Raw genomic sequence first — 71,818 nt, forward strand, 5'->3', positions numbered from 1 at the left:
GCAACCTGGGTCCGTGCCCTGACTGGGAATCGAACCATGACTTCCTGGTTCATAGGTCAAAACTCAACCATTGAGCCATGACAGGTGGGCTAGTATCTTTTTTAAAAATTGAATTTATTATGATGATATTGGTTCACAAAACCATATTCTTTAATACATAGGGTAAGTGTGTGAGCCATTTGTCATAAAAATATACCTTTAGAACCTTAAAAAAATGTGCAGGTTTACCTTTTGGGGGGTATAAGACTGATGAGAATTTCATAAAAATACCAAATTCTCTAGCCTCAAGCATTTTTTAATAACATCAAACATTCATTTACCACTCCAACCATTAGGGAAGTATGCCAAGTCATTTAGACTCAGGATTTTCAAATTTGTAGAAGTCCTTTAATCCTGTGCAGAAGTAATTGAAATCTTACACCTTAAGAGCCCTAGACCTGTAGTCTCTACTTAATTTCTTTTAAAAAAAGAGGGAGAATAAGATAAAATGTACTTGCTTTCATCAATATATCCAAGAAAAGAAAAAGTGAATACCAACCAGAAATTAAGGTGAATACATCACATTCTAAGTATTTGACAGAACAAATAGATTCCTAGACAGGATTTAATCAGGACAGCAAAGCTACTATGAAAATTGTAGAATAAAGAATTCGTTATATAAAAGAGATCTTTTGAAATTGTGGGCGGAACTGGGAAGTGATGGCAGGAAGGGAGACTTGGAGGGTCAGAGAAAAGACACCCCTCAGTTCTCCTGAAACTCTGCCATACGTGGACAAGTTGCAGCAGACGTGGACACTCAAGTGCTGACGTGAGTCTGAGAAGGAAGCTATTGAAGAAGTCTATGGAAAGCTGCTGCTTCTATAGAGCTACTCCTGTGAGTTTGCAGCCACACTTCACTTACTGGCTTGGAGCCACTGCGGGTCCAGAAGACCTGGACATGGACTGGAAAAGAGTGAGAATGAGCTAGAGTCCATTAGATGGTTCCTTTTCTGTGTGTCCTTCACCATATCTGGTCCCAAAGACCTTCAGAGAGAAATAGCTGCTGCTTCACTTCTGTCTTCCTCTTGCAAATCTAACCTGACACCATATTATCAAGACTACTGGTAAGTGCATCTCCAGTTAACCAGGTTGACACCATGCAAACTGCCATCTAGACAAGCCAACAAAGCTGTTGACTAGTGGTCATCTGAACAATGTGATTTAAAAATAGACTTAATTTGCCCGGCCAGCATGGCTCAGTGGTTGAGCATCAATCTATGAACCAGGAGGTCACAAGTTCAATTCCTAGTCAGCGGGCATGCCAGGGGCAGCCAAACAGCAATGTAAATAGAAAAAAAAAGAAAGGAAAATCAATTTTAGGAAGAGAAATTTATGGAAAGCATTAGAAAACATTATTTTTAATAGAACATGTTAGACTCATACCCTTTTTAATCAGAAACAAGAAATTAAACTTCCAGAAATAATACCTGAGCTTTATTCAGACCATTGAAACCCTGAAAACCACTAAAAGATTAGCTAAAATATTTTCTAAAAATTATTGAAAGTATCAGAAAATTATAAGGTACAAGGAGACTTGTGGCCAGATAGGGCCAATATCTAGGAAAGGAAAGAAAAACAAAGAGAGAGTATCCTGTTAAAAAAGCCAATAAACATTTGAAAATGTATTCATAATCAGAGAAATACAAATTAAAAACACAATGAGATACCTTTGCCCACTCTCTAGAAACTTGTAGAAACTGTGGTTCTCATAAAGTAGCAATATGGTGATGACAATGCCACAAAATTGATGCTTCAAACACAAAGTCTGCTTTCTCTTTCACGTGTCTTACTTTAAGACTCTTGGTTCAGGAGAAAATTACATGACTGTATCCAATACACCTTTATGCATCTACATTTGTCAAATGAATGGAACATAATTATTTCTTGTGTGCTTACCATTAAACACATCTTCCGTATATTATCCTGTATTTGATGTATTATTATCCCATTGAACTAATGAGAAAATTTAGTCACAGAAGTATACTAACCTACCTAGGTATTGCTAATAAATGCCAGAAAGAGGATTGTTGCTTTTTATTTTTATGAAAATGCATTTTTTCAACCCAAAAATCAAAATATTAACAATGATAATGACATGTCATGCCACTTATCATCATGCTATTCACTCCAATATCTGCATTATTTTAGTATCTTTACTAAACAATGGATTCACCATGTTTTCATTGTTGACTTAACATATCACACAAATACTTGGAAATAAATCTACAGTTGACTCATGAACAACACAGGTTTGAACTGTGTAGTTCTGCTTATACATAGATTTTTTTTTCAATAAATGTGCAGTTGGTACTTAGTATTCCTGGATCAGAAAGAAGATTTAGTTTCGGGGCTAAGTAGACTGGTTCTTAATTACTATGCTATATTTTCCACTATGTGCCCACCTTCATGTATTTGCACAGGAGGAATTTCTGGGGGGAAAATGTAGTAATAATGGTCCAACATTATCTTCTGGTAGAGCAGGTCATTTTTGGATGGCATCTCCTATCCCTGGAAGCTTTCTTTGTCCCCAGGCTGAGACCCTTTGAGTCTTTTATTGCTACTCTATTTGTTACAAAATTTTCTAAAAATACTTCCAACCCCACTCCTGTACTCTGGCAAAACCTAGCCTTTCTTAGAAACTTCAAAGTGCTAGGATAGTGGGGATCTGAGGGGAGAAATATACAATTGATTATGTGCTGGGCACTATGCTAAATCATGCATTTTACATATTATGTACTATTTCTTTTATTTGTCAAGACAATTTTATAAAATAGGGATTGCTATCTTTATATCATATGTAAAGAAACTGAAGCTCAGAGAGATAAAGTAATTTCTCAAGTCTGTAACAATGGGGCCAATGTTTTTTTATTTGTTCGTTTGTTTTTAAACCTACTCAAAAGTGAGATGAACTAGCTATCTGCCTTTAAAAAATAGTGTATGTAGTTGGAGATTTCATTTGCAACACAAAGGATTTGTGAAGGCTGCCCTGGAATATTTGTGATATAAGTTGACATACTGGGGCAGAAATAATTAATTGTTTATTCTCATAAACAAGAGGCAGGATGCCAGTAAAAGCCAGTAAATGAGAAGCAAGGATACTAACAGGGGCTGTGGTAAGGATGTCGTCAGTTTCCAGATACTAAGAGAGACAACTCCCGTGTGTCAGCAGCAAGTGGCTTTGGTGCATCTCTGATGGATCATGGATCCTGAGAGAGCAGGGCTGGAGGTGTGGGAATGAGATGCCTGCATCATCTATGTCCTTGCAGCAGGAAGATTCCAGGGAGAAGGGAAAAGTGGGCTGGAAGCACCATGCTTGCTCACAGTTTTTTATCTTGGCAAAGTGTTCTTCCTGGGATTATAGAGGTCACCTTGCTTCTTATGAAATCACCAACCTATTGAAGGGGGAAAATTACAAGCGTTAGCTGAAAGAGTGTTTAGCCCTAACCGGTTTGGCTCAGTGGATAAAGCGTCGGCCTGTGGACTGAAAGGTCCCAGGTTCAATTCTGATTAAGGGCATGTACCTTGGTTGTGGGCACATCCCCAGTAGGAGGTGTGCGGGAGGCAGCTGATCGATGTTTCTCTCTCATCGATGTTTCTAACTCTCTATCCCTCTCCCTTCCTCTCTGTAAAAAAATCAATAAAATATTTTTTTTAAAAAAAGAAAGAGTGTTTAAATAAGATGACAAATGGGGTTTCACATAAAAACAAGTCAGGCAATGTGTGTTCTTAATCACTTGGTTTTCATATTGGACCTTCAATTTCCATTAATCTTTTCTTTCTTATATCCTTCATTATTATTTTTTCCTCTTCTAATCATCTGATCAGAGCAACCCAATGAAATTTCTCACCATTGATAACTGTCTCATTCCTTGTTTGCAAGAGACATAAAATGTTCTAACATATCTCTTCTAGGACAAATCTGCAGAGTCAGGACATAAAGTTTTGAAGGAATAAAAAAGATGTGACATAATTCCTTAGTTGTACAGAAATCTGTGCTGCAGCAGAAATTATCCACCAGCTTTTACATAGTAATTATTAACCATTTAAAACTATTTTATATCTATAGTTTATCAATACTATATTCAGATATGACAATGTCCTTACTCATATTTTATTAAAATTTTAAATAGTATGACATAGAAGAACAAAAATCATATTAGAAAACAGTTCAAAACACAGATGAATAAGGCTAAATGGGATAAAAAGGACAGGACATCCAAGTCAAGTTAGGGTTTACCATCCTTAGACACTGTTAGTCTACATTATTGGCAGAGAAATATGAAGTTGCATACAATTTAGTGAGAAAAAAGCAGGTTACATAAATAGCATGATTAACTTAAACCCATATCAGTTAAGATGGCTACTTAACCAAGGTATAATGGCCTAAAACTAGACACAAGATGTCTTAGAGATAGGCAGTTCCAGGAATTTCTCGTTGTTTTAATTATACCAGCAATAACACCAGCTCATTCTTTCCTTCCACTCTGCCATGCTTCACTGTTGGCTTTTACCCTCATGTTCATCATGTCATGTATGAAATGGCTTCTATATCTCTAATTGTCATGGTGGTATTTGAAGCAGGAAGAGGGTGTATCAGTCAGGAACCTTAGCTGAAGATAATAAATTCACTCACGCTAGTTTAAGCTTAAAAGTAACTTACGGTGGACTCAACAGCTTGTGAAGCTATTGGAAGGATGGGTGGAAAGACCCCCACCCAGTTTAGCCTCTAGGAGAAAATTTCAAAATCTGACTGCAAAACACACCAAAAACTTCTGCCAGTGCCACTGCTTAGCACGAAATTCCAGAAACTTGGTTTATTGAAACTTGAATTTCCTACAAAACCTGCATTGACAATGTGTCCCTAGCCCATTTGATGGCCCATAGTCCAGGTCTGCCTGGTTCTGAGCAGGTTCCTGAGGACATGAGACCTTTAGTGGCAAACTGTGAAAGCCCTGGGCAAGCCACCACTAGGAAACAGCCACCATTGCCACCATGATACCAAAAACCAGGTACCTCAACCATCAACCATCTATCTACACTAATAAAAGAGAAAGATGCAAATTGACCATACCTTCGTGACACCCACCAGCCAATCAGGAGTGAGCATGCAAATTAACCCAACAAAGATGGTGGGTTAATTTGCATACACAGGCGTCGAGTGTCCGGGGGCAGGGCAGGATGCAGGTGTTCCGCACCGCCCCAGCCGCTCCAGGCCTCTGGGCAGCGTGGGAAGGTAGAAAGGCGGCTCCAGCCAGAGTGAAGGCGGTCCGGCAGTCAGGGGAAGGAAGGCCCATTCTTGCACAAATCTTCGTGTATTGGGCCTCTAGTATATATATAAAAAGCCAGCAACTAGAACACTGCAATGACTGGAACAACTGGAATGACCAGTTGCTATGACAACACCCACTGTGGCACCGGGCCTCTAGTCTACAATAACAAATGGAAACTACACGGACCCTGTTTTCCATCAGTGCTCCCTCTCAGGTGGTCTCTATGAGGGTGGCAGGGAGTTGGGGCTCGAATTGCATGCCCAGTTACAAGATCCTTGCTCCTGCATTAGGCAATTCAAAAGATAATGAGCAGTCATGAACACAGTACTCAAATGTCTACTTCAAAAGGTGAGGGGCAGTGACAGTTTGCCACCAATGTCAGTGGAGGAGTCCACTGACCATATCTGCCACAAGGACTCACATATATCTATACCGTTTTCTATGTTGACACCAAGTTGTGTCTGCAGCAGTCATTTTCTTGCTGTTGTCTGGTGGTTTTTATTCGTTTTTATGTGGATTTTTTTTCTGTTCAAGATAAGGTCTGCAGATCATCAGCACAGAACTGACTGAGATTTACACACACACACACACACACACACACACACACACACACACACACCACTGATATTCACACCACTGATATTTTACATTTAGAATCCCTGACTCACTCTGGAAATATAAGTCACAGTCCCTGGGAGTTGAGGCCTGAGGGGAATCTATCAGCACCTCCCTCCCCCAAAACCTGTGTGATTCATGACTCACTTTAAAAAGGAAGTGACATTTCCACCAGAGTTTTAGACTGGGTCAGTCTGATGGCAAATCTGTGCCACTGAATTGTCACTATGCTGTAAAGACCATGCAGAAATAAAGATCGCATGCTCTTCAATGGACCTAGTTGGTCCAGAACACCCTTTATTCTTAGGATGGTGAATAATTTTCAATTTTAAAGCTGCCTTTTTATGTTCATGCAACATAATTTTTTCCCTAGACTGTAGAGAAGCACTTAAGAAGCTGCAAGGTCCTGAGGAGTCTCCAGCCCTCCTCACACTGAGGTGCTGTTGCCCAAAGCCACGCTTCACCAATAGGAACCAGACTTGTATAACCTGCTCTCTTCACTGCCCTCCCAGAAGCCTTTCTCCATCTCCAAGAGGCCCCCTAAGGCTAGAAACAAATTGAATTCTCTGAACCTTCTATTTACAAAATTCTGGTCCTAAATGGGATTGTAAAGGTTGATTTTTTATCATAGAAATGTACACTTGAAACCTATATGATCCCATTAAACAGTGGTTCTCAATTTTCTGGCCCTTTAAATACAGTTCCTCATGTTGTGACCCAACCATAAAATTATTTTCATTGCTACTTTATAACTATAATGTTGCTACTGCTATGAATCGTAATGTAAATATCTGATATGCAGGATGGTCTTAGGTGACCCCTATGAAAGGGTCGTTCGACCGCCAAAGGGGTCATGACTCACAGGTTGAGAACTGCTGCTATTAACCAATGGCACCTCAATAATTGTAATTAAAATGGTCATGGGGATGTAAAATATAGCATAGGGAATACAGTCAATAATATTGTAACTATTGGGAATGGTGGCAGGTGGGTACTAGAATTATTGGGGTGAACACTTCGTTAGGTATATAAATATCTAATCACTATGTTGTACACCTGAAACTAATATAATAACATATGCTAACCCTAACTGAAAAGGAAAGAAAAATATTTTATAAAAAGGTTGTAATAGAGGAAATTATTTGGGGGGCAGTGGTGTGAGGCAGTGCTTTGGTTGGGCTGTCTAGCTCCTTTGGTTAGAGAAAATCTCTGATGAGCACAAGGCCACTGGTACCTACTGAACTGCAACACTATTCTGGGGCCCAGATTGCATTCCTAGATTTGGCGGATAACCTGGTTCATTCATTCACTTACCAACTAGAAGCCAGAGACTGAAAAAAATATATTATTACTAATTAACAATTGTTAAACACTTGAATATGCTGGGCAATGTGCGCTATGTGTTTTACATAAAGGATCTCATTTAATCCTCACAACATTTGCTTGAGATAATTAATGTTATTTTAGCCACCTCATATGAGAAAACTGAGACTTGAGCAGATTAAGACATTTACCCAAGAAGGACTCAATCCCAGGCAACCTGAATCCTTATCATACTAATGAGAATTCCTGTCCCTATGGAGTGTGTAGCTCCACGGGGAGCCAGATACTAAATGACAATTACCTAAAATGCATTCACTTATTATTTGATGGCAATAATTTATCAGTATACGATTGTGACAAGGGCTGAAACGAAGGATTGAGGACTTTTAGATTTTCCTGAGGATGTCAGAGAATGCCTCCCTGAGGAAGTGATACCTAAACTGAGATGCAAATGTTGAGGACCTAGGTAAAAAGTGGGAGGATCCTGAGCTTTCCAGGCAGAGAGACCTGCCTATAAAAAGAAAAGAAGAAGCCAACATTGATTGATTGATTGATTGATTGATTGATTGATTAGAAGGAATTGGCTATACTAAGACCTTTATAAAGATTGTCTCTTTTAACCCACACAGAAGCCCTTTAAGGTAAATGTTATTATAATCCCCATTTCACTTATGCAGAAACTGAAATTGTGTATAATTAATAATGTAACAAAAGCCAGACATTCAATAAGAGTGGGGCAGGGCCTGGACCTATGCAGTCTAGCTGTAAAATTTATATTCTTCATTAAAATTTTTTATAAGCAAGAAGGAGCCTTATACATACTTGTAGTGGGTTGAGTAGTGTCTCCCCCAAATTCCTGTGAACCTAGAATTTCAGAATGTGACCTTATATGGGTCATGAGGTGAAATTTGGGCCTTGAGATAAAATCATTTCAGATTTAGAGTAGACTCCAAATCCTGGAACTGCTGGTCTTACAAGAAGAGAGGACAGAGAGACACAGAGAAGAAAGCAATGTGAAGACAAAGGCAGAGATCTGAGTGACACATCTGTAAACTAAGGAGCTACAGGGATTGCCCCCAACCACTAGAACCTAGGAGAAAAGTATGGGGTGATGTCTCCCTCCCAGATGACAGCAATCCTGCTGACTTCTTGAGCTTGGACACCTAGCTTCCTAAACTGTAAAAGAATAAATTTCCATTATTTTAATGTGGTAATTTGTTATGGTAGCCATAGGAAATTAATACAATTCCCTTTGCCACAATGGGGGGGGGGCTGGAAATAAAGATTAGAGGATTGATTTATTCATCCCTGTTCACGGTTTATAATGTTGTCAGATATTATGGCAAGAATTATGGAATATGCATGTAATGCACAAATGGACTCCATTTGCAAAGACCAAACAGTAGGAAGTGACAAATGTTATATAAGAGGTTTAGATAAATAATAATAACCCCCACTATAATGGTTTCTCTCATCTATTATGTAATTATGTGCCAGATACTGTGAAAGGTGGATTGCATGCATTATTTAATTGATTCTGTTAAAGGTAGCTATACCTTATTCCAACTAACAGGTGAGAAACTAAGGCAGCCCTGCTGTATGGCTCAGTGGTTGAGTGTTGACCTATGAACCAGAAGGTCATGGTTCCATTCCCAGTCAGGGCACACACCTGGGTTGCGGGCTCGGTCCCCAGTGTGGAGCGTACAAGAGGCAGCCAATCCATCCATGATTCTCTCTCATCACTGATGTTTCTATCTCTCTCTCTCCCTCTCCCTTCCTCTCTGAAATCAATAAAAATATTTTTTTTAAAAAATAAACTAAGGTGCCATTAATTGCAATTACATTATCTGAGGTACATTTCTTCCAATAACAGGGCTGGATCTCAATTTCTAGTGAGTGAATAAAAGAAAGAACTTCCTTAAAGAGAATGCATGTGACCTGGGTCTTGATTGATGAGTAATGTGGACACTGATGAGTGGAGGGAAAGGGAAGTGGTATTATCAGAAGATTGAAGGTGAGCATAGGGCAGAAGAGCAGGGGATGGAGCTTTGGTGAGTAACACCATGCTCTGATTCATCAGAGTGTATAGAACACTAAACAGAAAAAGTAGGCAATTGACTTGGAATGGTAGTTTCAGAACAGTTGTTGACCAATGAGGGTGTCAGGAAAATCTGGGAAAATTCTTTATAATATTAAGTATTATAAGAAAATATCTTGGAGGCTTGAGGCTCATGATTTCAATCTTTCAAATATAATGTTCTATGGTTACTCTTATATGACCCTACCTTCTTTCAAGTGTTTCTAAATTTGTAGTCTAAAACTTGACTCTCTTTATCCATTTTCATTTCATTCATTCATTTATCTATCCAAGTATATTTAAGGTGACATATCAACATTTCTTCAGTTGCAAGTAATTGAAAATTCCAGGTCAAATTGGCTTAAATCTTAATTAAAAGGGGTTCATTGACTCAAAAGTTTGGATAGTCCAGTTACTGAGCAGGTTTCAGGTGTGATTTGATAAATCTCTGACTTTGTTTCTTCACAATAAATCACTGAAGGGATTGGCACTGAATACCCAGTCTCAGTGAAGGACCACAGCCTCTCCATTTTACACATTAAGAACTACCCACTATGATTCTTACCACAGTGTAATAGTCCCACAGGCAAGCACAAAAAATTATGCAAGTTGTGGCACAAGTTTTAAACACAAATTTATCTGCCATTTTATTTTTTATGTTAGTAAAGAAGCTACACAGTTAATATGAAACATGCTTACCTGTTTAATTTTCAACAATTTAAATCAACCTACATGTTTACCTGTTTAATTTTCAACAATTTAAATCAACCTACTTTAGGTCAGCCTTTTCAAGCCAAAGAAAACTTTTCTTTTTATGACCACTAGAGAGCAGCAGTGAGTAAATATTTATAATCACTATTTCATTATATTTTTGTTGTTATTGTTTTTAATTCTTCAAAATTATGATTAAAGTATGTGTATAGCAGAAAAATTTGGGGTACTTTAATTATCCTGTCCTATTACCCAACTATGTATTCAGATCTTTACTTTGGAAAATGTCACTCTAAATATTCTAGAAGTGAAATCCCCCCACCTTCTGTCTCTGACAGTTTAAGTAACTTGGAAAATAGTGTGAAGAAGTTAAACAGAAAATCCCTAGGTGCTTGCAGCCAAGTGGGAGATTTCAATAATATTAGTTGCTTTTCTTCAAGGAAGACAGTATTCCACAACCTGGCATGACAAGCATATGGTACCCAAGGAAGGGAATCAGTGACCCAAGATGATGAAAGTAAACTAGGATTTTATAAAACCTAGGAAGAGAGACATTTTAGTCAGACATGAGTTCATCAGATCTCCCCCCCGCCCAAAAAAAAATATTATATCTTATTTGTCATTTAATCTATTTCTTTATCTGTAAAATACCTTTAGCCATGGTGATCTCTGCCTTTGGTCTTCTTCATATTGAAGTATATACTATTTCTTTTATTCTCTTCACAAGTTGCACCTCTTTTCTATTTGTAATTTCCCCAACATTCTCTTATACAATCAAACCTTTTATTTTAGGAAGATATTTTTGAGACCTTAAAGACACTAATGCTTTCAAAGTCCTTCTCTGATTTTATTATATTACTATGTATATAGTGTGAGATGCAAAAATAAAAACAAAAGACTTTTCTAACAATAAAAAAACAGTATTTGGTCTCCATTCATTTAAAAGGTGGATTTTCCCAAGGCTCAATGGCGTGCTGTGAATAGGGTTTTTATTTCCTTAAATACAGAAATAAAGAACTGGAATTAAATATATAAATCTTTCTAACAATAAATTATACAGCATAAGATACACACAGATAATTAAAACATACATTTATAAACATACATTTTTGGTAGTTAAATATATTTTTAAGATTACAATATACATTTATTTAAAACTTTCTGCTTCCAGATTTTTAACCAGACAGATCACAGAGAAATCAGAAGTTATTTTATACTAGGTCACTAAATATAGCAGCGCAGAGTACTAGGCATTATGTGCACAGATGTGTGTAAGACAAACAATTATTGTTCTATCTCTGGCCCCGAAGGAATTTTATAATGATAATTTCTTGGAAATATCTCTGAGACTAACACTGAAAAGTAAAGTCAAATAAAGCTGATCTAAAAACTGTCTCCTTAAAAAATCCCTGATAAGAAAAAAAATTAACAGATGAATCCTAGAGCTTATTTGTATAGCCTCAACATGAAAGACGTGTAGGATTGGCAGCATGCATATCTATTTAGAAATTCAAAGTTAAATAAAACCATATTGTAAAACTTTCAAAGCAGTTTTCTCTTTAGGAGTGTGCACTTTCTACATTTATTATAAAAAGCTATAAAACTCTGCTGAATTAATTGGTTTACTATAAAATACCACAAAGCACCAAACCTATAATAGGTGCAAATATCTCTTGAGTGAATATTTGTTGAAATAATAAATGGAAAATGTAACCTCAGAATTAGACACCTTAAAATATTTTTGAAATAAATTTTCCTTAAAAATACCTCAGCAATATTTATAAATAGCATTAAATATGATGCCTTATACTAGTATATGTATATGTGTATATACATACACATTCAGTGAAAACTTATCAAACATATTACAATTTTGAAATAATCATATAATTATCACAATTTATTCTACTGTGATTAGAAACCTTAACCCATTTTCCACATTATTACTATGCTATTTGCAAATCTTCTTAATGGAGTGAAGTTTCATATAATAACTCTTTGGTTAACTGAGGGATTTTCATAAAAAAAAGAAGTTATTTCTAAAAGACATTTAGTACTTGGTCAGGCAATAGCAAATATATTGCTCACAGAGATATTTTATATTTTAGATATATTGCATATTTTAATTATTCAAGTCTCATAAAGAAGGAGGAGGGGATTATAAAAAAAATAAAAAAGGGGATGAGGGGGAGAAGGATGAGGAGAAGAAAGAAAATAGTAGTTTTAATTACATAATTAAGTACTACAATTGCTCCTATAATAATAATGTAGCCTTCCACCAGAGGGCAACATTTACAAGATATTTAAATCATCTCTCCAAAGTATTTCTTCACACAAGGACATAAATGAAAGTCCATTACAGTTCTATTAGGTAATATCTTATGTGAATTTTAAAGAATACTAGGAAGCAATTATTTAAACAATTGCATATAAAACTTTACATCTACTCATAGTACAACAAACAATAAATTTACTCTTCTTTAAATATATAAGAAGATTGAACTTTGAGAAAGGAGCACATTTCTCTATATTATTGGCAATTTTCTCTGTTCATTATTAACCATTTAGAAAATGGTTATAACCATATACAATAATAAAATCTTGGGGTAAAAGGAACAAAGAAAACATGGTATTACATCAATGAAGAATTTAATGAAAAAGTCATAGAATTTTACAAGTGGAAGCGATGCTAGAGATCACTTACTACCAGCATGAATTTGTACGAATTATGAAACTGAAGTTTATTAAAGTTCAGTGATTGATTCAAAGTCACTGGGATGATAATCAGCAAAGTCAGGACCCAAATCCAGGTCAGCTGGTTTCACATTTCATACTTTACACTGCTGATATTCAAAGTGAGATCCATGGGCAAGCGGCCCTGGAAACTTATTAGAATAGCTGAATCTTGGGCTCCACTGTGGATCTGATGAATCAGAATCTGTATTTTAACAAGATCTTAAATGGTGAGAAACTACTCTTAACACATGCTGCTTCTTCATCACTGGTTTCATGACTTCAGGCAATTCATTAAAATTCATTTTCTTCCTCAATAAAATTAGAATAAAACTAGTTTATTTTGAAGAATAATTACAAGGAATAAATGAAATCACATAAGTGAAAGTCACTTGTAAATATTAATATGCTACACTTATTAGTTGTAGTCAGTGAAACTTCTCCTTTTATTTTTAAGAGTGCTTAGAAAAAGCCTTAGCTGGTTTGGCTCAGTGGATAGAGCGTCAGCCTGCAGACTGAAGGGTCATGGGTTTGATTCCGGTCAAGGGCACATATTTTGGTTTCAGGCTTGATCACCGGCCCTGGCCCAGGCACCTGCAGGAAGCAATCAATCAATGTGTCACTCTCATATTTCTGTTCCTCTCTGTCTCTCCCTCTCCCTTCCACTCTTCCTAAAATCAATGGAAAAATATCCTCGAGTGAGGATTAACAAAAACAAAAAAAAAGAGCGCTTGGGAAGAGGGGATAATTCTCATAGAGGAAGAGGTGTCTACTAATTCAAATGAAAGCACTGTTAACATTGAATGGAAGATATTAGGGATAAGGGAGAGTTTCCAGAGAAGGTAAGGCTTTTTCAATATCACTATATCAATACCATATGTATAACCACTAATATTTCCTTTCATAAAGATACATCTGATGAACTTAAAATCACAAAAGTACATGTTCAGTGTTTGGATTTTGGAACCACAGTTGAAGAAAATTTGTTGAGTTGGTAAGCAATGTCTGAATATATGTCTCTTATATCGGGAGTAGCTATTAATTTCAGAATAGCCTAAATGGCATTCTTTGGTCTTAGGTGGCCTAGTAACAATTCTTGTAATTTTCCGCATACAGCACTTTCCATTTGTTTGTGACTTTGCTCAAAATGTCCCCTCTGGTGGGGATGCTTTCCAAATACCACCTCCTATCCCCCACTCAGTTCCACAAGGCTGCCATCACCTTCCTAGGGCTAAGTTTCTCTTAAAACAGACAAGGAAACATCACCCCCTAAAATCTTTTCTGTGTGCTTTCACTCCAAGGCTGGGTTTCTTGTCCAATATTATCCATAACTATTTGTAATTTGTCTGTTTCCCATCTAGCTTGTGAAATCTTTCAGGGGACATTCTCAGACTCTAGTGCAATGCTAGGCACTAAATGAATAGTTTCAGAATGAATACATCAATATCAGCAGTAATTCTTATTCAAGCACCCACCCAGTTATTGAGAGAATGGAGGAAAGATCCAGATGACATTTATTTCAATAAAGGTGAATGTAATTATTTTACTCTAGAAACAATGCTTTCATGCTGGATTTGTATTGTTTGGTGTCCTGTGAGCTATATATAGTGCAGACTTAGCAGTTGGGTGGTTTAGATCTCTAGACATTTTCAGTGCACTTAGGAGAATCATTTTTTATCACCATCTAAACTCCACATATATTTAACCTCTATTTTTTGCATAACTTTCCAGAATTTCAAAATCATGGGTGTCCCTAAATGATTTTAGGGATACAAGTAATGAATTTGATCACTAATGATTTGGAAAACAGGCAATTTGAAAAGCACCTAAATGAGTCATGTCCTGACTAGCTTGAATCTTTTGTTTGGAAGGAAGTAGTTTAATGTTGGGTTAGGTTTTTTTCCCCTCCTCATTCTTAATCACCTTTGGGGATAGATACTATTTTCAGGCATTCCATAGCTTTAGAAATATGATTTCTTATTTTATAGAAGATATATATTTAATACATATTTATGTGATAACTATCAGATTTAATAATGGTAGATAGTTTTAGCTATTTTTTACATTGTTTTTCAGCTATCCATTCTGTGTATTAATATCCGTTGTATTATTTGGGCTGTTCAGGGAACATTCTTTCATGGTTCTGTATTTAGATTCATACTTCTGAGATTTGGTCCCAGGATCCCTAAGAAAAACCTACTCCCCCTGTTGGTTTAAATAAAATCCAAATATTTCAACCTTGAGAATGTGGTTTAAGGACAAACTGTTTTGTAATCGTTTGCCTGAATTGCATCTAAGAGGATTGTGATTCATGTCAAATGCATTAATAATTAACATCAAGTTAGCATAGTTTTCTTGCTTTACTTAATGAAATAGATTCATTGATGTTCTACCTATATATGTGAAAACAAGTCTTACATGAATTTCTATAATTCTGCTTTAGGAGAAAATGAGACAAAAATCATATTTTAAAGGAATATATGTAATTTAAAATAAATCTTGAAAATATCATTAGTAATTATTTATTGACAAGCACAATGTATGGCCACAAATTTCATCAATATATTGATATCTCAGTAGTGTGCTGTGAATTAAGTGAAGAATCATAAAATTCCAAGGAATATATATTAAACTACCTGTCTTTTATTTAACCAAGGTCATTGAGGTTGCAGGTATTCTTTTCTTTCTCTTTCTTTCTCTCCTTTACCTTTCTCTCTCCCTCCCACTTCTCCCTCTTCCTTCCTTCCTTCCTTCCTTCCTTCCTTCCTTCCTTCCTTCCTATCAGGGGTTAAAACAAAAAGCAGGAGCATTATAATTATGCATTTTCTGTACATATATTTTAAACCAAGGGATCCCAGGTGCCCCCAGAATACCACAAACTTAAGTAAAATATATTGTTGTCTTCCTTCCTTACAACAAACAGATTTGGTGTCAGCGTGCTGAGCAAAATGTAGGAGATTAGAAAAGTCACTTGTCAATTTTTTATAAAGTCTTCCTCCCTTGCAGCGCCAAATGCACCATTCTTCCTGCAAACTAGGGCGATGATGACATCTTCCCACTTGGTCTCCATAGCATCCGTGTCTGAAGATCCCCAGAAGGCTTCTTGTTCAGGGCGACCCGCCCAGCTCCCCTAGAAAGTTGGCAATCTGGTCAGCCAAAAGAAGCGTCCCCATTTCCTGGAACTCTGTCCGTGGTGCTGAAACATTCTGCCCAGCCGCGCCCCCGAAGGCGCTGCGACGGCGGCGCTGTCAGCTGGGCTGAAAAAAAAATCTTCCCTGAAGCTGCCCAAATCAGAAGAACTGTGTGTCTCTTATTGACTCACGTCCTCAAAGAGCAGCGAGCTTTCTCCATCTTAATTCGACTCTACCGCAGAGCAGAGTTGCGCCGGTGTGGTGGGAGGAGATCATAGGCAAGGAGACAAAACGAATAGCAGCATTGCTCACCTGAGACCTAAGATGCTCCCATGAGTTTTGCAAGTGCTCTGCTCCTCATAGCAAATACACATATTTTTACAAAGTGCTTTTATTTTGCCTTTGTCCTTACACAAGGGTTCTGGGGTAGTTCCACCCTTCCGTTTAAAAAGCCAGAAGATTGGACAGCAATAAGGCTTCAGCACCAGGAATTTAAATTGTTTTTCAGTGGACTGACTTCCAGGACAAGAACTCATCAGCGCCCGCCCAAATACCATGCGCCCTTTGCCACCGGAACCTCCCCTTCCAATGAGACTTTCTGATTGTGTCTACCAACTCTCCTATTAGGAAACCCGTGGGTTGCATGCAGCTATTCTGTTGTATTCTGTTCTCACTCTCCCTCTCCTTGCTCACTCGCACTCTTGCTGGAGGCACATCAATACCATTCCGCTGAGAAGAAAAAAACCCACAATTACCTTAAGGGGTTAAGACAATATGCGCAATTCTCGCCTTCTATAGCGATCACTATTTAAACCTGGCAAGAGCCCTGCACCAGTCTTTGCAAGAATGGAATCCGTAAAACAAAGGGTTTTGACCCCAGGAAAAGAGGGACTAAAGAATCTTGCTGGAAAATCCCTCGGCCAGATCTACAGGTAAGAGAAAGCAAACCCATATTTGCCTGGGGCTCGGCATGCAAAAAATCTGCAGGGCTATTTCCGCAAACCCGTTGCTTAGGTTGCTTAGAGAGATTGTAATATGATCGGAAAGTCTTTTTTTCTTGCTCATTGCTGGAGTGGGGCTGCTCTGGAAACCTGCTTGTTTATTCAGGAATGTTGCACTAAATGAACCTGTCTGCTTTGTGTATGTGTGTGTGTGTGTGATTTTTGTTTCCGTACTTGCAGATCCTCATCCTTTCCTGCCCAGGATTTATCCTCTTTACAATTGAAAAATGACCAGTACCTGTTCAAACAAACAAACAAAAAACAACCCTTTCTTTTGGTGCTTATAGTGATACCAAGTTAAAAAAAATTTTATGCAGACAAATGAATAAAAAATACAACCCTTTAAAAATGAATCAAGAAATTCCAAAGAGTAATGACAAAAAAGAAATTTAGATCGTAGCTTTAAAACCACTTGAGTAGCGAATTCCCCAGTGGAATCATCCTTTCTTAAAGAAGGAAGAAGAATCAAAACATATCAATAATTGATAGCGAAAGCAGTTCTTCTCTCTGAACCCAGAACAATGTATGTGTTTATTATTTGACCTCTCATAGAAGTCTACTTCTTGTATGGGAAAGGTCACATTACTTATAAGAAAAACCATAACAATAACCAGTTAAATGACTTTGAAAGTACTGGAAATTTTTTAAAAATAATTTCATCCTCCCTATAGTCATTGCACCAATTATGCTGTCAATTCCACCACTTTATACCCTTTCAAGCTGTTGAATGACTACACCCTTTCTTAATATGAGCCAAATCAAGAAGAGAGGGCAGGAATGAAAGGATAAACGAGTTTAAGAGAGCGCTAATGTTCACATTTGGGAAACGGAAGCCTTTGGAAATGTATAGGAAATGTAAAGAAATTGACCAATGTGCCTCCCCACTTTCCAAATCTGTTTGGTTCTGGTGGGCTTCATGCAGGCTCGGTCATGCACCTATGCGGCAGTGCATACCGCAAGGGCCCTGCAGTCCCGCAGCGGCCTGGGAAGGAGCTGTTCTTCTCCAGCCCAACTGCCATCAGGTGGGGAGTTCAGGTGCAGAGCTGGACTTTGCATTATGAGTATAGAAAGCCAATGTGAAATAAATAAATAAAATCTCATTAGTTCCCCTTTTCTCTCCCAGTATATGTTGCCCTATGTTCTACAATTGGGATTGGACTTTAGGAATAAACAAACAGAGCCAACAATATGTTTGTGATCTATTCCCAGGTGTTACTTACAGAATTTGGAAATATGACTTTTTTTCCCTACTAGCCTCAAATTGCTTGACAGCCATCTCCCAAGCCATGCATTCTTGAAATTGATATTAAAATTTCATTTGCTTTACCCGTGTGTATAACAAAAATTGTGTCTGGATATATCATTTAAAGGGCACGCATAAAAGGCAATTATATGGTAGATTGGAAATACCTGCCCATTTCAAACGGGGAGGTTCTTTGTTTAAATATTGAGAGTATTCACCTCAAGGGTCCATGGCGATATTACCGTTCACATGCTTTTTTTTAAAACAGACATTTCACAGTTAAATGGTGGACTAGAACAACACTATCGGCTTTTAGTAAAAGCTTTCTGTCGCTCAGCTTTTCCCTCCCCCCTCCCCCAAGGACAAAACCCTAAAAGGAATCAGACGGGTGGAATCTGGTGAGATGCTACGCTAATTTAAAAAAGAAACACAAAACAAAAACTAAATGTGAGACCTTCTACCTGGGAATGGAACATCCTCCCAGAGCTGATTTGGGGGCGCGTTTGTATACCTGGGAGTCGCATTTCAAACCTTTGGAAATGGGACGGTGACATTTTTTTCGGTGTTTGTAACCGAGATAGTAATGACGCAAGATTGTGAAGAATTAATTATTCATGTTCTGGCAGTAGGAGGCTTAGGTGTCGGCCATATGTTGCGGAGGCCTTTGTTTCCAACTCCAGTAACAAGGAAAAAATGTGTAACCGGAGAGAAAACATTGGATTGGCACCTGGGGCTGGGGGACGGGGCCCGAGAGTGCACGGCTCATTCACAGACCACCGCCGCGTGGGCCCCGCACGGGAGAGGCCTTAGTCCCCGGAGGCCCCGGGCTCCTTTGTGGGCGGGATCGCGGGGTCCCCATCCGGGAAAGCTTTAACTTGTCTGGGAAGGAAGGGGTAGGACGGGTGCGGAGCCTCGGCTGGGCAGTTGGATAAAAAAAATCCCGGGGAAAGCACTGACCGCGGCTGGGAGGCGCCCACACAGTTGCTCAGAAGGCGCTCAGAAGCCGCCTTTTGGGTAATCCTCGTAAACTGCAGACCCTGCAAAAAAAGTTAGGCCCAAGCGGCCTGTGCCTGTGAATCCAGGTGCTGCGGGGGTGGCTCCGGGGGGAGGGGACCGGCAGAAGCTGGAGAGGCCGGAGCACGCACGCTCATCCCGGAGGGATGGGGAGTGGGTCAGTGCCGCTTCCCTCAGCCCTGCCGGGCCCTGGGAATTGGGGACAGGAGGGCGCCTGGGGTGCCTAACCGGAGGCGTCCTTGCCTCCCCGCCCCCCTGCTCTGCCGCACAGGGTGCTGGAGAAGAAGCAGGAGACCGGGGAGACCATTGAGCTGACGGAGGATGGGAAGCCCCTGGAGGTGCCTGAGAAGAAGGCGCCGCTGTGCGACTGCACGTGCTTCGGCCTGCCGCGCCGCTACATCATCGCCATCATGAGTGGCCTGGGCTTCTGCATCTCCTTCGGCATCCGCTGCAACCTGGGCGTGGCCATCGTGGACATGGTCAACAACAGCACCATCCACCGAGGGGGCAAGGTCATCAAGGAGGTGGGCGACAGCGGGCCGCGCGGCTGCGCTAAGCCACAGCCCCTGTTAGAGCCCGGTTACCCCCCTCCCCTGCCCCAACACACACACACACACACACACACACACACACACACACACACACACACACTAATGGGGAAGGCCTGGGTGCCCCCTTGGCCCTTCTAAGACTGCCCTTCCAGGATGGACCCTCTGGGATCATCATCACCTGCCATTTTTGCTCCCGAAGCAAGTGGTGTCTGCCCTCTGGGCCTTCCTTTTCTCACCCGCAAAATGGAAACCCGCGTGTAGCTCACTAGGCTTTTTTAAAAATTATATTTGTTTATTTATTTATGTTAGCTCACTAGCTTTTTGAGAAGCTTAACGTCATGCAAGAAGTTGAGGCTTAGTCATGTCGGCAGACTGTGAATCGAAGTATTTTTTTTTTACTCGAAGGAACGGAGCAGCATATTAGTTATGATTTCCCGCCGAATTCCTCCAAACATTTTTAATAATGAAAATGAAACAAAACCGAAAAGCAAAGCAAATCCGCGTGGCTGGCGGGGAGAGGAGAGGGGATGCCACCCAGGGCACCTTGGGGTCTCTGGAATCCAATCCTCTGCTCGTACAGTGTGTGTGAGTGACCCCTAGGGAGAGAAGGGTCAATGTCAAGGTCGCAGGAACCAGTGGGTCTGTATTTCCAGTTTAGGGATTTGAGCGGCGACCATAAACCAGGCGAGGGTTGGGAGGATTCATTTGGCACTCGCTTTGGAGAGGAAGCGGTGAGCGCTGGCCGGCCCTGGGGATTCCGGGAGACCCTGCAAAGTGCGCTTGGTTTCAGAATGTTATTCCAAGGGAGAAAGGGGTCCCCAGTTGCTCAGGCGATGGCAGAGCTAGGCCCTTCCTGCCCGGGCCTATCCCCCTTTTGCTGGGACAATCCTCCTTCCTAACTCCTCCAACCGGTCTCCGCACCTTCCACCCCACTTTCCTTCCCCAGAATTTCCTGGATTGGATTCCGTTCTCCAAGCCATTCCACTACGGTCCTCACTGGCTGGCGTCTAGTCAATGCGCCCAGGCAGGGTCTCTATCCCCAGCGGGCTAACGGAATCTCTTCCTGGGAAGTCCCATTTCCCAAACAGGAGCCCTAAGCATTCCCCACCCGTCCAGGAGTTTCCACCCACCTGACATGGTTCCCAGAGCAAAGCTAGGGGGTCTAGCTTTTCTATTAATCACAATACGTTTCAAATGAGCACGGGTTTTCCGTTAAAAAGAGACATTTCCTCTCTATAAGAAGGTATTGGCTCTGTTTTGTTAAGAAACGAAATCAAGTCACCCACAAGCCCCGAATGCAGAGCGTGCCCGGGAAAGGGGCGCTCTTCGGCTGACGAACCACGGAAAGTGACCCTCAGCCCAGGCGCTGACTCTACCCTTTCCCTCCACCCCAGTTTTGTAAATTAAATTTTATTTAATTTTTTTCCTACTCTCATAGAAAGCCAAATTCAACTGGGACCCGGAAACCGTGGGGATGATCCACGGTTCCTTCTTTTGGGGCTACATCATCACCCAGATTCCTGGCGGCTACATCGCGTCTCGGCTGGCGGCCAACAGGTAACGAGCCTAGCGGGCCCCGGCTGGGGTCGTGGTGGTGGTACCCAGAGAAGGGCAGCCGAGACTCGGGGCAGGGACCACCACCCCGCGGGGGTTGGGAACTCCTAGGCCAGGTCTCCTAATTCCCTGGCACCCTCCTCTCGGAGCAGGAATTGCTGGGGCCTCCTTCCAGAAGAAGGCGCCCTAAAGGATCTGGGGTCTCCGGGGAGGGCGCACGTTGTCGCTTCCTCTGCGCCCTGTCTGAATACGCCCTTCGCAAAATAGTCGACGGCAGTGCCTTAAGGCCTGGAGGTAGCTGAGACCTGGCGGCGAGCAGACGGAGCTGGGACAGTGAGGCCAGATGCACACAGGGGTGGGGGCGTCACGCGCCATGCTCTCCCCCGCTCGTCCCCCGCTGCCCCGGCTCCTTTCGGCGCTGACCTCCCGGCAGGGCGGTGGAAAGCCGGGTCGGGGCGCCCGCCCAGATGGGGCTCTAGGTCTGAAGGATTTGTTTCTATGGAGGCAGGCGGGATTTCAGGCTCCGGGGAGGAGGGGAGGGGGGAAGATTCCACCTGTTAATGAGCTCCGCCGAGCAGGGGCGGGGTGGAGGCGGCGCCACCTTCGGCCTGCGGCCTCCAGCGGTGCTGCTGCTGCGGGGTGGCTGCGAGCCCAGGCCTTAGTGTCAGCCCCCGGGACTGCCCCAAGCGCCACCTGGAGAGGCACCCCAAATCCGGGGCATAGGAACGGGTGGGGTGGGGGTATCAAAGAACACAGCCACCCGAGGGTGAGAGACGGCTTCACTTCCTTCACTGTGTGAATGATGACAAATAAAACGAAGGGCTCTTTAAATCTGAATTGTTGAACTGATAAAGAATACTCGCCCTTCCAGGTAATGCTGCACAGAAACTTTGGGTCTTCCATCAGACCCTGTACCTATGACTTCTCCCCTTCTTCCCCCCTAAAAGGTGGCAAGTAATCTAGAATGGGGCACCTCTCTAGTCTGATCTCTGCTTTTGTAAACTGGCCCGTCTTCATCTCTCAGTGAAATATCCCTCTTCATCTCTCAGTGAAATAGTCCAGTACCTTTTTTTACCTACAGTCCCATTCCCAGCCTTGTCTTCCTTCCCAAGATTTCCCAGTCCTTTCCAAGGCCTAGGAAGGAATTCTTGGAAATTTATTTTAGGCTTAATGATTCTATGGTGAATATTTTGGGACAATCCTTCAAAATGTTAAGAGGACAATGCAATCAATTAAGAATAGTGCCCTTTGAATATTGTTTTTACTCTAAGATTATGGATGGCTAGCACTTAGACCCAACAAGAGACAAATATTCTTTTTTTTTTAAGGAATCATTTTAAAATGAAAAGCATGAACTGTGTAGAGGACTCAATTTTTAAATGGGATAAATCAAAGAAAAATTATATTAGAAAAAGCTAAGGAAATATTCCCTTAAATATTACTGGTAATGAACTTGTTACATTTTTGGCTTTCATGTCCCTCATATGTTGTGTTTTGAATCTTTCTTTTTGTCCTATAAAATATTTTCTAAAACAAACTAAACTTCCCCAGAAAGATACTCCAAATACATACATGAAATATTTTCACTTCAGGGGATAAATATACAAAAAATTCACCAAAACCCAAAAATGATACAGGGAACTCAATGTAATGTGCAATGAAAATATAATGGCTGTGCCTGTAAGTGTTTTCAGAGTCAAAGCCTCCAGCTTGCCAAATGTTACAATGTTAACATTTTCCTGCCAAGAAAACAGCACCAGGGATGTCCCAGCTTTCCTGGTTGTAAGACTGGGAGGTCAATAAACAGGTTTTTCTGTTAGTTTTTGTCATTGTTGTTGCTTTTTTTTTTTTCAAGCTATTTGCTATCATTTGTGTCATGTTTAGCAAAGAATTGACTAATGCTGACTCAGGTTCTCATTTATTTGGTACATTTTCCACAAAGGAAAATTTTTCTGAATTTTAAAATTTTTATATGGATCTGTATACACCTTACCTTTAAATGGGTATTCAAGGGAGAGGAACTTAATATTTTCACATGCAATGTTTTGTGTTCTACCAGACTGAAAAAACTAAATTAAAGTTCATTGTAAAATATTATGAACCGATGGAAAATCATTGACTAACTCTTTGTTATATCTTAGGATTTTGAGATCTTTGCTACATTTTTAAAAAATATATAACAAAACATTACAAATATAGTTGAAACCTCCTGTGAAAACAGGTTTTAAAAATATGTAACATTCCATTTTCTAATTATAAAAGCATGACATACTAAATAAAAATATATAAAAAAGAAATGATAATACAATTGTAAATAATTTAATCACCCAGAGTCACCTATTAACATTTTGGTGACTGCCTAATTAGTCTTATACCTGCTACATGGAATTTAATCTTAGGAGGGTTTGATTTTGTTTTAACACAAAATCTGAGAGATTTTTAGAATTGGGTTGAAAAGTGTATGTTTTCTATTATAATCACTTTCAAACACAGTAAAAACAACACAGCAAGACCAGTTTTCCACCTACAAGTATTGAGGCCCATTCAAATAAGATTCTCCCTAGAGATCATTTAATAATAGAATAAAATTTCCTTTGGGTGGGATACTGGGCACAGACTCCTTTCCCTCCAGGTATGAAAGAAGCTTGCTTTGGAAAATGTTTGCCATCACTGTGACGGGTGGAAATAGAATAGAGGAACTGAGGTGTGTGGAGACAGCACCTCAAGAGAGAAGGGCTCCTGGTTACACTTCCAGGCAGTTCTCAATGAAAAACAAACAGCAATGGTTTGGTGCCTCTATTTTAAGGATGAAACAAAAGGACAGAATACAGGTTATTGGTTCTTTTTTTCTGGTCAAATTCTAAGCATTCTTGCTTTCCAGCTCATGGAGAGGAGGAAATGAGGGAGTTCCCTGAAGAGAAAATTCAATTCCCAAGAGAAAACTCAAAAATGCATCATTTTTTTCCTTTGTCTTTCCTTAAAGGGCTACTGCACATCTTGGTCAGGAGAATTTAGTCACCTCCATGGAGGGCCTTAGGGTGGGGCATCAAAGAAAGACTTCTCACAAGATCTGTATTGTTTTCAGATGAGAACATATTTAACATAGTGATTGAAAGGTGTTGGGGACCATTAACTTCGCCTTTAAACAATGCAGCCTGGAGCTTCCAGTGATCTAGATATTTACAAAGGGAAATGGCTAAGGACTGCTTGTACCTTGCAGTGAGAGAATGAGGAGGAACCTTGCTGGGCAAATACTTAATGTGAGAAACAACAGGATTTTGCAGTGGGCATAACCAAAGAAGGTCAGAATTACCAAAGGAAGTTTGGCCAACATGACATTTCTAATGGATGATATTATATACACACAGACTATTCTTGCCTCTTTATTCAAGGTGGCAATATTACTTAAACCCTATTTAAAAATTGCCCCTAATATGCTCCTGTCCTCCTGATTTCCCAACCCTGCTTTAAGTTTTAGATAGCACTCATTGCCACCTGCCATTCCAATATTTTACTTATTTTTCTCTTTAATATCTGCCTTTCTCCAATAAAATGTAAGTAAGCTCCATGACAAAGCAAGTGTTTTTGTTCATGTTCTTTTTACTGTTCTATACCTAACATCTCAGAGAGTGCCTGGCCCATGATAGATCCTTGTTAATAAATAAAATGAACATCACAACAAAATGTTTGTGGCTTAAAAAAAAGGATCATGTTGTAGTGGTTAGGATATAGGTTCTAAAGCAAACTGTGTAAGTTCAGATTCCTAAATATGCTATTTAATAACTGAGTGGCATTACACATTATGTAACCTCTTTGAGCCTCAGTTCCTATTTCTGTAAAAGGGGACTAACCAAAATACCTACCTGATATGGTTATCATGACAGCTAAATAAGAGAACATGTGTGAGATTCTTAGAAGGGTCTGGCACTCAATAATTGTTTGCTCTTGTCATTCATTATTAATAAAATCTTAAATCCAGATAAGACATTAAAAGAAAAAAGCTCTTATGAACATTTAGCATTGCTTGTGTTTAAATTTGCCTTAAGTATTAGTAATGCAAAGGATTATTTTTATTGTGATAAAATGCCTCTTTTCAGATCAGATTTCTGCCTTTAAAGTTGTTTTATTTTACACACTATTCATATTACTGTTCACCGGAAATATCATGTCTCATAAAGAGCTGTCCTAAAAAATATCTTCAGCCCAGAGTATTGAGAGTGTTAGTTCTCCAGTGCATGCGATGTCTGAATTCTAGCCGGGCATTGTAAATGCACTAAGAAATCCACAAGCTGGAGGTTAAACTCTGTTGAAAGCTACTATTTCTTTTCCCCTTGCCCCATTCTTTATTTAAAGAAGATTCAGTTCCTAGTACAACATTTTGTCTTTCAGGGTATCTCTTGGGTTTCTAACTTGACTTTTGCTAAAGAAAAATAATTCTGTATTTGAAGAGACTGGGGGTTGCATATGTCTGTCCCATAGAGTTCACTCCCTGAACCAGAAAGAGCCCATATGAGAGCTGGACAGGACTCATCACATCCAATCCTCTCATTTTACAGACCAGGAAAGGAAATAGAGAATCAGGGAGGAGGTGACTGGCCCAAGGTCACAGAGAGATTGAGACTAAAACTCAGATGTCCCATAGTACATGACCACAGCCACAGCTACTTTGAAATTGAACATCTTTGCCTGATGGTATGGGCTTCATCTCCAAGTTCACTTTCAGCAGCAGGCTGAGCCATCTGTTCTCTGAATCAGTGCCTACAATATATCATGCCCCAAATCCTGGACAGAAATCCGTGAATTAGAGAGAGAAGCTTTTAGTAGGCCCATGGGATCCTTAGATTTTTTGTGGCAGGAGAAACATACTGTATTTGTGTGTGTGTGTGTGTGTGTGTGTGTGTGTGTGTGTGTATACTGGCTCCCAAACTATTTGGCCACAACATGAGTGATTCTGTTCTTCGCTCTACAAAAGGCAATATCCAACAATATCCAAACTTGATAATGAATTAAACAAAGAGTATAATTATCTGGAGAGGAAAACATGATATTTAGAACTTTTCCTCCCTACTCAGCCCCTGTGGCAATTTGGGCTCCTGGAAGATTGTAGGGGTTCCAGTATGACTGGGGGAGTGGGGGAGTTTAGACCTTTTGTCAAAGAAGAAGGGTTCTTCCTTGGGATTTCAAATGGCCCAATTTAATTCATACTACTAATATAAACGAGGGAAGAACTTAGGCTTACACATGCACAGATTCAAATGGATGGATTTTAAAACTGTTTATTAATGTATTTGCATCTATAAAAAGAAAATTTGATATGTTTTAAGTAAATATTCTCACTAACCTAATTATGAAAAATCCTCCCCGGTGAGAGTGATTTTCAGAAAGAGAGAAACAAAGATATTTTAAACACACCACCTTCATATTTTAAGCCCAGAAAGAAACCATTTTGCTGGAGCTATTCTTTTTCCTTCAGAGAAATAAAACAATAAAAGTGTGTTTTATTTATTGGAAATCTTAAGTCTTATCGCCAAACACACATGCACATATAAATACACCCTATCTTCTTATCTATCTATCTATCTATCTATCTATCTATCTATCTATCTATCATCTATCTATCTATCTCTATCATCTATATATATCTATTATGTTTCATCTTTTTCCTCTGTACTTTTACTTATTTTCTACAACATTGAAGTAAATTGCAAGCTAGGGTTCCTTAACCTTTCCAGTGAGAAACATTTGCAAATTCCTTTTGTGTGAGACAATAATTCAGACCATAAACATAAAGCCTGCTGCAAGGGACCACTATCCTGCTATAATGGAAAAACAGTTTGTAGTCATTCAGTCTCTTAGGGCCAGAGGTGACTATTTCTATCTCACTCATCTAGCTGCCTATCAAACATCTAGCTGCCTTCCCATTGTGGGCCCTATAGGTTAGGTGTCTAGGGCAATGCAGAAGAGGCCTTCCTTTTTCCGACAAAAGAAATACCCTTTCCACAAGATGAATAGATGCATGGAGGGGGAGAGGGGTCCCTAAGGGCTTGCAGGTGGTTTGCTGACATGAGCTTCTCTCAGCTTCTCTGGCCTTTCATTTTTCCCTCCTCTCACCCCTTACCAGCTCTACCATCCCCTGTGGCCACATCCTACAATGGCAGCCCCTGGAGGGGAGGGAGGAGAGAGGTGGGCAGCTGGTAGAATGATTTCCCCTCTGCCATATGCCACTGTTGGGGCTGTCCAATTTCTCTGTCATGAGTGATGAAGTCATTTTTACAACTTAATGATGTACCAAGGGAGCCCGAGGGCTGGTGTGCTCCTGTAGTCCTTATTTAATATGGGAGTGGGGGCATCGGATGTGACAAAGGGAGGTGGCTGAGCACGGATTTGATTAGACTAAATAGATTAAACAGCCTGAATCACTCTATTCCTGCAGACGCTCTAGGAAAGGATTAGTGCCACACCTGGGGTGCGGAACACTAGTTCCCTGTTAGTGACAAGCCACTGCCCAAATGGAGATTGATTGATTGATTCCGGGAAAATGGATATAATCCATAGAAGTGACAAGTCACCAGTGTTTCTGTCACCTCTTCCGGGAAAATCCTTGTGGGGTGGGCTTGATATGTGAGGGGTTTGTGGCTATGGCTCATCAAAAAAGGGTATGACTGCGAATCCCGCAGCTAATTCACTTTGGAACACACTGAAGGTTTATCATCAGGCAGGATGTGGCACAGGTTTTCAACAACAGCTTTTCCCTTTCCCAAGATTTCTGTATCAGCCATACTATGTGGGTCTCAATTTTGGTAATCTCTTTATTAATAAAGAGCCTACACACACACACACATTGCTTTCTTCTCCTTTGTCTTTCGATGTGAAATGATATTTTCTTTTGTTGGGGGGGGAGGGGCGGGTGGAGGGAGACATCTACATTTTTAATGAGCACTCAGCGAATTCTAATGCATCTGGCTTATAGATGACAGTTTGAAAGAATTCTTTGAAAGGGCTGAATCTAGTGGATGCATAACTCATACAAACACTTTCAAGAATCCTGTAGCATTATGTAGCTTTGGTTCTCTTTATCCTTAAAGCCCTACGCAGTCAGTTTCACTGTTATCAATGATAATGAACACAGTGGGATGGATGTTCAGAAAGGCAGCACAGGTTTGCCAGCACCCAGACAGCTTACTCACGTGGCCAGAACTCCTGTGCCATTTGTCCTTTCCACCTTCATTTTTTCTGCTGCACAGGTACCACATTCAAACTCCTAGAAAAGTGGGAAGATATGTTTGCCTCACTGGCCTTTGGGAACACGCACCGTTTAACACCAGGTCCAGCAAACAGGCCCCAAAGACTCCCTCCTACTTCCTCTCAGCCCTAAAGGACCCAAGGTGTTCTGGGGATGGCACACAAGAACATTTAGATTGTGGACTTAAGAGAGGTGAAAATTCTTTTATTTCAAAAAGGATAATTAAGGATTAAAATACTTTAAAAGCAATTCTTATAATAATTTTAGATTCTTATTTTACAAGACAGGTTCTAGGATTTTTGCATTTGTTTTCTGAAAAAAAAAATCCATATTTAGCAGAAGTTTAACATTACTGGGTGTGTGGCATTTTCATGGGAAGAGTTATTTCTAGGAATAGAAAGTTTCTATTTGGTGTCAAACAGGAAATGAATTACGTTTCGGCACAAACACAAAGATATCTACTCAGCGGACAGAACGGAGGGAAAATGGAACAGGACATTCACCTCCTGAGTCACCTTTTACCTCGCTGGAGAGAAACCTCTGAGGACAGGGGCTATTTGGCTGCATCAAGTAAACAAAAGTATTTGGCTCGGTCTAGGTCTTTGATTCATGGAAAAGGAGCTTACCTTCTTCAACCCTTCCTAAAGTCATTCACATTTCAGTAGCAGGTGAATCACGATCAAGGCTCCTTACAGAAGCTCAAGCCTTTCACAGTTACATTTCAACGTGCCCCTGGAAGAATCTGAGGTTCTCTGAGGCAACCAAATTTTGACTGAGTAAAAGGCTCAATGTGCGCCTTAAGAAAACTTGCATAGAACACACAGCTAAGCTCATTAGAGATGATATGTCACAAACCTTCCAGGCAAGAGGATATTTCTAAAATCACTCAGTTGGGGGATGTTTTCCTTGCTTTAGTATGAACATTAAAAAATGTTTTAAGTGATGAAATGGACTTTTTATTTGTAGATGGATAAAAGGCCGAGCATCATATTTTCAGCAATTTTTTCTTGAATTGTAATGTATATGTATGCATCTAGAGATGCTACTCAAACATCATCTCCCCACCTACCCACATGCAAAAACAAAACAAAACAACAAAAAACACAAAAAAACAAACAAAACTGAGACATATATATTAATAGTTATTTCGATTATAAAAACATGTGCTGCCCTAGCCGGTTTGGCTCAGTGGATAGAGCATCGGTCTGAGGACTGAAGGGTCCTGGGTTCAATTCTGGTCAAGGGCACATGCCCAGGTTGCAGGCTCAATCCCCAGTAGGGGGCGTGCAGGATGGAGCCGATCAATGATTCTCTCTCATCATTGATGTTTCTATCTCTCTCTCCCTCTCCCGCTCTGAAATCAATAAAAATATTTTAAAAAGCAAAAAACAAAAACGTGCTGTGGGATATGATCATGTGATTTCTTGGGGCATTTACAATATGATATCATTCATAAAATTTTATGAATATACTGATTTAAGGATGTTAACAATAGTTGTATAATGTAAGGCACAGCTCCCTTTAGGCATTTATTATTTTTTCAATAGCTCTTCAGTGAGTATCTGCTATATGCCTGGCACATAGCATTGGGGATATAACAGTGTATCTGAAAACACACTCTACCCCTTAAGCAGCTTCCATTGTAGATGGAGATACAGACCAAAAACATATTCACTGATTCATTAAATATTTGCAGTTTGTAAGTACATCTACAGAGACAATAAATACAAGTAAGTATAACCAGTTTTATTAGATTCTTCTTTTATTTCTTGTATTTCTAGCATTTCGAGTTAGTCCACAAATCTGTTTGCAATGGCTCGAGCCAATCAAGTCCAGAACGTATTTTATTCTTTGAGAGAGAAAAAACATTCTACTTTAAAAGTGCTTATGATTAACATAACCAGAGAAATTTAGATCTATTAACTTCTTTTGTTTTTCAGGGTTTTTGGAGCTGCCATACTTCTCACCTCTACTCTGAATATGCTAATCCCATCAGCAGCCAGAGTGCATTATGGATGTGTCATCTTTGTTAGGATATTGCAGGGACTTGTTGAGGTATGGAACTGCAGGATGACAGCATGCTAAGGTTGCCATGTTATTAAGAACCAGCAATCTTTGTCTTGATCTACAAATAAATATGTCTTATTTGGTTGTGTCTACATCATGTAAGATATTGGAAAAGTTAGGCAATCAGATATTTTGTCTTTAAATGATGATAAATTACAACTGTGACTGCTTACCTCCCCTTCTCTAGAATTGAGTGGTATTAAAGAAATGTTTAGTGACTATCTCACTTTTAAAAAAACAGGCATTTTTTAAATGTGCTGTAATAAAAATTTTTGAGTGTGTTTTTTGCTGGCCACAACACTGAATTTTGGGAGTTTTATACTAACTCTCTCTATTGGTTTTGAAACATTATTTGAGTTTTCACTGATGCATTTTATTGAAATGGGCATGTAACTCTAGTGACTGACTTTTGCTCCATCAGCTTACTGCCTTTGAAAGAATTGCATTTAAAAACTTGAGGTTGGCCTTCCTGTTGCCCCTTCTCTTTCTATGGAGTATGGTGGGAATAGATAAGTCAGATAAGTATAAAGGCACTGAAAACAATCTCCTCTCTCCAAAAACAAGGAAAGATTAATAGGATTGAAATAACAGAAAAAGGAGAATTATAGTCATTCCACGACCCTCGTTGGATACCAAATTTCATGGATGACAAGTCCTTTAAATTGGTGTAGTCTTTGGGTATAACATGTGCACAGCCTCCTTTGTACTTTATACCATCTCTAAATTAATTATAGTATCTAATACAATGTTAATACTATATAAATAGTTGTTATACTCTATTGTTTAGGGAATAATAACAAGAAAAACAAGTGTATACATTTTTGGTACAGACACAACCATGGTAGGCCCAACTATACAGTACATGTCAGCAACACATGCAGCATTTTTTCCCCTAAAAATTTCAAGCTGAGATTGGTTGCATCTGCAGATGTAGAATTTGTGGCTGCAGAGGGCTGACTATGCTTTAAGAGTCTTAAGTTCTAGATACTACTTTCAGGAAGTGTGAACTTCAAGGATCTAAGCTTTAACTTCCTTTGTATGGATTCCTTATATTAAGAATCACTGAGTTTAATGCCTCACAGAAAGGTCTTCCAAATTTCCCAAACTGTTCAGAATTACATATGAACTGAATAGTGTAAGATCTCTCATTTTGCCTTGATCAGAAGAAAATTAAGGTAGAAATCAGACTTGAAGGGTGGGAAATTTGAACAGGTTGCTAAAAAGAGGCCAGGCCTTACCTGGTCTGGGCTGAAAGTTCTAAGATGGAATTTCAGGGAATCAGCAAAGTCTCATGAATAGCAACTTTCCCTTGTGCCCATTCTAAGGAAACTGCATCAGAAAAGGGAATGTGCCTATTTTCCAATGACCCTGGATCCTAAATGGTGATATATATCTTCCTCCATCACAGGGTGTCACCTACCCAGCATGTCATGGAATATGGAGCAAATGGGCCCCTCCTCTAGAGAGAAGTAGATTGGCAACCACCTCCTTTTGTGGTAAATACTATGCGCCAATGTAGTTATGGTGGGTGAAAGTTTAGGAACGACTTGAATAAGATTTTTAAATTAGTAAAGGTCACCTGAAAAACCAATTGGGGAGTGCCTGTGTGTGTACATGAGGAAAGGTTTGGGGCCACCATTTCAATTTCTTTAATTCTTATTGGTCTCCTTACATCCTGTATTTCTTCTTGTGCTTTGTTGTTGTTGTTTTTTTAGTTCATCCACATCATCTAGGTTTTCAAATTTGTTTATGAATTATTTTTATTATAGTCTTTTAAATTTAATTTTTATTGCAGTCTTATTATTTTTAAATATTTGCTGTGTCTTGGGCAAGTTATATCTACTTGTGTAGTCTTGTATTCATGGCTAAATATGAAGGCATATATGAGTGTGAGTGTGCACGTACTGAAGTGTATAAATGGGAATTTGTGTGAGTGAATCAAGGAACATGAAATAAAGTCAAGAACTTTTATTGATTTCATTTAATTTTTTTTTTCCATTCTCCCTCCTACTTTAGGTTCCTATGCTGGAGCTGTGATTGCAATGCCTTTAGCTGGCATTCTTGTACAGTATACCGGCTGGTCTTCAGTATTCTATGTCTATGGTATGTTACATTTCTATACACTAGAGTTCAAAGAACTCTGCATAAGCTAGAACAATGAGGTCACTAAATGTAACTTCTGTGTTTACTTACTTATTTTTTTCCCCATTAAGAGTTTTTTCCTTATATTCTGGGAAGATCAAGGAAAATGTTCTACCTCTATGATTTTTCCTACATTGTTATTTATTGTTTTAAAAAAAGCAACCCCATTGCTGATGGAAACTTTGTGATGTATGATGTATATTGCCCTTGATTATGAATAATAAAATTAAGTTAGCTCTCGAGTCAAAGCTGAGTAAGAGGAAAGAGCTAGGAAGCCCCCACTTCTCTCTCTTACTACTGTTTCCTTGGTCATTTCCCTGATCTTGCCTCCTCAAGACTGAATAGGGTTAGGGAGCTGGATGGCTATAGTAACGCTAATGTAACAATTCAATTTTGTGAAGAAATATTAGCAGTCCCTTGCAGCAGTAGCACATTTGAGTCCTCATTTCTTTTGCATTAAAGGAGATTAAGCCCCCACATGGAAATAAAAAATACAAGAAACCCTAAATTCAAACTCCCTTTCTGTTTACTTTCTAACTAGAAGCTGAAAACTTACCAATGAAAGTCCCCCTAAGGCAGTGATTCTCAACCTTCCTAGTGCCGAGACCCTTTAATACAGTTCCTCATGTTGTGGTGACCCCCAATTTCATTGTTACAAATTGAACATAATTAAAGCATAGTGATTAATCACAAAAACAATATGTAATTATATATGTGTTTTCCGATGGTCTTAGGCGACCCCTGTGAAAGGGTCGTTCGACCCCCAAAGGGGTCGCGACCCACAGGTTGAGAACCGCTGCCCCAAGGTCTCTGAGAGACACTTTTATAATAATGAGGACAGGAAAAACGTAAGAGAGCTGGATTCCAACTGATATTGTCACTGATTAATACCATCTCTGAGCATGAGCATGAGAACCTGAAAGATTAATGAAGCCATGTGGTTGAGCAGAATAGTTATCTGGCTGTTTCCAAATTTGTTGAGATCCATTTCCATTTTGAAATGTTCTCATCAGAGCAAACACTTATGTTTGTAGAGTGTTATTAAATATACTTTATAGGAGGGGCTCTTCGTCTGGCTCAAAAGCCCTGGATGGCTTTTGCATTTATGAATGCTCTAAATTATAAGCCATGCATGCATTTGTACATTGTTTTTCCTGGAGAGGTCACTTTATCAGATTTTAATCTATATCTTTCATTAGATTTTTAAGAGTTCATAATTCAAAGAAGTTTCAAGCATTTATTTCTAGGGTATAGAGTACAAGTTGGGAAGGCCATCCATTAAATCCTCTGATGTGTTTGATTGAAAACATGGTGTGGCTTTAAAGTAAGGAGACTAATTTCCACAAAGCATGTATGAAAATCAGCCACATTATTTCAAGTTATAACTTATTTTATGTTTATTCTTGAATGGTTCAAAGTTTAAATATTAGGTAATCTGAAAATATCCTACCATGGTACCTGCTCAGTTGCTGTGTGTAACAAAATTTGGGTCTTTGAGTCATACATTTAATATTGATATTTTAAAACTCAGTAAGATAAGACTTGTGTAGTGACTAAGGTTTAAAAAGATAATGCATACAGGGTGGGGGCAAAAGTAGATTTACAGTTGTTCTTATGGAAAATAATACACTCATTAATAAATAATAATACCAGGATAAACTATGTTTCAGGTACTTACAACTGTAAACCTTCTTTTGCTCCATCCTGTAAAAAGCAATTAGCTGCATATCAGGCACTTCAGATGCATTCAGAGATGAGTAATGATAATTATTTCTAAATCACAAGAGCTCCCATTTATTGAATTCTTATTTTCAGCCCTCCACTGTGCTAGTTGCTTTATGCATTATCTGCCTTAACTTTACTTTGCCACAATCTCATAAAAAATGAATTATTATCTCATTTTACAGTGGTGGTTTAGAGAGATTCAGTTCCTGATCAGATTATGTAGCTAATGAATGACACAGCCAGGATTTGAATCTGGGAGAGCCATATTCCATAACCAGTACACTATATCGGATTTTCACTGTCATGTTTAGTAATTGAAAGAAGCTTGCCACATCAGAAACTATGGTATTATTAAGGGACACTGAGAGACTGAGCAAGCAAAAAAAAAAAGGTATATGGGGATCAGGGATTGTTGCCCAAGGGAGAAAGAACAGTCTGAGGCAAGAATGAAATGGCCAGCTGCTGGGAAGCAAGAATAAATCACTTGAAATTCTTTGTATTATTAATGTGTCCAGATTTATATCACAAAATAAAGGCACGTTTAATGGTGAGAGAGGTAAATAAAGAAGGGGATGAAGAGAACTTGCAAACAGTTTATTGTACTGAAATTTATAACTTTCATCTGCCCCCAAAAAATGATCAATAGGCAATAGCATGTTCCGAAAATAATATGGTATGAATACACATTTCCCACATAAAGTGGGAAATGTTCCTATATTAATTACAGAAGCCCATTTTTAAATGTACAATAGCCACTCAAGACTGAAATAATTTTCTATATTTTACTTAATAGTCTGTTTACTAAATCTGGAAATGCTATCAGAAGAGGTAAAGGAGCATTTCTTTTCTCTGCAAATGCAGACCACTCTTCTATATTCAAGACAGGCCAATAACAAAAGGATTAACCTCATAGAATTCTTTGAGGACAGGGATTTTGTCTTGTTCCTCATATTTCTCTCCCTTAAAAGAGTGCCTGGAAAAGTAACTTCTCAATAAATATTTGTTGGATGGGTGAATGTGTTCCAGACCACACCATTCTATAATTATTTGTTGTGAGTTTCTTGCATATCAGCATTATTTAAAGAGACAGAGGTAAATCCAGGACCACCCTTCAGGAAGATTGAAATCTGGTGGCAAACGACAAGAAGAGATGACTAAAGTCAGTTGTAGAAACAGAAACTTGAATTCACGTTCTATAGAATATGATTGTCATGAGATTTTTTGGTAGTGTTATTTCAGCAAATGACTTTTATATGGAAGTATTTATAATGGTTTTCTTTGACTTGCTCCTTTTGAACTCTTGCTTGCAGGAAGTTTTGGGATGGTCTGGTACATGTTTTGGCTTTTGGTGTCTTATGAGAGTCCTGCAAAGCATCCTACTATTACAGATGAAGAACGTAGGTACATAGAAGAAAGCATTGGAGAGAGTGCAAATCTTTTAGGTGCAATGGAAGTAAGAATTTTATTATGGTGTATATTTCTATTCCTATTCTCCATCTCATCTCCCTTCAACCAACCAATTCAACAAAACTAATATGATATCAATCATGAGTGTTTTCTTTACTTCATTCATATTCCCTGATATACTTGGGAATTATTGCTATATTTTTTTCTTTATCTTTGTTAAGTATTTTCAAATTTTCCCTGTGTTATAGCTATGATTATAAACCTAAGTGAGTTTTTAAAAACAGTTCAATATGGTCCATAATTTAAACAAATTCAACCAATAGTTAATTTTAGATTGTAGGAAATGCCAAATCACCTAATACAGTCATGGAAAAGGCCATTTTTTTGTTCGTCAAATAGTCTAAATGTTGGTTTCATACATATGTATTTATATTACATGTGGTTTAGTAAATCCTAAAGCATTAGAATGCTGATAACAGAGAGCTGATGTGAAAATATTATTAACATAATCCTTTTATTGATATAATCCATTTTCAGAATCATTATTATGGAGATCATTATATAGATAATGTTGTAAAGCCCTTTTCCTGATTATGATTGGCTTCTTGGACAGGTTCTGCCTATAGAGAGTGAAATGAAGTTATATGTCAATAATGCAACTATTTTAGTACATGTCACATTAACAAATCATAAATAGTAAGTAGCAGATAGCCATATGATGCTACGATAAATCTAGTAAACGAAAAGTCATGTATTTAGACAGGTTTAGTAATTCAGCATTTAATCAGTAACCTAACTTCCTTATGCTGAGTGGGAAGGTAACATTCACTGGCTGAGGAACCAATGCCCTTTATACATTATGTTTCTCCTCCCTACATTTGAATTGTATATTATTCAAGCTCTGCTTCGCTACTTCATTTGTTAGAGAAGGCCTGTCTTTGACATATCATTCTAGTAAAAGGTCAGTTGCCCATTGTTACTGAGGACATGTATCTTGACTTTTAATGAATAAGAAAAATTCCACGTTGGATATTATTCAGAAGTTAAACTTCAGTACTTAAAAATAATCCTTACATTATAGGAGTTGTTCCATGAGCTTAGACTGATATTTAAAACTTTCCCCTTCCTGTTTCCTTCTGTAAATTGATTGATAATTTCTTTCTAGTGGTGGCTACTCAAAAGATAGGAGGAAATGTGGGGGTGGGGTGGGTGTTGGCAGTGTGCTCTGGTGCCCACCAGCCACAGTTGCTGTGAGCAGAAGCTAAAAGTAGGTTGGTCCAAGGTGAGTTCAGAATTTAGCTTCAATTTCTGCTCAAAACAACCTGATCAGCCTGTATCTTCATTAGTTAAATGTGCTTCTTTTATTTACCAGTTCTTGAAATACTGTGTGTCTAGATCAGGCATAAATTTTCTGAAATAACCCCCCAAAGAACAGCCAGATGGATAAAAGAACATAATCTCAAAATTCCCATTTTCTATATCTTACTGCTTTTCTAAACATAATATTTTATGACTTATTGATATTTTATACTTTAGCTTCAAGGTAAATTATTCAAAATATATCAGTGGTGATAGAACTTACATTTTATTTTGAACTTTTTTATTGTGAACAAATTTAATATGCAAGAACAGCCGTATACCCACTGCATAGATGCAAGTTGTTAACATCTTGTTTTACTTATTTCACTTTTTTTGCTGAATAATTTCAAAGTAAATGAGATATCATAAACCTTTATTCATGAATATCTCACATGTATCTCTAGAAAATAAGAATATTCTCCTTCAGAATCTAAGTACTAGTATCATACCTAACACAATTAGAAATAATTTCCTAACATTATTTAATACCTAGATATTTAAATTTCTAATATCTGGTGCAAATTCGAATACATAGTCTATATTCATATGTCTTTTATAGCTATTTGTTTTGAGTATGGCTCCAATTAAAGATCACACACATTGCAGCTGACTATAATGTTTCTTAAATCTCTCTTAAAAATAATTAAATACAGCATATATACAGAAAAAAATGCACAAAATCATAAGCAAAGAGCTTGCTAAATTTTAATAAACTAAATACACCTGTGTTGCAGTAGAATGTTATCAGAATACCATAAACCCTCCAACAGCTCCCAACCACTTTTTAAGGTATGAAATTAGATACTTTTCTCTTATGTTTGATGAAGTGTTTTGCAACCTGAAAAATAAAGTCCTTCAGGGTCCTGATGTAAATAAAAGAAATACCAGTCGAGCAAGAAAAAGTTATTTACTTCTAATAATATTCTAAACTTATTTCTTATACAAATATCTATAATGCTAACATTCATTATCAGTGAATAAGTATATTCATCTGGCACCATTTTTCCAGAACATATTGAAGGAGAAAAAATGACAACAACCCTGCACTTTTTGAACCCATTTATAATGCTGACACTTAACATTTTTATCCAAAGCCATAGAACTCATTATATATTATTAGGATGGGCTTTTGTGTTGTTTTGATTCTTTTTTATATTATATATTATATTTGTAATCACCACAGTATAGCATTCTACTATATTACTTTTAAAGTGACCTTTAAAAGGATTCATTAGAATCACAATCAATAATAGCAATGATTGGATTCTACATCCAGAAATAATTACTAAATCTGTGTAAAAAGCATGTTTGCCTCCTCTTTTTTAATTTTAAATGTTTATTAAATGTATTGGGGTGATGTAAAATTATAGAGGTTTCAAGTGTACAATTCTATATTGCATTGCTTACCACCCAAAGTCAAATCTCCTTTCATCACCATACACTCCACTCCCTCTCCCCCTCCTCACCCTCCTTTCCTCATAGACCCAGACAATAGTAACCACCATCCTATTGTCTGTGTCCAAGAGTTTTTGTTTGTCTTGTTTGGTGCTTTCAGTTTTATATTCCACTGATGAGTGCCTCCTCTTTTCCTCTTTTGGTCAGGTCAAGGATCCCAAGCTAGAAATAAACAAAATTATTTTAGTCTATTGATTCTTCACCAAACAGTATTTTGGTGTTCAAAGTAAAGTAATTGAAAAGTGTTTAGAAATATGAGAGACATTTAAAGGTGTAAAAATTAGTCTTGGGAAGAATACTTGTACATTTGGGCAAACACAGAATCTTTAAGTATATTGGATGCAATTTTTAATGGGTATTATAAGCAAAGCCAATCATATTTAGGTTGCTAATTTTGAATGTCTTGTATGTCATAAATAACTACAGTCATGTGCAGTTAATGACTGAATACATTTTGAGAAAAGTGGTATTAGGTGATTTAGTTGTTGTGCGAACATCATAGAGTGCACTTACACAAACCTAGATGGCATAGCCTACTACTGTAATTGTATGTGCTGTATTTTTCTTTTTAATCCTTACCCAAAGAGATTTTTATTGACTTTTGAGAGAGAGAGAGAGAGAGAGAATGTGAAAGAGAAAAATCACATGTGCCCTGACAGATCAAACATGCAATCTGCGTATGTGTGCTGACTGGGAATTGAACCTGTAACCTTTTGGTGTACAGGATGATGCTCCAACCAACTGAGCCACACAGCCAGGGATGTGCTATACTTCTATATGACTATCAGTGCAGTAGGCTTGTTTATAACAGCATCTCTGTAAACATGCAAGTAATGTGTTGGGCTACGGTGTCATTAGGTGATAGGAATTTTTTTAGCTCTGTTATAATCTTATAAGACCACATAGTATATGTGGTAAACCATTGTCAAAATGTTGTTAAACAATGCATGACTGTAGTTATGATGTGCGCATGGTATGCTGGGTTAAAGCCAAATATTTTAACCAAATGTCCATCATGTAACTTTTATAGAGCCTTGCACTCCATTGTCACAGAATTTATACTGATATCCATTGACTAGCAAGAGTGTTTATAGATAAGTAGTGGTATCATTGTCTTTAGATAGGGTCTAGATTATTGTACTCAATTTTTCTTATTTTTATAAGTACACTGAATTTTCAATATTCTAGACAAAATATTTTGGATACCAACAAGGTCACTCGTTTGGATACCAACAAGGTTACAGTGAGTTTTAGCTGAGGCATGATCTTATCACTACAAAAAAGAAAGAAATCTTAAAAACTGAGATCTGTGCTTCTGGAATTAGTTTTATATAAATATGGAATCTTGTATATCCCCAACACTGAAACAATTTAATCAAAATATGAGGCTAATACATTTTTTCTCTTCTAATGATTATTCATATAACTAAGGTTAACTGGACTGTTGCAATTAATGACTCACTACTTCTTGTCCACCATCTTACTCATGCCCCAACATACATATCATAAAAATGCAAAGCCCATTAGAATATATTTTAAATGGTCAGAATGGCTCTCTTTTTGGGATTTCAGAAATTCAAGACTCCATGGAGGAAATTTTTTACATCTATGCCAGTCTATGCAATAATTGTCGCAAATTTCTGTAGAAGCTGGACTTTCTATTTATTGCTTATTAGTCAACCAGCATATTTTGAGGAAGTCTTTGGATTTGAAATCAGCAAGGTATGTGAAAATTATCTCTATGTAACTAGTGCATAATTTTTGTACTTATGTGAATATTAAGTTTCTTTACCAAGATTTTATCTTCTAAATTTCATGAGTTATTTGTATATTCGGTCAATAAGTAACTTCTGGGAAACAAAGACTAAGCAAGATGTTTATCTACTGCCTTCAAATATCTGCTAGAATCTGCTCTTTTTTTGCAGGGAACAGAGACAAAAGAGACCTACTTTCTGCCCACGTGGAGCTTACATCTCAGTTGGGGTGGGCAGCGGTGTTGCCCTCTCTCTGCAATTAAACATAACTTTTTCTTTTTAATTCTCACCAGAGGACATGCTTAGAGAGAGGCGTGGAGGGAGGGAGTGGGGAGGGAGGGAGAGAAAGAAAGAGAGAAAGAGAGAGAGAGAGAGAGAGAGAGAGAGAGAGAGAGAGATGTGTTGGGCTACGGTGTCATTAGGTGATAGGAATTTTTTTAGCTCTGTTATAATCTTATAAGACCACATAGTATATGTGGTAAACCATTGTCAAAATGTTGTTAAACAATGCATGACTGTAGTTATGATGTGCGCATGGTATGCTGGGTTAAAGCCAAATATTTTAACCAAATGTCCATCATGTAACTTTTATAGAGCCTTGCACTCCATTGTCACAGAATTTATACTGATATCCATTGACTAGCAAGAGTGTTTATAGATAAGTAGTGGTATCATTGTCTTTAGATAGGGTCTAGATTATTGTACTCAATTTTTCTTATTTTTATAAGTACACTGAATTTTCAATATTCTAGACAAAATATTTTGGATACCAACAAGGTCACTCGTTTGGATACCAACAAGGTTACAGTGAGTTTTAGCTGAGGCATGATCTTATCACTACAAAAAAGAAAGAAATCTTAAAAACTGAGATCTGTGCTTCTGGAATTAGTTTTATATAAATATGGAATCTTGTATATCCCCAACACTGAAACAATTTAATCAAAATATGAGGCTAATACATTTTTTCTCTTCTAATGATTATTCATATAACTAAGGTTAACTGGACTGTTGCAATTAATGACTCACTACTTCTTGTCCACCATCTTACTCATGCCCCAACATACATATCATAAAAATGCAAAGCCCATTAGAATATATTTTAAATGGTCAGAATGGCTCTCTTTTTGGGATTTCAGAAATTCAAGACTCCATGGAGGAAATTTTTTACATCTATGCCAGTCTATGCAATAATTGTCGCAAATTTCTGTAGAAGCTGGACTTTCTATTTATTGCTTATTAGTCAACCAGCATATTTTGAGGAAGTCTTTGGATTTGAAATCAGCAAGGTATGTGAAAATTATCTCTATGTAACTAGTGCATAATTTTTGTACTTATGTGAATATTAAGTTTCTTTACCAAGATTTTATCTTCTAAATTTCATGAGTTATTTGTATATTCGGTCAATAAGTAACTTCTGGGAAACAAAGACTAAGCAAGATGTTTATCTACTGCCTTCAAATATCTGCTAGAATCTGCTCTTTTTTTGCAGGGAACAGAGACAAAAGAGACCTACTTTCTGCCCACGTGGAGCTTACATCTCAGTTGGGGTGGGCAGCGGTGTTGCCCTCTCTCTGCAATTAAACATAACTTTTTCTTTTTAATTCTCACCAGAGGACATGCTTAGAGAGAGGCGTGGAGGGAGGGAATGGGGAGGGAGGGAGAGAAAAAAGAGAGAAGAGAGAGAGAGAGAGAGAGAGAGAGAGAGAGAGAGAAACATGAGAGCAAAACATCCATCTGCTGCCTCCTGCACAGAGCCCCCCCCCGCCCCTCCCCCGGGGGCGGGCGGGGTTGAGCCTGAAACCCAGGCATGTGCCCTGACTAGGAATTGAACCACAACCTTAAAGTGCACAGGATGGCTCGCAACCAACTGAGCCACACTGGCCAGCCAGGGCAAACATAACTTCTTTTAAATATCATATCAGAGACTATGTAACAGTGAATGTAAAAGTACTTCATTAAGGTGGAATTGCTATTACCAATCTAACTCTTCCTCAATGCTCTCAGAAATTTGTCTGGCTAAAAGATTTGAGGATAACAAAAAATATTTGAAAACATGCTTACATGGTGTTTCTCCAATTTATTCATTTGTTGAACATGATATGTGAAATTTTGTGTTAGTTTCAAAAATAAGAATATGTTTTCTGTCCTTAAGAATTCATAGATTGGTGGTGTAGACCAAAAAAAAAAAAAAGAGAGGAAGTTACCAATTACAGCACATTATGCTAAATGCTATTGTATTTAGGCATATATTCATAGCTATGATAATATAATCATTTTGAGGTTTTCTATGAGAATGAAATGAACAAAATACTACTACTTTATATTTATATAAGGGTTTGAAATCTCCAAGGTCCTTTCATATTCATGAACAACCTTGTATGATTGAAAAGGGTGTAACTATCACCATTTCTCTTGAACTGATGTAGAACCAGAAGCTAGGGCTGGCATTTAAATTGCCTGAAGCCAAGCTGGTGATAAATGACAGAATCAACTTTAAGCCCATATCCTTTGACTTGTTTCAATTCCCTCTACTGTGCCATTCAAATTCAGGTAAACCACATATTAACTTAAGCATTTAGCAAGTATTCGTTGAATGCCATCTCTGCGCCAAGCCCTTTGCTGAGGCCTGAATACACTTGTCTGTGCTGGCAATGGATTTGCCATTTCTCTTCATGTCATTACCTAAGTCCAGCTGGGCTCACTATTCATATTATGCCTCTACTTGAAAGATTATCTGAGGCCTGGAACTGAAGGCAACCTGAGTTAGGAGTAGCTATTCTAAGAGCCCTTTTGTCATCCCTGTTTCTAAGGAAACTGTTTCCTCCATTATTGAGAAGAATAATGCTGCTTTAGACAAGGCTCTTCTCCCAGTAGCTGATCAAACGCAGCAGAGTAGCCTTTGGGAGCTCTGAGAGGTGTTACACTTCTCAACAAAGGCTGCTGGAGGTGTGAGTCCATTTTCATAATCTAGGCCAACTATGACACTGAGAGGCTATTAATAAAGTCAGGTCTCCTGGGGGAGAGTGAAGGAACCAACTGATGTTAATGAAACTGCATGGTCATTCTGGCCCTGGAGCTCCAATTAATTGAAAATGCGTGAGTGAAAGCAATGGTATTTTACAACAACTAAATATAATAACCAGATGGGTTGATTTGATTCACTTATTATATTTTAAAATTATGGATAACTTCTACACACACAGATTGACTTGATGATTTTGATTATACCGGTAACAACAACAAAAAAAAGCTCTTGACTTCCCTGAAAAACATGTAAAGGAGGTGATGGAGGAAATAGATCATGGGCTTTGGATCTAGGCTGACATGGTTCAGGAACTAAACTCTACGATAAACTATAATAATGATAATATAAAACACTTCTATTCAAAGTGAAAGAGAGAATTAAGTAGCTTGGACATTTAACCTATTTTAGAGTCATTCACCATCTTAATTAATCGTCCAAACAACCCAAGTCTTTGGCCATGGAGCCACATTATACACCTTGGAAAATAAAACACAATCTTTGTCTCAAACTTTCAGTAGTCTAATTTGAAAGACATAGTTACATCAAATAATAAACTTATCCAGCACTTGTCAGGAACTGTGCTTCAAAGTACTAGTATGCATAGTGAAAAACCTCCTTATATGTTTATATTTAAAATTTACTAAGTCCACATATGTGGTAATACAGTACATAATTAAAATGCACTTTACTTATACTTCCTGCCTCCATAATTTCTAGAGAATAGTGCCTTGCACATAATTATTGGTAAGAAACTCTGTGTTGAATTGATGCAGGCGGGTTAGATTTTTAGATTGCAAAGAAACTACAGGGTGTCCCAAAAATGCATACACACTTTAATAGCTGATAGCTCAATTTTGAAAATGAAATGTATTTTAAAAAACACTGCCTTTGTAATTATTCAAAGTGTGTGTGTATATTTTTGGCACACCCTATATAATTTATTGTATGGCAATGTGACCAAATATTGATATTTGACATAAAAAATGCCTAAAATTTAATAATTGATCTATATTTTCTGGGCTCTTAATTTATAGAATCTAAATATAAAACTCATAAGACATATATTTTTTAAATACTATAAACATTGTTAGACTTATTATTAATTTAAAAATGAATTTAAACTACAGCCTCTTCAAGGTTTTGTCGGATGTACTATATTTTTTCTTCTGACTCTATCTCTATCCTTGTCTCTCTTCTACTCCCCACTTTTCGCTAATGATACATTTTTACAAACATATTTAAGAATATAAAATGGGCACATAAATGTGAATCACTCTGTAATAAGCTTCAAGGTAGCTTACTCATAAACTCAAAATTTACTTACTCATAGCACAGAAGAAAAGTATTCTCCGGAACACAAAAAGGGATCCAAATAAAATCACTTGGCTTTTCTCATTTATTCTGTGAAAGTTACTACTTAGTCTAGGAATGAGTAAGTGGTCATTTGGAGACAGAATTCTTCTTGCCTTTGCCCATGAAGAGTTTTATGATGATGTTCAAGAAAATCAAGACCATTACATTGCCCACATTACTTATGATCACGTATATTTCTCCCCTCTTGTCATCAGGTTGGCATGCTGTCTGCTGTGCCACACTTAGTAATGACAATTATTGTACCTATTGGAGGGCAGATTGCAGACTTTCTAAGAAGCAGGCAAATTCTTTCAACTACTACAGTAAGAAAGATCATGAATTGTGGTGGTAAGTACCTACATCCATGATGTTAAAAACATACTTTTAGTTCATGAAGTTCTAATCTGCATAAGAAACTTTTTCTATACATATCACATATGCCATTTCATTTGTGTCATTGTTCATTTATATACATTTTTCTATCTTATTTTAGGTTTTCTTTAACTCCTACTTTTAAATAACTGCATAACTAACTTGACCTTGCCACCACTGAAACTTAAGGTTGCTTTTGATGTTTTTATTCAGCACATGGAAGGTTTCAGGAATCTTTGCATATAAATTATTAGTGTTATTATTATTTTTAAGATAGACTGCCAGAAGTGGTTTGCTAGAGCATTTTTAGCTCATTGGAAAAATTTACACAAATTTCTGAAGTGTTTTCACGTATTTGTTTCTGAAGGTTTTGGCATGGAAGCAACCCTGCTCCTGGTCGTTGGCTATTCTCACACTAGAGGGGTAGCTATCTCATTCCTGGTACTTGCAGTGGGATTCAGCGGATTTGCTATATCTGGTAACATACATTTTTAAAATTTGTACTTGTGACATCTCGTTTTGGCTGGTGATAATAAGATGATCTATCCATCTATCTCCATATATTCTACTTTCCTATTTAAATATTTTGAGTTAAGAACATTTACTCAACATATTTCCACTAAAATTTATATTAAAAATAATAAAACATTTAGAAATCATTACTTAGACTTGTTACTACTCACTTTCTCCCTTCTTACTCTTTTATTTAATTCATTTATTTTTTGGTTATGAGAACATATCTCCTTCCTTCTGTGGAGTGAGCATCACATATTAAGCATAATATAAGAAAGTACACCTCATTTTATTCTCATTATATCCCTGAGCTAAATTAGAAAAAAGTAGTTATTAAGCACCTGCTGTGTACCTAGTATCTTTTAAGGAGGGTGGTGAGTATGGTAGAGAATATTTTTGGAGGCACTTCTAAGAGGCTTGGGATTCTCTGAATTAAAGATTCTACATGTATTTCAGGTTTCAATGTTAACCACCTGGATATTGCTCCAAGATATGCCAGCATCTTAATGGGCATTTCAAATGGTGTTGGCACATTGTCAGGAATGGTTTGCCCTATCATTGTGGGTGCAATGACAAAGAATAAGGTAAGATGGAACAAAAGAGATGATTAGTTGTAGAAGATTCTCTCTCATGGTTGGAGAAAGGGTTAATACATTCTCTTTGGCATTTCCTTTTTGGTCCACTCCCCACACTTCTGAGTAGGGGAGAGGATTGAGGCTGAGAAGAAAATATCCAAGAACTCTAAGTGATCCCTCTTTCCCAACCAATAAGCAACATGCTCCTTAACACCTTGTCATATTTCTGATACTTCTGACGTAGTTAACAAATCAAACCTTCTGCTCCCAGCTTATTAAAATAGGCAAGAGAAATCTTCTGAGCTTTATTTACAAGACTCAATTCGGACCCTTTTGTAGTTATCAGAGGAAGAATATAATTATCAGCTAGTTGTCCTTATGTGTAGAGCTTCAAAAGTGTGGTTTACTAGAGGAAAATAAATAAAAGGAGTGAGAAAAGGATATTAAGTAAATCAATGATAAATATTTTTAAAATTAGCCGACCACAGATATATTTGGAATTATTTCAAAACATGAGATTTAAATTACTTTTAAAATAATGAAAGCTACAGTGTTATAGGAAGTTTCGGTCACAGGATTTGCTTCATATGATCAAGAAGAGGGGTTTCCCCTACAGCTAGCATTTTATGAAAAGCTCGCTGGTGGGACATTTAGAGAAGATGTCTCACACATGGGGAGTTTGTTCTCACACGGCCACTTTTGTCCCTGCAGTCACGTGAGGAGTGGCAATATGTCTTCCTGATTGCTGCCCTCGTCCACTACGGTGGAGTTATATTTTATGGAATATTTGCTTCAGGGGAGAAGCAACCGTGGGCAGACCCTGAGGAAACCAGTGAAGAAAAATGTGGGTTTATCCATGAAGATGAACTCGATGAAGAAACAGGGGACATTACTCAAAATTATATCAATTATGGTACCACCAAGTCTTATGGTGCCACAACACAGGCCAATGGAGGTTGGCCCAATGGCTGGGAAAAGAAAGAGGAATTTGTACAAGAAGAAGGACAAGACACATACACCTATAAGGATCGAGATGAGTATTCATAACAAAACTAATCGCTGGATTTATTTTTAGTGTCTGTGATTAACTTAATTGTGATTGCACAAAAATTTTTAAAATATGTGGTGTGAACATGTAAACATATCAACCAAGCAAGTCTTGCTGTAAAAATGAAATGAAAACAAACTCATGAAGTTACCATCAAGTGCAATCTGTAGAAGTTGTGAAATTCCATCTTTTCCATTCAGGTCATCTATTCTTGCATTTGTGCTTTCAAGGTTGACTGATCAAAAACTGTAGAAACAAGTAGTTACTCATTGGATTTATATGAGCTAAAACTCATCGCCATTTAATAAAGCACAGCTAAAACAGTTGGCACATTTCATCCTACAAAAGTTAGGAAGCCAAAGCTACTTGATCATGTCAAATGCACTTATATATTTGTTACACTGTATTGCAAGATCTCATGCAGAAGTCGTGTTAAAACAAAACAAAACACAAAAATATAATGCTGTCATGTTGGCTGCAGCAGATGTTGACAACGTTTATTGGGTGTAAATCATGAACTTGGAATATCTCTCAATTAGAGAAGAGCATTGTGGGCTAGCACTGAGCAAGGCATACTAAATAATTGTTGTTATTACATAATGTGGGCTATTTTGTTGGTTATCGAAAGGAATGTCTTGCAGTGGTTTATATGAAATGCTGGGCACATACACATACCTGTGAAAGAGAACTTGTAAAGTGTGGGGTATGCTTCATGTTCTTCCATTTATTTACCTGACAGTATAAAACACTTCACGTTTTAATAAATCGGACTTTTCATGTAGCATATCACATAACTTTTTTGCAAAAAAATTAGAAAAAGACTTCAATGTATTTTTATTACAACTTTGTACAGGTTGTAACTTGAATTAGGAAAAAAAAGATGCACACACCATAAAGAATCTAATGAGAAATTTACTATGGAAATAGAGCCCTGAAAATGCAATATTAACAACAAAAGAAATAGAAAATGGTTTAGATATTCTTCTTCCTTAATAATTAAATGCTATATAAAACTTGTGCCACAGAGCTATATATAATATAAAAAGATAAATTTAATAGAGAGATTGTAAGTAGATAATTTTATTATTTAAAGTCCCATTTAAAATATATTTGTCTTACATAGGACAACAAATTATATTAAAATTATATCTATATATATCTGTATATCTTATACATATCCATACACAGAAACATAATAAACAATCTTCATACAAAAAATAGCATACACCTAATGTTGGGTTAGGGGATTGCAATTTCTACTTTCATAGAGTCATAGAATTTTAGATGGGGGCAGAGACATTTTGCTTGTCACTTCTTAATATAACTCAACAGTAATTGCAACATTTGTGTACCAAGCAATAAGTGCAATGCATAAAATTTCCTGTCTGTATATTATCTTTATTTTGCTTGTGGTAGCTTTTTGGGTGGTTGGAATGATTCTTTTTTCTTTTAAAAAAATATCATCAGACCTCTTTTTCATGTTCTAAAGTGATAATAATGCATTTCCCAATTCAACTCAAAATATTATTGGTGTATTTAACTGTCTATTCTGGATATTTGATCTGTTCATTGTATTGTGCTAGTGACTGGAGGCTCTGCTACTGCAAATATAAAACATAAAGTCCGTTTTAAAAATGCAAACCATATCTTTTGCTTTGTGTCTCAAAGTGGTGTAATGTGGTCACAGCTTTTGTTGTATTGAATGAAAAGATATGGGCTATCATTTTGTTGCTGCAAAAAAAGTGTTAATAAAATGCTCTATTTATCCTTTTATAAAAAAGCAATACTTTAATTTGGGTTGATTTTATTTAGATTGTAGCTTTAATGTGAATTTAGCTTGTGTATGATCCAATGAAGCCAAATCTAGGCTCAAGAAGAACATCATTTTAGCCACTCGAGATTTAATGGAGAAACATGGCATTCTTTAAATTGTGTGGGATATGGTTCTGTAGAGAGAATTTTTGTTGTTGTTAATCCTTGCCCGAGGATATTTTTCCATTGATTTTTAGGGAGAGTGGAAGAGAGAGGAAAAGACAGAGAACCATCTATGTGAGAGAAACATATCAACTGGTTGCTTCCTGCACATGCCCCGACCAGAACCTGTCCCGGGGAGGAGCCTGCAACCAAGGTACATGCCCTTGACCAGAACTGAACCCAGGACCCTTCGGTCCGCAGGCCAATGCTCTATCCACTGAGCAAAACAGGCTAGGGCTCACTTTTTTCCCCACTGTGCTATTGAGGGACAGCTGCCACTTGCACAATCCCCGGACAAGGATACAATAAAGAGTTTTCTTTCAGCACCAGTATTTTTACTTTTTAATCACTTTATTAATCTTCTGGTTATAAAGGTAGTATGGGGTAAGAGGGGACCTTTGTTAGGTAGAGTATTAAAAATAAAAAAATTTTAAGATAATCAATAATCTTGCTATCCGGACATAATCAGTGTTAAAACCATATATACAGAATGTTTTCTATAAAAATCACATATACAGAAAACTCACATATATTTTGTAATCTGCAAATTTGAACTCATACTTGCTCTGTTATTGCAATCTACTTTTTCCATTTGACATCTCAGCATGTGAATATTTCTATTTGAGTAACAGAGTTCTGTAGTCTAATATTACATACCATGAGCGATATTTAAGGTATTTATTTATCCAATACCTTACTTATGAATATTTCTTCTTTTCTCTTTTTCTTTCTGCATGGGGGGATGCAAAGTACGTTTAACATTTATAACCATGATGGATATTTAAGTTACTATCTATAGTTTACTATTCCTGTGTTTGTCTATAGAGAGTACTACTGGTTATAGGCTTTCCTGGGATTCATTTACTAATTCACTTCTTCACGCAATAGTACGGGTGTTTATTAAGCACTTATACTGTGAAAGAAGTCCCTGGGCATATAGTGGTGAGAAAACAGATCCAGTCTCTACCATCGTGGACCTTAAAGCCAGTCTCCTCCCTGAGGTGTTTGCAGCAAGTCCAGCTGCCTAGTCAGGCCACACAGATGTGACCAAGAGACTCTTCTTGGACATGCAGCCCTTGCTAACCTTCCTGAGGAAGGATTTTCCTGAAGCCCCTAAACTCCCAAAGCGGGGCTGCTATCCAGGTGCTCCCTTGTCATTTTAAAAATAGTTTCAGGTGACAATGCTTTTCTCAGCCTCAGACATCCCCGTGCTGCAGGGAGGCTAGGCCTTGAGGGGAGATCAGCATCAGCTTTTTCCAGTGCCTGAATCTGCAGGAGGGGAGATGGATGGGCTGAACTTATTAAGCACATTTTCCATCCAGTGCTTCAAATTGCTTTTGTTTCTGTTTCTCCCCTGGATTTCTAATAATCTATCCATTTTCCTTCCTCCCCCCGCCCCCTTTATGTACATGCTGCCTCCATTGGCTTTAATAACAAATAGTGGCTGTTGATATTTCATTCTACTATAGTGATACAATGATCAGGGTGAGGGTTTTTTATTATTATTTTTCTCTCTATTCTCATGCAAGACCTCAAAATTGAATTGTCGTTCAGCTACTATCAAAAATACTTTATTGATGTAGGTTGATCTACACTATTCAGTTCCTTAAAATGCTCAAGCTTCTCTATGCTCTCCCCTCTTCATACACCCTCATTATAGCCAGGCACCTAAAAGCTGCATAATCTGGATATATTACCCTGTTCCTCATCCAAATTCAGCAGCTCTTGTTGAATGAACACCTCCTCGGCTTTCACCAAGAACAGGCAAAAGGAAGAGACCTCTGTACTTTTGTTAAATCACGTCTGAGGACCTGTTTTATTGCTCTGCTCAGTATGCAGAAGATGAAGATGCTTGCAGTTCTAGGAGCTGGAAGAATGCTGTCCTGATGCATTACAGCACTGTCAGTAATTAGGTATGAAAGGGCACGGGGCCACCGCATCTCCTTTGTCTCCACAAGAAGCTTTAGAGACGCACTTTTTGGCTCAATTGCAGTTTTTCTCTCCCTTCCTCAGTTTTATTTAGTTTCTGTTTTTTTCATTGTTTGTTTAGTTGTTATTTACTTGACTTTATTTTAAAAGAGGCAGTGAATGAGGGATCCAATAATAATAATGATAGTAATTATTCATATGTGGTATATGAAACACCAGAAACTGTTCTCAGGGTTACTTTTTAAAAATATATTTTCATTGATTTCAGAGAGGAAGGGAAAGGGAGAGGGAGATAGAAACATCAATGATGAGAGAGAATCATTGATTGGCTGCCTCCTGCATGCCCCCTACTGGGGGTTGAGCTGCAACCCCAGCATGTACCCTTGACTAGAATCAAACCCGGGACCCTTCAGTCCACAGGTCGATGCTCTATCCACTGAGCCAGAACAGCTAGGGGCTGATCTCAGGATTATTTATATTTATATTTATAATAATTTAATATTTAAAATATTTAAAAAACAAATCTTGGTGTTAGGTACTATTATTAACTCCATTGTATAAATGAAGGCACTGAAGCACTGGGAAGTTAAGTATTTATCCAACGTCACACAGCTAATGGAGTAAATTTCGAATGTGAAAACAAGCCCTCTGTCTCCATACCTTGTACTTTTCATCACTGTTGCTAAGTAGCTGTGTGACTTTGGTAAGTTAATTTCTCTGAGGCTCAGTTTTTTCATCTATAATATGGCACTCTAATATCAAGCTGTTTTTGCAATGAAATAAAAGAACATATCAAGTAGATAGCTCAGCACCCTGCACATTAGTAAGAGTTCAACAAATCTGACTTCCCCTCCCCCCTTTCCCATAATGCTAAGTAAATATAAGGTATTAACTCAATTATAATTTCAATGTCAGATTCATCACAATGGGCCATTTTGGAAACTATCTTGAGATATTTATCTTCTTATAAAAAATTACTCATGTTGGTTACCTTATTTTTCCATTTGTATTTTATAGATTTTATGTGGCACAGAATAATAGGTACTATAGGGTGCTCTATATACAATATAATACATAATTCTAAAAATGTGAGCATAAAGACATGAATTGGAAGGATACACACAAAAGTATTCATAGTGGTTGCATCTCAAGAGGAAAAAAGAATGAACTTGGGAAAAGCATTAAAGAAGTTTCAAAATTATTATTTTTTAATTTTGAATATGAAGCAAATATGAGAAAATAATATTGGCTTATTCTTAGAATTCATATATGACTTTTTGTTATATTTTTATGGTACTTTTCTCTATTGTAAAATGGAAAAGCAAGCAAAAATCAGAGAAAATATTTTCCTCAGTGAACACAAGTCTTATTTCTCTCCAGTTTTTTGTTTGTTTTTTTAATATTTGGGCTACCGCTGAAGATAATATCATGATCTTCAAGCATATTTGACAGTTTTCAGAAGCTATATAATTTAATGCAACCGCTTTGGGAGAATGTTTTTATTTCACAAAGTCAAGGTAAGGGTAGAATTTTTCACATTTATGAGCAGGGTTATGAATCCAAATGAAGTTCTTCTGCACAGAGCCAACAAAAGTCTGCATGAGAATAAATGTCACCGGTGAAAGCCGTCTTTCTGACAGATCTTGTCAGAGTCTACTGCACTGTTTCTCAAAGATTTTAAACAGGGGGTATTAGGGACATGTCTCTGCCCATGAATATCGTGTGGGAATTAGTATGTCATCATTAGTCTAAAGCAGTGGTTCTCAACCTTCCTAATGCCACGACCCTTTAATACAGTTCCTCATGTTGTGGTGACCCCCAATTTTATTGTTACAAATTGAACATAATTAAAGCATAGTGATTAATCACAAAAACAATATGTAATTATATATGTGTTTTCTGATGGTCTTAGGCGACCCCTGTGAAAGGGTCGTTCAACCCCCCAAAGGGGTCGCGACCCACAGGTTGAGAACCGCTGGTCTAAAGGAACATTAACTCTTTCAATTCCAGTTGCAGTGGGATAGCAGAAAAAGTATAATTGTTTGGGTTCAAGCCCTAGATCTGCCACTGCCCTTTATATAATCTAAGGTGAGTCACGTTAGCTCTCTGGGCTTCAGCTTCCCCACCTGGAAAATAAAGGAGTTGGTTAGCTTTGATCATTTCTAAAGATCCTCCCAGCTCTGAAGCTCTGATATTTTCTGACTTTGTTCTTGCTGACAAATAGCTGAGTTCCTCAAGTCAACTTGAAAAAGCATTATAGTTGTTCTCAGAATTCCACTAAATGTAAGACTAAATGCTTACTTTCTGCCTACATTCCTATTGACTTGAATTAGGAATGGAGCTAACAGTACGGCCCAAATGGGAGGCTTCTGTCATCCTGGTGGTCTTCTTTCTGTGATGCTCCTTTCTTCCTGGCTCATAGGGAACACCCTGCACATTCTTACACAACTTGGGACTTGAGGATATCATGGGATCATTCATTAACCAAACACCCTGCAATGAGTTAAAATCCTTATGTGAAAGCATGAATCTAAGTTTTAATAACAGGTCACACTCAACTTTTACTATTTTAATGGGATATATGATAAAGTCCTGGCCTTGAAAATGATGGAAATGCTTGCTTAAACCCACTCATTTTAGATGAGGAAGCTGCAGCTAGAAAAGTGAAGTGGCTGGTTAAAGTTTACCCAACTAGTTAGTAATGGAGGGGTAGCATGAAATTACTTCTAGAGCAGCGGTTCTCAACCTGTGGGTCGTGACCCCTTTGGGGGTCGAACGACCCTTTCACAGGGGTCGCCTAAGACCATCGGAAAACACATATAATTACATATTGTTTTTTTGTGATTAATCACTATGCTTTAATTATGTTCAATTTGTAACAATGAAAATGGGGGTCACCACAACATGAGGAACTGTATTAAAGGGTTGCGGCATTAGGAAGGTTGAGAACCACTGTTCTAGAGATTCACAACCGTGCTTTTGAGGTAATTGAGAACCACTCTTTCATTAAGTTAGAGAGTGTCTCAAGCAATAAGTATTTATTGAGAATGTTCTATGTGGCAGGTACTAGGAATACAATGGGGAAAAAAGACTAAATTCTATGCTTTCATAGAACTCTAAATATAGTGGGAGTGACAGTGAAGAAATGAACAGAAAAATCAATTACAGTTGTGATAGATGCTTTGAAAGAGAAGTATAGGTGCTTTGATAATTTCAAATGGGGAACTTGACCTAGTCTATGGATTGAGGAAAATTTCCTCTGGGATGTGACATATAATGTGAGACCTCAAAGGTGAGTGTGAGTTAGCCTGGCAGAGCATGACAGGAAGAAAGTTTCAGAAAGAGAAAATGGTATTTGCCAAGACCCCACGCTAGAAAGAACTTGGTAAGTACTTTAATGTTAATGCTACTCAAACGTTAGTGGGTGCACGTATAGAAAAAGTGGGATTTATTTATTATGTGGAAGTGCTAATCAGCTAAGTCTAAATCTAGTATACTAAGACATCTTTCCAAGAGCTATACTATTTGCTCATCATTACTACATTCAACATCTATTAAACTGTGTGCAGGCCTATAACTGTACTGTGTAAATACAAAAATAAATTAGGCATGGTCTCTGCTCTTGAGAAACTTGTAGTTTCAAAAAATATGAATGTAAATAAAAATAAGTATAGAATGTCATCCAAGCAAAAAAAAAAAAGAAAGAAAGAAAGAAATTCTCTCATTCGGGCAGAAAAGTCTGCATATCAACATGTATTCAAGCTCATTCCTTTTGTAAGTACACCATTTTATAGTTTTCAGAACACTTTTACATGTCACTTACCACAATTTGCAATTAGGCATTTATTTGTTTGCTTGTGACTTTAACCTTAAAATATTTTTTTCTTCAATTAATCCATAAATGCCATGGCCATATCTTTTGCTTTTCATAATGCATCCACAACTAAACATAGATTAGAAACTCAACAAATAATGAATGGAAGAATGCATAGCATATTTGATATGCAAGCAAAATGATATTATCCTCCATATTAAATTATTTCTTCTTTTCAGAAAGGAAGTCAGAGAAAGATAGAGAGAAAGCATTGAACTAGACTTTGAAAGTGAAATAGATGTTTGCCCACCTTATAAGTAGAGGAAAGACATAGAGGCAGAGGCTACATCATTAGCAGATCATGAAGGTGAAGCTATCGTAGTGAGTTTGGAGGTGTGAACAGGTAGTGTGGTGAACTATCAAGTGTACTTAGGCTTAGGAGCATATATGAGCCTACATAGGACAATTAAGCTGACTATGCAATGCATTAAATGGCAGACTAAAGTGTTCAGATGCTATCGTATAATTAAAGGCATTTTAGTGGGGCCTGAGATTATTAGATTTGTTTGCAAAATGTTGCAAGGAGTGGGGAGAGACTGGGAGCCGATTCTGTACACCAGTGCCATGGAAGACTTGGGTGGGAGAGGGGTGGTTGCCCTGGGGACAATGATGCTTTCCAGATGTCAAGACAAGGGCCTGGCATATTCCTTCCTTCCATATCTACCTATTTCCAACTCAAACCCAAGAGCAGATGTGGATAATCAAAATATATTCACAAGGACATGATTCATGCTTTCTGCCCCTTGCATAATCATTCCAAGGTAGAGTGATCTATTTGTCTCTGGCTTCCAAAACTACTCAGAAAGAACTACAGGCAATATTTATGAGATAACATTTTTTTCTCTTCTTTTTCAAAATACTGTCTGAAATTCAAGGTTATACACAAGGAGAAGACAAAGTGTCTCAATCTTTTACTTTATTTTCTTTCTCATATCTAGGGACAGATTTATGCCAGAGGTATACCCAACCAAGTTAGTCTCTTTCCTCAAGGAAATCAATGTCCTCAACCCAGGGAACAATAGACTCTTAATGGTGGATTCAACTTAAGCTCTGACCATATCCCCATCATTTTTTGTGCGTTTTTTCATTGTATTTCTTTCTCCTTTCTGGACAGACATGATTCTTTATGATGTGCCTGGAAACATAAATAAACCCTTGATGTATCACTAGAGGGTTGTCACTATCAAAATCGTGCTTCGCCAGTAATGGTGGACATTATAGTTGCCTGTATTAAGGGTTTATTTTTAAAAACATAGAAAGGGCTGGGTAATCCAAAACACCCCCCTCACTAGGGGTTGCCAAGTCCTATGAGATGAGCATTGGATTTGGCTTTACTTTACACTTCTAACCACTTGGAGCTCAGTATCCTCATCTGCAAAACAGGCATAACAATGCATAGCTCTGTGAACTGTGGTAAACATCAAGGAAGATAACTTGATTTGCAAGCTTGGTAGATCTTTATAAGGTGCCAAACAAATGCAGAGATTTTTAGTTCGTCCATTTGGGTGAAGGTAGCAGCTCTTTGCAAAAGGCTCCCAGTAAAAGGAAAGTATTTAACTGGATGTAAACATACTAGACCATTAGTAACTATGATAAATCACAGGTTTGATAAATGCCTGCAGACATCCTCCCTTTTTTGATCCTCACTCTAGTGCTGTGATATAGAATGGAGAAGGGTCCTTATTCCCATTTTTTCAAATAAAACAAAACAGAAAAAAGTGAGACTTAGTGAGTCTTTGATCTGTCCAATTTGGGGCTAGAACCCAGAACTAGTGCTAATTTAGCTATACCACAGTACTCATTTTTGGATAGGATAAACCCAAGGGAAATAAGTCCTAAGACAGGTGGTCACTGGACAGAGCTGCTCTTCAGGAACAGTGGGTTTCATAGGGGCACCCCTGGGTGGATGTGGGCAGGAGCAGCCACATGACTTCATGGAAGCCCTCTGTGGGGTGAGGAGAGAGGGAGCACTGAGAAGGAAGGGGATGGGTCTAAAAGGCTGGTATGTCATTCTTTTCTCTGCTCACTGGCAGCAAGATACTTTTACTTCCATGTAGTCCTTATTTTTAGTGTCTTATTCTTTGTGCTTAAATTTGTGCTCCCAATGCCCAGCCAACGTGGCTCAGTGGTTGAGCATCTACCTATGAATCAGGAGGTCATGGTTTGATTCTCTGTCACAGCACATGCCAGGGTTGTGGGCTCGATCCCCAGTGGAGGGCGTGTAGGAGGCACCTGATCAATGAATCTCTTTCATCATTGATGTTCCCTTCTCTCTCTCCCTCTCCTTTCCTCTCTGAAATCAATAAAAATATACTCTAAATATTAAAAATTGTACTCCCCAGCAAACTCACCGAAGGTAGGAATCACATCCTATTTATCTTCATATGTTCACACAGAACCCAAACTATACTTCTCACATAATAAATACAGAATCAAGTGGAGGGGGATTCAGAACACCTCTGTATGAGTTTCCTAGGACTATTGTAATGAAGTATCATAAACTGGGTGGTGTAGAACAACAAAGTATATTGTCTCACAGTTCTGGAGATCAGAAGTCTGAAATCAAGGTGTGGACTAGGTCATACTCTTGCTGAAGGCACTCAGGAATGATCTGTTCCAGGCCTCTCTCCTAGGTTTGGGTAGCTCCTTGGTTTATGGAAGCATAACTCCAATCTCCACATGGCATTCTTCTCTCTGGTGTGCATGTCTGTTTCTTTACATAATATTCTTTTTATAAAGATACTAGTTATATTGGCTTAGGGACTAGTCGAGTATGACCTTATCTTAACTTTACATCAGCAATGACCCTATTTCCAAATAAGATCACATTCTGAAGTATTTCGGGTTAGAACTTCTACATATAAATTGATGGGGGGCACACAATACAACTCATAACAACCTCCCTCTGGTCTTAACTGTTTAAGAGCTTGTGCGATTAGTGACTAGAAAGCAACTATTCAATGTCTCGATTTCTCCCCTTTACTGTGGGTATTAAGACTCTTGCAAATGGTTGTTTCACTTAACTTGCATTCTGGACAACAAGGAAGACATCACAGAAATGCTGCGCGGCCATCCTGCTGACAAGGAGTCAGTCTGACAAGACACGCTGTCGATCCCCTCAAGAATCAGATGGCAGAAGTCCTAGATCAAAGGGCAAGAAATAAAATGAGCACCAGAGACAAGGGCATAGCACAAGTGTATTTGGCTGTGTGCCTGGTATCCCAAATCATTCATGAGTCTGACTTCTTCCATGTGATGGTTTGTGTCTTAGTCTGTGCTTACCATCACTCAGAAAATTCAGTGAAGCGATTCCATATAATGACAACTCAGTCACCGCAGGAGGTAGAGCTCTTCTTTTGAGTAGGTATTTATTTAAGAATCAACAATGGTATATATTTCAATGTGAGATCTTCAAAGTGTATGAAACTGGTAAGTTGCCCGAAAGTCAATAAAACAGAACCCCTCTAAGTCATTCTGCTTCTGAGTTCTAATGAGGTCACACAGCAGTTAAACCTAAAGTCTACTCCTGACTCAATGGTGAACTTTCGTTTTGGGGGGCTTCCCTTGGGCTGTAACATCCATCTGAGTCACTGACTGGGCTTCTGTTGCATTTGGTGCAAAAGAACTGATCTACCCAATGTTACTAAAAGTTTCAGCTCAAACCCTTCCTGCTCTCACCATGCTGGCCTGACTGGGCATTGCTTACCCATTGCTCACCCTCTACATATGGGCTGCTCTTGGACAATGAATTATTATGAGGCCAGTGAAATTTGAAAGGGACACCTTTTGCTTTGGTTTCCTGGTGTCAGGGTACACTGCTTGGCATGCAGAAGTCTGGCTGGGTGTCAACCATAATGGCCTGTCCCTTTGTTCCAGTTGTCACTCTAGTCTTTCCTTTACTTACAGCACAGCTCAAGGCAAACTGAAGAGTTTCCAAAGGTTCATCAGAGAAAGGACCCAGGATTATAGAAGAGTTTCATACAATTTTTCAACTGGAGTTAGAAACTCAAAGGCTTATAAGGACCAAGCATATATGCAAATGAAGGAGGAAGGCTAGTGGGGATATGCTGACAGGGAAAACCCACCACGACCAGCTGAAAAGGGGCAGCAGCTCCTTGGTTCCAGTTGGCTGAAGCTATGTGGAAATAATGTCACTATTTTTCAAGAGAGGTTAAAAATCCAGGTATTTCTGTGACATCTCACAACTGGTTTTGTGTGTGTGTGTGTGTGTGTGTGTGTGTGTGTGTGTGTGTGTGTGTTTGTCAGCAAATATAAGGGCAACTTAACAATGTGAGCTAAACAAAATATCTCCAGGTCAATTTGGCCCTGAGGCTCACACTTGACAACCTGTGGGCTGGCAATTTTAGGGGCTATATGGCTTGGGAATTCCTCAGGCACCTTCAGCTATGCTCAAAAACAGCTACCCACTTCAGACGCCAGACTTGAGAGTAAGAAGTTCGAAGAGAGAAAGCATTTTCCTCCTCATGCAAGTGTAAAGTTGGCCTTCCATTCAGTCAACAAATATTGACTGTGACCACACATTGACAGGTGCTTTTCCAAGTATATGTATGTATGTCATGGAGTTTATTACAGGTCCAGGAGACAGATTTTTTAAAAATAAATAAGTAAAAAAGATAAAACTGAAGCTCATAGATGCAGACAACAGTATGGAGGTTACCAGAGGGAAGAGGGGTGGGGAGAGGTAGCAAAGGGTAAAGGGGGCCAACTATATGGTGACAGAAGATTATTTGATTTTGGGTGGTGGGCACACAATGCAATATAGAGATCATATATCCTAGTAATGTACACCTGAAACCTATATAATTTTATTAACCAATGTCACCCCTATACATTTAATTAAAAGTACATTTAAAAAATTAAAAACACCTTATATTTTTAATGAAAATTAATATAATGAAAAAAAGTATTAAAAAAAGACAATTTCAGAATGGTATATGTTAGAGAAAAAATAAAAGAGGGTAATGAGGTAGAGAAAATTAAGGAGAGAGGGGAGTTCTTCCTTAGATTGGGTTGTGAAGAATGCCTCTCTGAGAAGGAATCTTAAGTAGGGGGTGGTATTTGATCTTGGCCCTGGAAGTATGAAACAGCTGTTCATGAAAATATCTGGAAGAAGAGTACTTCAGGCAGAAGGGAGGGCAAGTGTCCATCTCCATCATGGGATGAGCTTGGCCAGTGCTTCTGGGGCTCAGTGGGAATGTGGAACCTGGGATGAAACGCAGCTGGAGAAGCAGATGGGAACCAGGACGTGTATGCATGTTAGGGTAAGTGCCAAGGGAAACTCATCATAAGGTTTTCAGTGAGAAGTGATATGATCTGGCTTAAATTTAAGAATAAGATATGAGGCTCCCTTGTGGAGGATAAATTGTAGGGGAAGCATGAACAGAGGCAAGAGACCAGTTAGGTTACTGCAGTGTGCTGTTGACAGATAATGGGGCTTGGACTTAAAGACAGTAGCCATAGTAAAGATGAGAAGCTGTTAAAGTTTCAGAATATTCTGAAGGAAATGCTAATGGATTTCTCAGTGAATATTGGATGATGAGGTGAGGGAGAAAGAGGAAGAATCTTGATTAAACCTCTCATGATAATATTGGTGAAGAATTTTATACTCTACACCTGAACCTGAAGAGAAATCTAATTAGCTCCAAAAGCTGATATGGCCCTAGCTGGTTTGGCTCAGTGGATAGAGCATCAGCCTGCATACTGAAGGGTCCTGGGTTCTATTCTGGTCAAGGGCACATCCTTGGTTTGTGGGCTCAATCCCCAGTGGGGGGCATGCAGGAAGCAGCCAATCAATGATTCTCTCTCATCATTGATGTTTCTATCTCTCCCTCTCTGAAATCAATAAAAATGTATTTTTTAAATTTGACCCTGTGATCCCACTTCTAGGAATATATCCCAAGAAACCAGAAACACCAATCAGAAAGGATATATGCTCCCCTATGTTCATAGCAGCACAATTCACCATAGCTAAGATCTGGAAACAGCCTAAGTGCCCATCAGTAGATGAATGGATTAGAAAACTGTGGTACATCTACACGATGGAATACTATGCTGCTGTAAAAAAGAAGGAACTCTTACCATTTGCAACAGCATGGATGGAACTGGAAAGCATTATGCTAAGTGAAATAAGCCAGTCAATGAAGGAAAAATACCACATGATCTCACACATTCATGGATAATAGAGACCATTACAAACTCTTGAACAATAATAGATACAGAGGCAGAGCTGCCTCAAACAGATTGTCAAACTGCAGCGGGAAGGCTGGGGAGGGTTGGGGGGCAGGAGGGAAGGGGGTAAGAGATCAACCGAAGGACTTGTATGCATGCATATAAGCATAACCAATGGACATAAGACACTGGGGGGTAGGGGGGGCCAGAGGATTGTCAAGGGCAGGGAAGAAAAAAAAGGACACATATGTAATACCCTTTGTAATACTTTAAGCAATTAAAAAATAAAATAAAATACTAAGGAAAAAAAATCTGATATGCATTTTGGAAGAATGGGGAGCAGAAGGGATATCAGGAAACTGCCGACCGTTCAGGTTTTTACGTCTAGGAGATTCAGAGAAACAAACAGATAATATAAAAAGTAGCCAAGAAATGTAAAACAAGAAAAATATCCTGATGGTAAGACTGCTGCTTCCCAGGCTCTGTGGCCTTGATACCCTGGTAAGATGCGGACCCCGCAGGCCAGACTGCCCAATAAATGACACATAGGGCTTATGAGGAGGGCTCAGGTCCTTTTCAGGCAGGTCTTTTCCTAGAGAGTAAGAAAGACATCTTTGGAGGGACTGTGCTTTGGACCTGCCCTTTCCAGTCCTACAAATATGGTCATTTATAGAAATTAGATTGCTTTCCTCCTTATATTCATCAACCCTGACTATCCCCCGCTGATCCAAAGGTCTCCCCGCTGGGTCTGCTATTTCTCTTTGCTTCAAATCCCTACTCCTTTCCCTTGCCATTTCTCCTCTGTTCCACTTACAATTTATCTTGGTCTGACCTTTTGATAAGCTTAAGAACCACAGCAATATGTGCTCTTTAAATACTAGAAAAGACTGTATATTTAAAGGAAAGGTTTGATGAAGACAGTTTAAAGTTCTGCCATTTTCCAAACCCACTTGATGTGAATGGCATTGTCTATAAAATCATGATCAATAGAACTTTCACAATTAGTCCTTTGGCCCACAAGGCACTTTTGCTTTTCTTTGCAAAAACAATTGAAATAAAGGAGAGAAATCCAGGTCTCATTGACACAGAAAATATTTTCTTGCTAACAATTTCCACAAATTTTTTTATCAGGATGAACTGGTAATTGATATTAAAATCTATGTATTAAACATGCATGTGCCAGTTATAAGGACCATGAGACAACCCAGAAGTGCACCATATCTCATGTTAAGCAGATATACATATGCTCCTTTAACTAACTCAGCCACTTAAAAACTACAGAACTTGTGCAAAACACCTCTTTGGGGCCTCAAAAACTTCATCCATGAAGTAGGATGATAGTGGAATGATAGATTAAATGTGAGAGACTGCATTAAGGATTTAGGGCAAAGACTGTTATATAGTTAAGTACTCAGTAAACAAAGGTTATCAGTAAAACAAACAAACAAACAGTGCTATGACTTGGAAATTTAGTGATAAGTGACAAGATTCTTGTGGGTCTTTGATGGGCCCATATAAAGAAGATTAAAAAACATAATGGAGTGTAAAAGTCCAGTTATTAAACTGTCACTTGGGCTGATTAAGGACCATTTATGTGACTTCAGAGAAATGGAAACGTCTTTGTTGGAGTGTGAAGTTATTGAAGAATACGTGTTTATCCATGAGAAATTTTGATTGATATATTCAGTTAATTGTATTTTCCAAAAATTAACCCCAAAATTAAAACACATACACACAAAAAACCATAGGGGAGAGTATTAGAATAAATTACTTAAGATGGCATTTCAAGTTTTATCAGTTAATAAAATCTGAATAAGGTTTGAGAGTAAGTTTTGAGAAAGAAAAACAGGATGTTAGGCACACAATGAGAAGGTGGTGAAGTCTGAGCTCCCAGGACTTTGTCTAACACACAATGTTCCTGAGGGCCGCACCTGAGCCTGGGTATGACAAGCGTTTTCTTTGATTTCTTGTCTTTGCCTTTCTGTAAGACTTTAGGTCAGCTGACAGTGTCAGTGATAATAAAATTCAACAATATGCCTATTCTTTGGATTTATGGGGAACATATTTAATAACAAACAGAAATTTTACAAATCAGATGTATTGCACACAGTGATATAATGAGATAATATCAATATTTAAGCATCTGAGCATTTTTAATGTTCAGAATGGTGTTTCTGATGAACACAATGATGCCTACATGATATACTAGGGTTTAATCTCTTAAGAAGTCAGGGCTAACCATGGAGATGCTTACTATTAAGCTTGTTATCAATGGACAGTATTTCCTGATCATCAAATAAGCAGTTTAAACTTTAATCTTATCCCCCATAATGTGGAAAAGTGAATTAACATTTGCTTTTATTTAAGCAATAATTTCCAGATGTTTCTATTCATTGCTTTAAATATATGAGTATATTTAAAATGTATGTTTATGTGTGTATATACATAGCCAGGTTTGTATCTGGAACCAGCACAAACAAAATAAATGAAAAGGGTTTAGTACAGGGTTTATTTGCAAAGTATGGACTTGGTTAAAGGAAACCACCAAGGTATTCTGAAGCACTCCTAAGTTAGCCTTCTTTTAATTAAAATTCACCCCGACCACAGGACCTTGAGAGAGAGGGCATTTAAGCGACCCTATTTGAACCACTTGACTACCTCATTGGACAGAATCTAATGGGCCAGAGTAGATACTCGGATGGGGGAAAACCAAACATAGGATTTATTCTCTCTCTGTCTTATTATTTCCCTGTCTCTTTTGTTTATCTCACTCCTGAATTTAATAAAGAGGTTTAGTCGTTTAAGTGGGGATAGACACTAATATTAAAAGGTCACTGAGAGGTATGGCTATAGTTTTTGCCATCCCTAACAGAGCCCTGAGAGACATACAGAAAACAAAAGACTTACAGAGGGAGCAGGTCCTCAAAAAAGATAAAAGAACAGATGCCCAGAGAGAATCTGAAATCACAGAATATTTGGTCCCAATGGGAGAGGGCCAGTGTAAAAAAGAGTCTTACCACATTTTTTATGTTGGACGACTGCCAACTTTCAAGCATCCCCCTCTTTTCTCTTCGGCCCCACATCTAGGAACACTGGTAAGAGAGCCCAGTGCTCCCTCCCTTCATACTAGTGGAAAGTCTCAACTATGCAAGACCCAATTTGAGACCCCTCACTAGCTCCACCCCTCAACTGCTGTAAGCCTCAAAGCCACTTGCCCATCCCTGCCCTCTCAAGCCATTTTTGGAACTGCTTGAGACCCTGCCCTCCTCTCCCCAGAAAGCTTTATTATGTGAACAATAAATCTTTTTATAGTCTCTTGGAGTGTGTGATATCACTTTCAACACCTGAACTAAATTTGAGACAGGGAATCTATTCTCTTTCTATGCCACATCCACAAGAGAAAAAGATAGAGAGGGGTTTCTGACATTTTAGTCAAGCTAGGACATATTTTCTTCATTTTTTTCTCCTTAGGTGGTTATGAGATTGCTTCCCTTTAACCTTATTCTAAACTCTACTGTACCTAGATTTGCTGTAATGGCTCTCTGTTGTTGGAAATCAAGTGATCTCTGCATATGACCCCTGATGACCCCGCATTTACTGCAGCCCACAGACCTTGTGAAGCATTGATGCCTCTTCCTACAGCTGATAAATGTTGTTGGGTGATTTAATTAGATTGAGTTTTGGTTCTACTATGCCCACAAAATGGCCGTTCCTTGCAAACAAAAACATTATTTTTGGCTACGTGAAAATAATAATTGCCCCTACTATAGATAAAGCTGTCACAGGAAACAGCTGACTCATAAGTACCCAGAGCAAAGGTGTGAAAGATGTAGAGACTATGTCACTGGGACTGAAATGGTGTAGGCCTCCTGGGGAAACGTGGTAGAGTCATTCTTTTTGGCTGTCAGGGTTGTTGTTAATTTTGTCTGCAATTGCCAGCAAAGTGCAGGAAGATGTATGGGAATGAATTATTGATTTCCACTTGCATTCTGATTGGAGGTTTGCAGCTTATTTCCAAGTAACTCTTTTCATCTTCATGGCAATAAAGACAAACATCCATCTAATTTATCTCTGAGTTAGCACCTTTCATGATAAACTGTATTTGTGAAACAACTAATCCTTTCCTTGTTATAATCAGCAAATGAGCTACAGCTGAACAGATTCTTGCATCTCACCAAAATTTAGAAATAGCAACTTTCATTAAAAAAAAAAAAAGATTCATGGCAGGGGAACACATCTTGTGGAAGGTTTTAAATACAATAAGTCTTCCGGGCTTGAGAACCATAAAGCTCCTGTTTAAAATAGTTTTGACAGTGACTGAGGGATATGTTCTTGCCCTCAAATTCTATTCCCTATGTTGCGAGAGCTTTTGTTTACGGATGTCAACCTCAGTGCTTCTGCGGCTGCTTCCATCCTCCCAGCCTGCAGGAAGGAAGGCGGCGTCTCACGTGTCCCGAGCTAAGCTGCACTGTTCTGAGAGCCTCACACTATGTATCTTTTTGTTTGCTCCATCCTCTGTAGTGCTGAAGAACTCTCGTCCCCTTCCTTCCATTCGCTTAGGAGACAATGCGTTCAAAGGACAACTTGGATCACTGTGGGCCACAAAGTAGCTGTTGGAAACCTTCGGTCCCAACCTGCATGAGGATTTGGTCTTTCACTATTTTATTTAATGAGAATGGTGACAGACTCACAGCTTCAGCACAGTTCACCTTTAAAAAATAGACACACTTTACCAAAAGTCCTAATAATTCAAAAACATTCTGGTATGGTCTCCACAAAAAGACACACTGTGTTCTCCATCAAACTGAGAAGTGAGGCTCACAAAGTCCAACACACACACACACACACACACACACACACATCTGATACTATATTGAAGCATCCATTCCAATGGCTCTTCCTATGCATGAGAACATCTCTGGGGAGAAAAGTTTAATTAGGTGCAGACTATGCTCAATAAAATTTTATCTTCTTAAACATTATTCTTTCAACTTTATTATGATTGATTTAATTTTGAAGAATCTTTCATAATATTGTAATTTTAGATTTTATTTTATTCAAAGTATACATTCTCTCACTGTGTACTATATTGATACATTTATTTCCTTACATGTCAAGAAAAAATATATAAAAACCAGGTAATGTTTTATATTCTGGAGTAAAAGTTAATGAAAAACAATAGCTTCTCTTCCTGGAGATTAAAGGACAGTATGACTGAATTTAAACCAGAGTCTTATAAACATTACTAGCCCAAGATATTTTTTCCAAGCTGTAGAACTGTCATGAGATGACTCGGAGTGTTTAAATTGTCTTCATTTGTTATTTCACTCTCACCCTCCAATTAAAGCAGAGTGCAAAGCTGCAGGGGATTGGGGTGAGTGTTCAGGGGAGCAGAAGAGGGGACAGCTATGCCAAAGGAAGATTGCAGTATTATATAAGATAGGAGCATAGGCCCAGGAAAAGATTGTCTGACGGATGAGCTGATCTGTATAAAAAAGTGGGTGATACCTTTAGTATGAATTTGGAGACACAGAAAACTCCCTCCTCATTCTCCTCCAAATATCCATTCAATTCAAAATATACATATAAAGGCCTTCTTTATGCCTGGGGCTGAGTCTGATATGAGATACAAAGATGGAAAAAAGACCCTTATCTTTAGATGGTTTATAGTGTAGGGGAGTACACAGAAGAGAAGGCATTCAGGGTTCAAAGTGATATGTGTTATGATAAGGCGAAGCCCAGAAGCTATGGAGCATGGGATGGAAACCTTCACCCAGTCCATGGAGCCAAGGAAAGCTTCCTGAAGGAATGAGAGGCTGGCACCTTGTGCCGAGCCAGCACAGCCATAGGTGAACCTGCAGTTCCCCCCGAACCCAGGCCCCTGTTCCCCATACTCAGCCCCAGGTTGGACGCTATATGTGCCGAGCTGGCACAGCCAAGTTCGGTGAGCCTGAGAGGGGGCGGTGAAGGATTAAGAAAAGACAGACAAGAGAATAAAGCTGGGCGCTAGATGGGATGCTGCCCTCTCTGCTGGAGAGACAGTGCCACGGCCCGTAAGCCGAGTCTTTATTTTATAGCCTGATTCAACAAGGCAAAGTAAGGGCGTGGTCACAACATTCTCGCGGGGTTCGAATCTACTCAATTACATGCACCTGATCAAGCTTTGTTTACTTGCTGCACCTCCCGCAGCCCACATCACTCAGCCACGTGGGGCTACAGGTTCAGACCATAAGGTAAAGCTTACAACTATAGCCTTTGGCTATAACTGTGCTAGGACTTGCATGTGGCTTTGCCACGAGAGGATCGTGTCCTCTCATTAGTCCCAGGCTTGAACCTGTCCAAGCGCTGTAGCCGCTCTCCACAGCACCTGAAGGACCAACATAAGTTAGGTGAAGGGAGAGAGAACAGCAAGAAAAGGCAAGAACCTGATGGGTGCAAAGGAGAGTCAGGAATGAAAGCTTGGAGGCAGAGGGCTCACATTCTATCCTGGTACAGTGGGGCCTTGACTTACGAGTTTAATTCGTTCCGAGACCGAGCTCGTTAAGGAGCTCGTTAACTCAAATTACTCTATCAACTCAATGCAAAAAATCGGCTGAGAGACAGCTGGTATCTCAAAAAAACTTGTTAGTCGGAACACTCGTAAGTCAAGGCCCCACTGTACTATAATTGATTAGTAATTTGGCCTTGGGCAACTACTTATCATTTTTGAACCTCAGTTTCCTTATCTGCAAAATATGAATAATAATATTTATCTCTTGGCATTATTGAAAAATAAATGAGATCATATATGTAAGAGAAAATAAAAACTCAATCTCAGCGTAAGTAAAAAGGACAATGTATTGGAGAGTTATTGGGATATGCTATAAAGCATGAAGACCTTACAGAACGCAGGGATGTGGCTGTATCTCAAAACCAACTGCAATTCAAATGCCTGTAGCACACTATTGCTCCTCATATGTACCTCCATTTGCATGTGGAAGTTTTACTTCCTTCCACTGAACACCGGCATTTTATTCATCATAATCATGGCCTCCCAAGAAGGCAGCTCCAGCGTTTTATATCTTTGGCAGACGTAACTCAAAGAGTTACTCTCAGTACTAGTTCCAAAATTCTCAGGAAAGGACTGATCAGATGCCCACCCCTGTACCATCATCTGTGGCCAGCAGGTGAGGTTATAATGTGTTTGTATGATGGCTCTAGAAGTGACTTTGTGAAGGCAGAGTTGCTAGAAAGGGAAGGGAGTTGAGAGGCAGTTCAGTTTCTGGTTCTTAAACATACTAATTAAAGTTATGTACCTTTGGTGCACCCCAGCTATGTGTCACACACAATGCAAAGCACTTGAGATGCAAGATATGTAATTAAAATCAGCCTAATGAGGTAGTTACTATCATTATCTCCATATCACAGGTGAGGAAAGTAAGTTATAGAGAAGGGCTCACTTTCTCAGGCTTCATGAGGCTAGTCAGGTGAAAAACCAGGATATTAAACCAAGCTTGCCTAGCTCAGAGTTTGACCTGTTGACTATTATTGGCATTTAATGTAATAAATGTCTCTTTTTAGCTATAAATCAGACTTCTACTTCCCTTCAATGAAGAATTTTCAACCCTGGCGAGGTGGAGAACAGCTATTTCCTCTGTCTCTCCAGTGTTCGGGGCCAGACAGCGATTGCAAGCAATTCTTCCATGAACATGAAAGCCATAGCATAACTCAAAGACAGGAGCTCTTCAGATGTTGGAGGTCACAAAACTTTGATGTGATTCTGTTACCTATGTCTATATTATCTTGCTCTTTCCAACAGAGTTTAAATATCCCACCTTTCATGCTAAAAGTGACTTCCACATATGGATGCTGATTTTTCAGAAACGTTAGTCCTCATTTCAACCTATAGATCAAACTAGAAATTAAAGAGAAGTGGTTCTATAATTCTAAAAATGGATCTCGGGAGATTCTGACAGCAATTTTTAAATGACAGATGCATTCAGTGCCTGTAAATTGATCATAGATTGATTAAGCAATCGAGCAAAGTCTGAGTTGATTCAAGGTTTTTCAATAGGGCTTTACAATAAATGAATATATTTCCTAATAATGTTCTTTGACACTCTGGGTGGGCCAGAACATCCACCTTCCGTTTCTTCACTCCGATCTGCAGTGTGTTCTTCTATTGGTGTTTTTGTAGAGCAGAGGATGAAAGCACTTATGGCTTTGTTAGGAAGGAAAGGAGGGAAGATATATTGCAAGTGTTTTTGCTCATTAGTTCATTTATTCATTTATTCAACAAATAGTTATTGAGGAGAAGAAAAATGTGATTGAGAAGGAGATACAAATGTAGCTCAACTTCTATCTGAAATATAGTATCTTAAAATTTCAAAGCAAATATGGCAAAACATTAAGATTTGTTTAAAGCTTAGCATTTGTTATACAGCAAAGTATCTTGAATATAATATATAACATTTGGTTGGGGATGAAGGATAAGAGAAAAGAAAATGCATTTCACTCCCATAGGTACTAAAACCACTCCATTTTGCTTCAGTTGTTTTTTTTTTAATGCACTATTATTCTTTTGTGCCCATAAATCCTAATGTGCCAGCACCATGTGAGTTTTAAGCCTTTTTTTGCACTATTATCATTTGGTGCTCATAAATCCCAATTTTTAATGCACTATCATTTTGTGCCCATAAATCTTAATGTTCCAACACCATGTGCGTTTCAGAGTACATGGGCACTCTTTCTCTATGCTCTGTGTCTGGTCAGAGATTGTGGTGGTACATTTTGGAGCTAGAAATTAAAAAGGCACATCAAATTGGAAGGCACAGACTTCTCAGATTTTCCTCCTTTCAACAGAAAATAGAAACTTCTTGTTTGAAATGTTACCTCGTATACTTACCATAAAAAAAACCTTAAACTTCAAGCATGATTTATAATTTATCCTAGAATTTCACATTGCTCTATCCTGAGCTCCAAAACATGGAACAACTTACTCTTAAATCTTGTTTCCCTCATGTATCAGTTGGAAAAACTTAAAATAATAGTACTTATCCCATAGGTTGTTATAAAAAGAGGTGGATTTACTATAACAATAAGTTTCAAGGCATCATTTGTACAAATATCTTCAAATTTAGTATGTAATTTTATATTGTTTTTCTTAAGAAGGGCCTCATAATTGATTATAATTGACTACCTTCAGGCCTCATAATATCTGGATCTGTCACTGAGACAGATTAAATGAGATATTAAATAAATCTGCCTTGCCCTTTGGGGCCAAAGATTAAATGAGATATTAAATAAATAAAAAGCCTTAAGCAAGTGATTTATATGGAAAAGAGAGAAAGGAACTAATAGAAGAGAAGTTTTAAGGAATTGGCTCACATGATTTTGGAGGCTGGCAAATTCATAATCTGTAGGGCAGGACAGCAGACTGGAAACTCAGGAACAGTTAGTGGTTGCAGTCTTCAATCTGAAATTCATAGGTCAGGCTGATGCACTGGAAATTCAGGAAGGACGTTTTATGTTATAGGCTTACGGTGCAATTGCTTCTTTCTCAGAGAACCTGTTTTTGCTCTTAGGCCTTCAACTGATTGGAAGAGCCCGCTCACAATTATCAAAGGTAATCAATCTCCTTCACCTGAAGACAACTAATAGCTACAAAATACCTTCCCAGCAATATCCAGGTCAGTGTTTGAGCAAACAACTGGACATCAGAGCCTAGTCATGTTGACACATAAAATTAACAACCACACAAAGTAAGTGTTCAGCAAAACAAAGTATTCTGCAAGGTCCTAATTAATTATTATTATTCTCCTTTTTCTGAATTTATTTTTTGCTTTATTATAGCCTACATTTATAGAACAGAACCTAGAATTTTTTTTTTGAACCTGGAATTTGAAAGGTCCTAAAAACATCTTTTGAGAAAATGAATGTGTAAAAAAAATGTAAAAATGTATGAATAAGTGAATAAAAATGTACTTGTTAGCAACCAACTGATATATGAACCCTTCAAAATGGCTAGCATTATTAAGGGCAATGAATTTGGCTAGATAGCGCAACAGATAATGACAAATAGAATCTGCTGTATATCTTTCATTTTTGTCCTGGTCCACAAGCTCAGGTCTTAACAAATGGTTATGAAAAAAAATGTTTGAAATCTGAGTAATACTATATTTTCTGTATAATTATTTTACTTGCTCAGAGCAGAAAAATCCTTAGCATATCCAACATTTATACCTTCTTAATTACAGTAGTCTTTCCTCTCTGGGGACTTGCTTTCAGCAATTTTAGTTGCCTGTGCTCAACCATGGCCCGAAAATAATAAATGGAAAATTCCAGGAACGAACCATTTACATGTTTTAAATTGCACGATTTTCCGAGTAGCGGGATGAAATCTTGCGTTGTCTCGCCTGGGGCGTGAGTCTCGTAGGAGTTAGTCCTTTAGGAGCCGTGGACTGTGGTGGTAGTGCCGTGTGGAGTCACCCTTATTTTATTTACTAAGGCCCCCAAGTGCAAGGGTGGTCACGTCGGCAATTAGGATCTGCCAAAGCGGACCACAAAGCGCTTC

General features: G+C 38.2%; 1 protein-coding gene across 1 annotated transcript; it reads left to right on the forward strand.

Annotated features, from left to right (window-relative positions):
* Positions 1-15,858: 15,858 nt before the first annotated feature.
* SLC17A6 (solute carrier family 17 (vesicular glutamate transporter), member 6) lies at positions 15,859-48,252 on the forward strand. Its single transcript, XM_005869407.2, has 12 exons — positions 15,859-16,831; positions 19,429-19,681; positions 21,147-21,265; positions 30,446-30,560; positions 31,981-32,068; positions 32,589-32,675; positions 35,750-35,892; positions 40,233-40,382; positions 45,008-45,140; positions 45,532-45,642; positions 46,134-46,261; positions 46,964-48,252. The coding sequence occupies exons 1-12, from the start codon at positions 16,746-16,748 to the stop codon at positions 47,297-47,299; spliced, it is 1,749 nt and encodes a 582-aa protein (XP_005869469.1). The 5' UTR covers positions 15,859-16,745; the 3' UTR covers positions 47,300-48,252.
* The last annotated feature ends 23,566 nt before the right edge of the window (positions 48,253-71,818 follow it).

This window comes from Myotis brandtii, unplaced genomic scaffold (assembly GCF_000412655.1).
Source record: "Myotis brandtii unplaced genomic scaffold, ASM41265v1 scaffold293, whole genome shotgun sequence".
NCBI classification, from domain to species: Eukaryota; Metazoa; Chordata; class Mammalia; order Chiroptera; family Vespertilionidae; genus Myotis; species Myotis brandtii.

Bases quoted from the DNA above. Each gene is read 5' to 3' on its own strand.
- SLC17A6 (XM_005869407.2), top strand. From the start codon at position 16,746: ATGGAATCCGTAAAACAAAGGGTTTTGACCCCAGGAAAAGAGGGACTA. The intron at 32,069-32,588 runs GTAAATACTATG...CTCCTACTTTAG, and splicing joins GGCAACCACCTCCTTTTGTG to GTTCCTATGCTGGAGCTGTG. The intron at 45,141-45,531 runs GTAAGTACCTAC...TTGTTTCTGAAG, and splicing joins AAAGATCATGAATTGTGGTG to GTTTTGGCATGGAAGCAACC.